General features: G+C 45.4%; 1 protein-coding gene across 1 annotated transcript; it reads left to right on the top strand.

The window, feature by feature from the left end:
* Positions 1-18,967: 18,967 nt before the first annotated feature.
* Positions 18,968-54,537, top strand: LOC146813493 (uncharacterized). The gene is made up of 2 exons (XM_085620253.1): positions 18,968-19,124; positions 50,074-54,537. Exon 2 carries the CDS (start codon positions 50,712-50,714, stop codon positions 52,488-52,490), a length of 1,779 nt encoding a protein of 592 aa, XP_085476379.1. The 5' UTR covers positions 18,968-19,124; positions 50,074-50,711; the 3' UTR covers positions 52,491-54,537.
* Positions 54,538-72,089: the final 17,552 nt, after the last annotated feature.

Genomic DNA, 72,089 nt, shown 5'->3' with positions numbered 1-72,089 from the left:
TCATGGCAGGGGACAGCAGGTTTTTGTGATGTGAAAGTCAGGCACTCTCTCTTGCGTGCTCTTGTGAGTAGTCGTTTGGGGTAACCATTTCTAGGAGGCAAGATATAGGGATATCTGACTCGCTAAAGAAATCTTCTTTCTTGGTACAGTTTTGACAAATTTGTAGAAACTGGCCAACAGGCAAATTGTCACGTAAACTGTGTGGATGAAAACTGGAATACCGGAATGTAGATTTCTTTTCACTTGGTTTTAGGTACAATGACACACACAAACAACCATTTTCATTCCTTATGATGAGGTTGAGAATGTTCACCTCTTTATTACTCGAGGTTAGGGTGAACTGAATATGGGGATTTCTTTCATTAAGTAATTTATGGAACGGACTAAGGTCATCCGCTGTGAATCAACAAATCATGGAAACACCATCAATATAATGTTTCCATACAACTGTATTGTACAAGCGCGGTGTCATTAAACATGTGCTTTTACTCAAAACCATACATGTATAGAATAGCAAAATGTGGGGCAAAATAAAAGCCCCCACTGCAACTCCCATTATTTGAAGTTAATAATTCCCTAGAAATGTAAAGAAGTTTTTGTTGCATGGCAAATCTTGAAAGATCAATAAGAAATTCAGTAGGGACTTCCATCGGAGTGGGGCGGGTATCAAGTGAGCCTCGTATCACATCTACAGCCTCCTGTTGAAGGGTATTTGTCAAAAGAGATGGAATATTCAGATTCTCTGTCAATTGTTAGTGCCTCACCATTATAAACAACGATCATGTGACTAGACTACTGACATTTCTGGATTGATTAGAATCATCACCACAGAAGCCAAAAGATGTGGCTTTATTAGCGACAATGAATTTAGGTTTCTGAACAATGCATCCTCGACAACAACAGTTATTCATGCACTTCCTAAAATTCACAAGGAGGCATATTCACCCCTTCCCTCGCTTGCTCGTAATACATTCACCACCTGGCAGAGATTATTTTGGGATGTGGTTCCTTGCCCGAAACACTTTCCCAATATATTGATTATTTTTTAAACCTTTTGTTACCCAGATTTTGACATACATTAGAGACATTACAGACTTCATCAAGAGTGTGGAGGATCACCCATGTTTGGAAAGGGAACACATTTTAGCGGCTCTGGATATTCAGTCTCTTTATATGAATATTCGTCAACAGAAGGCTATATATGCGATAAGAGACATACTTAACACCCCATAATCCCATTGAAGTCCGTACAGGGAACTACAGGTAAAGTATGATTTGCCCAGGATCAAACAATTTGTTAATTAATAGACCAGGGAAAGCAGCACACTGTTACTGGCTGCAAATGGAATACATTTACCAATATACTACATTTTGGTGAATATATTGATGGAGAGAAGTACAGAAGATTTTGTGTGTACCCCGTTCAGACCAATCCCCCCCCATAACAAAGTAATATATTAATTTTGTTTGCTGTGTATTAACCAAACACACACATTATATGTGGGAAATGCTCTGCATTAACAGATTTGATTAACATATTAATTAATGGTGCAACACGCATGTTTAATCTATTTTGCGCATTTAAGTAGTGTAATAGTGCATGTCTATGTTGTAGTGTACATTGTGCATTACATGCTGCTTTTGCTTCATTTTAATGGCATGCAGTGTGATGCTTTTCCGCTAGGTAACAGTGTTTAGGGGATAAATATTAGCACTGGCGGGTGGGGGGGACAGAAAACACTTATTTTCTGTGTATTCACATTTTCTTTGTGTGTGTTTATCGTAGTTTGGCTGGTGGCCAGTTTCAAGATGGCTTTGTTTTTCCCGGTTCTGCGCATTAGAGAATGCTTGCATCATCTGGCTGGAGGAACCTCGTGCATGCCTTGTGTTCCACTGAACTTTGCAACTCCAGCTGACTATGTTCGAGGCCATTTGGTGTGAATGCCGGTGAGTGTCTGAGAGCCAGAATGATAGCACAAGAACAGCTGAATGCCTGCCAAAGAGAACAATCGAATTCCCGCCAAAGAATGACCACGTGGAAACAGCTGAATCCCTGACAATGAACAGTTGAATCCCTGCCAATGAACCTTTGAATGCCTGCTAATGAACTGTGGACAGTCGAATTTGTATCCATCAGCTTGTCAAACATAAAGTTATTCACGGACATCCTGGGAGCTGAGAACTGTATTGTCATAACCGGACATCCTGGGAGCTGAGAACTGCAATGTCATCACCAATCAGACCAAGGGAAACGGCAAGAGTTGAAACATTTGAGGGTAGAGAGCCAGCAAACACAGTATAAATATCAGACCAAAATTGAGTGTCAGAGAAGCTGGTTGAAGAGAAGCTGTTTGCAGAGATGCTGGGAGCTTGAAACTATGCCAGAATGCGCACTGATGACCCCTGTAGGTTCGAGATTGTTGCGGGACACTAGCCTGGGTGAGAGAAGTAGTTGAGGAGGCCAAGGGTTAATTAAGTAAGTTGGGGTTTTAGTGCTGGGTAGGAAGGTTTTAGTGTAGGAAATCTTTAGAATTAAATGCATATTCTTAACTGTGGTTCACTGATCCTTCATTTTTGGAACCCTCTGTCAGTTACATGACTAAGGATTGATTTGAACTATTTTGAAAATAATGAAATTAATGTAAATCTACATGTTCTCTTCATGACTTTTATTAAACAGTTTCTTGATTTATTTCCTGAATAAATGGCAATGCTCAGTGAGAATTAATAGTGAGAAAATTAATGATAATTTTCTTTATGCAAATTAATATTAGATAAACAAATTTGTAATAATAAGAAATGAGTTTGTGATTCTTTAACTGAGTACTGGAATTTAGACAAATGTTTCCTAGGCTTTAATTGTGTTTTAGCTGGTTCTAAATCACCATCAACCAGTCCAACTAATTGGTCCGTCGACCAAGTAGTGGAGTGCCTTGATGGTAAGGTCAGGATTCCATAGATGTAGATGTATATAATGTATAGAAATTAAATCCTGATAGGTAATAAGGTACCCACATGTCCAGCGCTTTTTCTCCTGTGTGCAGATTTGTGTAAGACGAGTGCGTGTAGGTGTTATGGGCCCCACCAATGAATGAGTGTATTGATGAGTTAGTATGGTGATGAGTCTGTGACATAGGGAGAATATGTAAATTTGCCCTTTACGCTGGAGCAATATCATGAGACTGGGCTCTTCTCTCCCAGAGGTGATTTTCAGTCCATTTTGTAACCACACACACTTACCAGCAGCTTTTACAGTGATTCGCAATACTCCCAATCTTGCCAAAATTGGATTATGACAGTAAGTTCAAAAAGTGATTGCCCAAGAGCACACACTTTGCCCACGTGTGAGGCCACGATTAAAAAACGTCTCCTCATTTTATGTTTCCATGTGTTAAATAGAGCTCCACTGGGGCGGCACTGATTAGGACAGCATAACCATGGGAAATATGTTGTGGCCCCTGCTGAGCTATAGGTAACAGCATTTATTTCCCTATATTTAGGTAAAGCTGAGGCTAGGCATCAAGTATCCTTGTTCCATGGCTCAAACGTACCCACTGGGCCAGGTCCAGCGGCAGTGGGAAGCCACTGGGCAGCAACGAGCAGGCGTGGGCAAGGCTTACTCCTGGAGGTGGTAAACAGATTAGAACTCAAACATGGTATGTCTAATATTAACACTCGAAAAGCTCAATCTCTGTCAGAGTTATAACGATTGAGGAGCGGGATTTAGAATAAAACTCAGAAAATGCACTACGTGACTCGTATTCCTCACTTTCCAAACGTCTTCTGATGTCTCCACACGTGCAAAGTGTCCTGCAAAACCATAATGAAAAGTTGGCCAACCTAGTCAAAGTTCTGATGAATAATAAACTAAAAGCAAAACTGAGTTAACTCTCTCTAGTTGTCGCTAACTGCCTTGAGGAATGCTGGTGAATTTACAGATTACCACTCACACAGCAAAAGTTAATTAACTGCAGGACTCATTGCACACAGGACCCAAGGCAGCCCTGCCAAGTGTCACACATCAGGGGTTAAAGTAATGCTTTTTGGAGAAATCCTTTCAGGGATCAACATTAGTCATGCAAATCAGCTGATATCATCATCCCAGCTCTGCTAAGAGTATACTCTTAAGAACTGGTGTCTCATGATTCTGAGAGCTCCCTGTGCCTGCTCCTTAGGCAGCCTTGCACTATGTTAGACAGCCTAGGTCTGGCCAGCTCCCTAGTATACAGTCGGATGATCAGCTGCTGATTTCGACCACTGCAACTCTTTGTGATGGGTCCCAAATATTGTATTATAATTGCATTTATATCGTTCTTATGTGAAGGTGCCATGTGGACTGATGCTTTATGTACAGGGAGCTAGCTGTTGCTTTATCTGAAGGGTACTGTGCATGTATTTGCAAACCTGCACTTGGCCAGCCTGCATGGAGCAGTCTTTGTCTGCAGGGAGCCCCCCTCCCCAGACATGTACAGGGAACTTACTGGGAGCAATGAGCTGTCCTTTTGTCTGTAAGGAGCTGAATCTATGTGTGCAAGAACCTATCTGTGGGTGCATGGCGCTGCCCATGGGAGTGGGGAGTAGTCCTTTTCTGCAGGAAGCAGTATGTGTGTGCACAGAGCTGTCTTTGTGTCTACAGGGAAATTTATTTATTTTCAGGGAGCTACCTCGTTCTCTGCAGGGAGCCACTACATTTGCATGGATGATGCACTGGAAAGCTGCCCCGGTCTAGACAGAGGTACCCTCTGTCTACAGGGACTTGTCTGTGTGTGGGCGACCTGACTCCGGCTATGCCAAGCTACGTCTATAAATATATTGTATTGTCGACAGGTAGCAGCCCTGCCAGAGTCAGCAGGATGTTGCCACTTACTGTCTTCTATCCAAGGTCACACACTACAACAGAGTTACTCCACAAGACACAGGAGCACCAGACACTTGGGAGTAAGTAGACAGTAAGTGAAAAAAGAAGAGAGAAGGCCAACAGAAAGACTGTGAGCGCTTCGAGGGGAGCAGAAAGAGAAGGCAAGAAGAAGGAGCGGGTGAGGGAGAGGGTTGAAGCGACAAAAAGAGGACCGAGAGGGTTAATGAAATAGAACCAAAAGGAAAAGGGAGAGGAGTTACAAGAGAGGGAGGGAGCGATACCGGGAAGAGGGATATATACAAGAGGAAGAAGTGATGGGCAGGAGAGAGATGGAAGGAAAAGAGGTATGCATAGGAGGAGTAAAGGAGCGGCTGAAAAAAGCAAGAGAACTGGAGAGAAGAGAGTGATACAAAGGGAGAAGTTTGATTTGGGAGAGAAGATCCATGGAGAGGGACAAAGGAAGGATGAAAATGAAGAGTATGAGGAGCTTGAGTGTGAGAGATAATGGGAGAAACAGAGGAAAGGAATAATGGAAGAGGAATGGGAGGAAAACAAATTGAAAAGCAGAGAGCTATAGTGGGGGGACAAAGCGAAGGGAAGATGGTTGGGCAGAGAGTGAGAAGTTGGTCTGACTCGAACGTAGTAGTGGATGGAGATGACGGACAAAGAGAAGGATGATTGAATGGGTGTAGGAAGCCAACCAGCCCCTAACTTGTATCCAGGACATCACAGGCACTCTTATGACTCAGTGCAGGCAAAAGGTATAAATAAAAAGGACTATGGCCTTTCAGGGCTTGCTCCCTTTCTGGACATGTTGTATGTGTGGTTTTCTTCTAGTGCTCACAGCCACCAATGCTACAGTGGAGAAGAGGACATCAAAGGGGAGCTCACACCTGAGCAAAAGTGAAGAAAAGCATGACAATAATTAGGGACCCTGTCTGCTCTCGTCCGCTGAGATATACCGCCCGCCACCCCGGGAGAACATACCTGGGAACCGACATGGCCTGATAAGAAGTTCGTTCCAAGAGCCACCTGGGTGCAAAGGTTTTCGCCCCTTCAAACAGTGCGAGAGTATCCTATGGTAGGAGGGATGGCCACCGCTTTGTCTCTGCAGACACTCCTAGCAACAAAGGGGAAGTGTGAGCCATCCAGAAGGAAAGGATGTGTGCCTGTGTATGGTCAAAGATCAACACCACGAGTGCTGAAACAAACTACAAGAGTGAAAAAAGGAACGAAAATAACATATCTAAAAAAAAGATGGAGCCTCTCAGGGTTTAAGAGAGACACACAGTGAATCCTTTGTGACCAAAGAGGCCCAGCAAGCCTCAAGACAAACCCACATCAAAGCCCCACAGATCAACCTCAGCCATGGGGCAAGTAAAGCACACTGCACTAAAAACAGCAATATATTAGCGTAGCTCACAGAAGCCCAAGTATATACAGGACATTATATACGTGGAGGAACCTGAATTAACCCGAGAGAGACAAGGGGCAAAGCTCAGCAGTGACATCCCGGCATGGCAGATGAGCAGCATTGAGCACCAGGCAGTCAGCAGCCCCACATCTGAAAGGAAGAGTCGCTGCACGCAAGTCCACAAGATGGTGGTACCCCCATTCAGTGAATTAATTGACCCCGCCACAGCAGCCCCACAGTGGAAGATGTGCGTCCGCCACCTCAACAATGACTTTAGAGAGGGAGGAGCCTAGCGCGCAACCAAGATGGCCGCGTAGGTGCGAGGCTCCCGAGGACCACCACGACCTCCTGAATTAATCCTGGCTATATCCTGTCCTTGTTGAGGGGACTGCATCGGTGAACCCGAGCTGAGGCGCCATCCGTTTTTCCTTTTCGAATCGGACCCCGGACACCGGTGGGAGCACCGATTGAAGGTTGTGGCCTTCTCCGCGCTGGCCCCCCGGATTGGAGTAGTGGGGCGATCCGGGGACAAAGCGAACAACAGCGGCGGGCAGGGCTGGGCGACTCGTGTACCCCGTGCTTTCACTTTCGCTCTTGCGCTCTCCTTGCCCTCAAGCGAGGTAGGGTTGCGGAGCGGGGTGCGGTGGTGTGGCCTTGTCCAGGTGCCCGGCTGACCCGCCGGCCGCGAGTCGTCCCGCGGCCCAGTGGTCGCCCTCCCCCCCCCCCCCGGAACCCGTGAACTGGTTTATCGGCCCTTTCGAGGAGATTGGCACGATGGTGGGAGAGCAGGCATGTCCACCAAACAAGATGGCGACCGGGCGAAGGTGAAGACGACCCGCCGCGGCCCGGCGCCTCAATCCAACAGTATGGACCGCTACACCCTCCAGAAGGGATCTCCGGAGACATCGCGCACATCCCCGGCGGGCCTGACGGAGGCATCTGCTCAACCGGTGGATCTGACCCTCCGGGACGTCATGGGCGCCATCGCAGAGATGAAGGCCTCGGTGGACCAGCGCTTCGACACCCTAGCGCAAAAGATAGACTCGGTCCTGGTGGATGTTAGCCTTGTGAGGGCTGACTTGTCCAAAACCAACGACCGGGTCGATTCCCTGGCCCACACCACAACGAGCCTCACGACGGACGTGGTGGCCCTCCAAAAGGAGGTGCGCCGGCTTGGCCAGGCGAGCGCCCTGATGGACCGGCGACTGGAGGATTCCGAGGGTCGGGCCCGGAGGAATAACGTTCGCATTGTGGGAGTGCCGGAGGGACGAGAGGCGGAGGCGGCAGATCTTTTTGTGGAAGAATTGATCCTTACCCATCTCCAGCCCCGGGGGCTGAGTAAGCTTTTTGCGGTGGAACGTGCTCACCGGGTCCCTGGGGGCAGACCTAAGGCCGGTGCCCCGCCGCGGCCTCTCATTGCCCGGATTTTTAATTTTCGGGACAGAGACGCTATCCTGCAGACCTCCAGGCAACAGGGACCGGTCAAGCTTGATAACATGGATGTGCATTTCTACCCAGACTTTACTCCGGCGGTCCAAAAACTGAGATTGAGTTTTCTCGGAGTTAAACGTCGCCTACGGGACCTGAACCTTAAGTACTCAATGCTTTTTCCAGCTAAGCTAAGGGTGGAGGTGGATGGACGCACGCACTTTTTTGACCAACCCAAGGCGGCTGGGGACTGGTTGGACACTCTACCTGGAGATCGGGGCCGAGGGGGTGGGGGGGGTGCGGTTGGCGGGGAGGGCCCGCCGGATCAGAACTGAGGGGTGAAGAATAGGCCTTGCTCTGGACAACATTCCTTTACCATTTACTGATCGTTTAGGTTCCCCTCCGATGGAGGTCGTGTGGGGTCTGTTGTGGGCTTCCCTCCTCCTCTGGGGGACTAGTTAGTTTTCATCTATGGGGCGACAGGCACACTGCACTTTGGGGGGGCTGTCTGGGCTCATGCAGGGGTGCAGGGAGGGGGGAGTTCTGTTGGGATGGGGGGGTGGGGGGGTGTGTTGTTTGTTTGCACCGCAAGGCAAGCCCTTTACTGTATTGTTGCTCTCGAGAGGCTCTGTGGGGGACGACTGATTGCTTCTACGTATGATGGGGGGTAGGGATTTGACTGTGTTGTCATGGAATGTTAACGGCCTGGGGGACAGGATTAAGCGTGGTGTGGTTCTGCAGTACCTGAAACGTATCTCACCAGATGTTATCTTCCTGCAGGAGACACACCTTATAGGTAACTCCTTCCATGCCATGAATCGGCGAGGCTATCGTTTGGTGGCCCACTCGGGCTTCACCTCGGGCTCGCGGGGGGTGGGTATCATGATTAAGAACTCGCTCCCGTTGGAGATTGATGAGGTGCGCCATGATGAGAGGGGACGCTACACTGTTCTGGTGGGTAGAATGGAGGGTAGAGTGTTTGTTTTTATATCAGTGTACGTCCCGCCTGGGTTACAATCTACTACATTTGCGGATTTGGGGCGCCTCCTCCTGGACCTCCCGGGTGGCCTGCTGGTGGTTGGGGGGGACTTTAATGCGGTAGTTTCTGGGTCTATGGATCGCCATCCCCCTAGGGACCTCCCCCGGGCACAGGCCTGGCTGTCCGGCCTTTTAGATACTTTGGGCCTGGTGGATTGCTGGCGACTAAAGCATCCCGCGCAGCGGCAATACACCTTCCACTCGGGTGCCCATGGTAGCCTCTCGCGGCTTGATTATATCCTTGTCCCGGCGGCCTATGCTGGGAGGGTGGGAGAGGTGTGCCATCTGGCGCGGGGCATTTCAGATCACTCCCCAGTACTGTTACACTTCGATGTCTTCCCTAGGGGGGAGGGCAGGGTGGCTCCAATCAATGCTTGGTACTTGCGTGACCCCACTATTCGTGCCGACTTGATCAAATCCTTACAGCGATATTTTGATGAGAATGTGGGGTCTGTCCCTTCGGCCATCTCCCTGTGGGAGGCTTTTAAGGTAGTTCTCAGAGGGGAGGCCCTCTCCTCTATCTCCCATGCCCGGAGGCGCGAGCGGGAGGAGGTAACCCGGGTGGAGGCCGAGATTGCGGAGCTGGAGGGTGACCTGGGGAGCGGGGTAACAGACGCCAAGTTGCATGTTCTGCACCTCAAGCAGGCGGCCTATAGGGCCCTCGTCACGGAGGCGGCCAGGGGCCTCAGTAGAGAGCAACAGGGGCGACTGTATGATGTGGGTGATAAGGCTGGTAAATTGATTGCGTGGTTGGACAAGCGGGAGAGAGCGAGTCGTGTGGTTCCTTTGATTGAGGGGATGGATGGTGTGCCTGTCACCGAGCCGGAAGCCATTGTCTCCTGCTTCGCGGATTACTTCCGCGAGGTGTACTCCCCGGTTTCTCCCTGCTCGGAGGAAGATTCCCATGCCCTGCTTCGGGACATCGCGCTGCCCTCCCTTACGGTGGAGGACAGGGATTTGTTGGACGCTCCTCCCACCTCGGACGAAATTGCCCTGGCTATTCGCTCGGTCGCATCCGGCAAGGCCATGGGCCCCAATGGTATCCCCATCGAGCTTTACAAGCTGCGACCGGATGTACTGGCGCCCCACCTGCGCGCCATGTTCCTGGCGGCCCACTCGCAGGGTTCCCTCCCGCCGGACCAGCGTCTGGCTACAATCGTGGTGATCCACAAGGAGGGGAGACCCCGTGAGCGGGTTACATCCTATAGGCCTATCTCGCTCTTGAACGCGGAACCCAAAATCCTCGCCAAGGTACTGGCCAACCGGCTGGTTGGCGTGGTGGGGGATTTGGTCCACCAAGACCAATCTGGCTTTATACCCCATCGCAACACGGCTCTTAATCTGCGACGCTTGCATGGGGTGCTCGCGCGTGTCCCGTTTGTGCGGGAGCCGGCCATCTTGGCGTCCTTGGACGCCACCATGGCGTTTGACACGCTTGAATGGCCATACATCTGGGCGATGCTGGCGAAATTTGGATTTGGACCGGGATTCATTAGCTGGGTCAAATTGTTGTATTCGGGCCCATTGGCGCAGGTGGTGGTGAATGGGCGAGTCTCGGCCCCCTTTGCGCTGGGGCGGGGCACGCGTCAGGGTTGCCCCTTGTCACCGTTCCTGTTTGCATTGGCCTTGGAGCCCTTGGCGGAGTGGCTGCGGTGGCACCCCTCCATCCGTGGTCTCCGCTGGACCCCCGAGCATGAGGACCGCGTGTCCCTCTACGCCGATGATATCCTTTTGTATCTCGCCTCCCCGCGTAACTCGCTGATTGTCCTGGTTGATGTTTTGCGCTCCTTCGGTCGTAACTCAGGCCTTGTCATCAACTGGGCGAAATCCTGCGTGTATGTGCTCTCCGGGGAGGCTCCGGCCCTACCACGGGACTGCCCGATCCAGATTGCCTCCCAGGGGTTCCGGTACCTGGGTATATATATTACTCTAGACCCGGAGGCCCGCTACGAGCGGAACTTGCTACCCCCCCTCCAGCGCCTGCGGGAGGACGTTGCGCGCTGGCGGCGTCTTCCGCTTTCGCCGCTTGGCCGAGCGGCCTTGTTTAAGATGATGTCCTTGCCGCGCTTCCTGTATGCGCTTCAGAACACTATGGACTTGGTTCCGGCGCGCTACTTCCGTGAGGTGGAGAGCCTGCAGCGGCGCCTGTTCTGGGACGGGAGGCCGCGTATTGCTCTGGCTAAATTGACGCTCCCGTGGTACGATGGGGGGGTTGCCCTCCCGGACATTAAACGGTATTACTGGGCCTCCCAGCTAGCTGCGATTAATCATGGCCTTTACGGGCCCGCCCTGAACCCGGCATTTGAAATGGACAAGATGCTCCTGCCCGGTGGCGACTACAATCGAGCGCTCTACTCTGGCGCGCCCGACTCCCGTTTGACGGGACCGACGCGTGTCATGGTGCGTGTCTGGCACGCGGCTAATGCAGCGATGGGGTGGAAGGACCGTTTGACCCGGGCGACACCGCTATATGCGTCTGAGAGGTTGGGCTCCCTGTGGACATCGAAGGGCTTCGAGAAGTGGGACACGATCGGAATCAGCACAGTGGGAGACCTCTGGACAAGGGGTGGATTTAAAACTTTTGAGACGCTGCGGACGGAATTTCAGCTGCAAGGCAGTGAGTACTTTCGGTACTTACAAGTCCGCCACGCGCTGGGCTCCGTCTTCCCTGATGTCGCGTCCATTCCGGAGTCTTCCCCCCTGGAGGACAGAGTGCTGGATGGCCATGTCCCAGACAGCACGATCTCCCTTATATATAAGAAACTGATCAACGACAGATCGTGCCTGCTGACTAGTCTCCGCGAAGCCTGGGTTGCCGACGGGCTGGAACTGGACGACGAGGACTGGATTTCCGCGGTGGCCTCTCCGAAGGAGGTGGCCATCCCGGCTCGCCTTCGCTTCGTCCAGCTTAAGATCCTCCACCGGGTTTACGTGACGGGGCCAAGGCTTCTACGTATGGGCTTTGTTGGTGACGGATTGTGTAAGCGTGGCTGTGGTGCCTTGGCAACTTTCATGCATATTCTGTGGGAATGCCCACAGGTGGAGCGATTCTGGCGTGGTGTGCATGAGGTCCTGCGTGTGGTGACGCGTGTTGCGCTGTTGCCTGAAGCGAGGAGATGCTTGCTGAATGTGTGGGAACCAAATGACTATTCGGTCCCGCAGACGCGGTGGGTGACTCTGGGATATATGATAGCTAAGCGTGACATTGCTCAATTGTGGGGATCCCAGAGACCCCCGGCGGTGTCGGCCTGGAAAGAACACACGGATTGGTGTATGTTTCGTGAAAAGGTGGTGTATGTTGCGAGGGGTAAGCCTGGGGCGTGGGTGAAAATCTGGGGCCCCTGGAACGCCTATCGCGGGGGTATTTGTGAGCCGCCACTGCTACCGGCCGCCTCACCGGCTCCATCCCCTTAGCCGACCCCCTCCCCCAGCCGCGGGCATGTGGTTCCCCTGTCCCTGATCTATTCCCATTCCCCTCTTCAGAGTTTGGCTGCTGGTTGGGATCCCCCACTTAAGGAGCACGTGCCGTCACTTTGGATGTCGGGTTGCCTTGCGGGTGTGGTTTTTTGTGTTGTTCTGTTTGGAAAAAGGAAACCGTATTGTGGGCTTGGAGTTATGGGGCCTGCGCTATTGATATCTCCTGATTTACCGATCTGCACCGCCAAGAGACTCTTACTGCAGGTATGTCATATGCTTCTGCCACTCTAGCGGCCGGCCGGATGGTTGTAGGCCCATACTTGTAACCTTTTTTAACATGTAATAAACGGTTTAAAAAAAAAAAAAAAAAAAAAAAATAAAACAATGACTTTAGAGCTATGAGGGGGATAGAAGAGGTCGCTGCTGCCACATTTCGTGGGAGAAGAATTATACAAGCTATTCAAGAATTCCCCTGGGTCCAGAGCAGACCATGACTACGACGTAGCGATCACAGAGCTAAACCGCACTTTGTTATTCAGCCTAACCCGGACTACAAGCAATTAAAACTGCACACAACAAGTGGAGGGGAAGACAATACATTGGCTTCGGTGCCTGGTTAAGAGGCTGACCAGCACTTGCACCAATGATGACCAACACAAGGAAGTCCAAGCCCAGAACATACATGGATGCAGACCGCCGGTGTTGAGACAGCTGATACTACGCAAACCAGGGATGAAGTTGGAGGACATACTGATTTTGGCCAGACCTCATGCACTGTCTAACAGCTGGGCTGACGAACTGGAGATATTACTGACACTTGGCACGATGACACACTGTCACAGCAGACTCATGCCAATTAAGAAGGAATCGATGGATGCAACAAGAGAGAAGGCCTCGCCAAGACAGCAATCAGCAGAGTCAAGAAACACGACAGCCGAAGGCTGAAATTCTGGGCTAGACACCCATGCAATACAGGCCCACTACTTGGCGTGCTAATTGACACAGTGAATGTGAAAGTGTCAGTGATTGTGTTGGCTATAAACCAGTAGCAACATATCACACATAACATAATTGACATAATGACATAATTATAGCCCTTAATGGACTGCAATGGTTCGTTCTCCAAGTTAGATCTAAACACAGGGTACCACCAGTTGATGCTTGCCTCAGCCAGCAGGTATATCATGAACTTCTCAACTCACTTAGGGGTGCAGAGATACAAACACCGTAAATTTTGAATTTCTTCTACCGCAGAGGTGTTTCACAATACCATTCGTGACACACTCTCTGGGCTTGGGGGCATTCTGAACATTAGTGAAAACATTCTCATATTCTCAACGCCTTCAGTGGAGTTCCACCAATGGCTACGTGCAACACTCAAATGACTATCAGATTATGACCTGACACCGCCCAAGGAAAGAAGTTCATTTGTCGATACACAAATTGAATTAAGTATGCCTGTTTTCCAAAGAGGGTTTGAAGATAGAGCCATGCAAGTCTCACACCATATGAGGAGCTCAAGTGCCCACGAGTGCCATGGAAGTAAACAGCTTACTGTGGCAGATCCGTCCCTAGTTTGGCCCCCCTTTCTAAACTCCTGAGAGCCCTAACCAAAGCCAACACCAAGGGAGAGTAGATTGCGGAGGAGGCATTCAACAATAGTAAGACTGCGTTCTTACATGACCCAAGAGTGCTGAACTTTGACCCGCAAAAGATCACTGAGGTGGTGGGTGACAAGACTCCAGTAGGTTTGGGTGCTGCCTTGCTCCAAGATCATAAGAAGGGAATATAAACAATGTAAGCGCTTGTCAGTAGGGCCTTAATAGTGAGAGGGTGGCTCTGGTAATCAAGAGATCAAGAGGGGGGTGTTACCACTTCCTTCTATATTTGTAAGGATGAATCTTCAATGTAATCCCTGGGCACAAGCCGTTGTTTGCTGGGACAGCACAGCACCTTCCACTGAGGATTAAAACATGAGTTGCGCAACTTCAGCAATATGCGTTCAATGTGCTGTATAGACCAGGGGCCAGTAATTCAGTGGATTACCCATTGAGGCACCCACCAACACCTGGACCAAGTACTACGGATGTGGCTGATGAAGTTAAGGAGTACTTTTGCATGGTGGCAATGAAGGCTGACTCTGGACAAGTTGGCAACGGTATCCAAGGAGGACAATGAAATACAGAGAGTCATTGAGGCAATGCAAAAGCATAGCTGAAAAGTATTTGTAAGAGATGCATGCAGGTGGACCACGAGTACCAACTGATGCTGCTTCATTTGTGATGAATAAGACAAGACTTGAGCAATACAGTAACTGGACCCCCGAAAGGGAGCAGGATCGTAGTACCGCATGTGCTCACAAAAAGAGTATTGGAACTGGTACACCAAGGACATCAGGATGTCCCAAGATAAAATCTAGGATTAGGTAAAATATGTGGTTTTCTGGTATAGATGATGGTGTGCAGGCGATGGTCTACCAGCTGACGGGCAGACCAGGACGACCAGCCCCAGTTGTGACAGAAGAGCCATGTGAGAGTCCATGGATGAAAGTAAGAATAGATTTTGGCAGCTTTCCATATGGTACAGTCACTGGTAATCGTAGATGGCAGTGAGAAGTTGATCTGAATCAAAGGTAGTGGAGGATGGACATGCCAGACCGAGAGAAGGATGAACGAATGGGTGTAGGACGCCAGCCAACCCCTAGGCCGAGTCTAGAACATCACACGCATCCTGATAGTTGGGCGCAGTTTCAAATTAAACGGAAAGAGGAGTCATCTTTGAAAATGTATTGGCGTGTTGTTCCATGCCCGATGAAGTGTCACTCAATAGACACCATGCGGGGGACTTGTTCTGGCAGTATGCAATTGATGTTTATTTCTTCAATTAAAACAGTTTCAAAGTGCTGACATACTGTGAGGTCAGCAGACAGAATTAAAAGAAGAGTATGAGATTCCCAGGATTAAACAATTAGTTCAGCAGTGGAGCTGAGAATGCAGCACAATTCTGCAAATTGAATATATTTACCAGTGTATTGCAAGGTCAAGGGGCTGCCCTTCCCAGGATGATTCCACTCTGCTGTGCGCCCTGCTCCGCTTTAGATTCCAATGCATTTGGGGGAAGGTATAAGGCTGAGATTACACGTAATGGTGCTGCGGGCTCTGCTCCGCTTTAGATTCCAATGCTTATTTACAGCATATTTGGGTGAAGCTGTAAAGTTGAGATTACACGTCATGGTGCCTCGGGCCCTGCTCCGCTTTAGATTCCAATGCTTATTTACAGCATATTTGGGTGAAGCTGTAAAGCTGAGATTACACGTCATGGTGCTGTGGGCATTTGGGTGAAGCTGTAAAGCTGTTATTACACGTCATGGTGCTGTGGCCCTGCTCCGCTTTAGATTCCAATGCTTATTTACAGCATATTTGGGTGAAGCTGTAAATCTGAGATTACACCTCATGGTGCTGCGGGCCCTGCTCCGCTTTAGATTCAAATGCTTATTTACAGCATATTTGGATGAAGCTGTAAAGCTGCGATTACACGTCATGGTGCTGCGGTTCTGCTCCGCTTTCGATTCCAATGCTTATTTACAGTAGAATTGGGTGAAGCTGTAGAGCTGAGATTACACGTCATGGTGCTGCGGGCCCAGCTACGCTTTAGATTCCAATGCTTATTTAGAGTATATTTGGGTGAAGCTGTAAAGCTGAGATTACACGTCATGGTGCCGCGGGCCCTGCTCCGCTTTAGATTCCAATGTTTATTTGCAGCAAATTCAGGTGAAGGTGTACAGCTGAGATGACACGTCATGGTGCCGCGGGCCCTGCTCTGCTTTAGATTCCAATGCTTATTTACAGTATATTTGGGTGAAGGTGTAAAGCTAAGATTACACGTCATGGTGCTGCGAGCCCTGCTCCGCTTTATATTTCAATGCTTATTTACAGTATATTTGGGTGAAGCTGTAAAGCTGAGATTACATCTCATGGTGTTGTGGCTCTGCTCCGCTTTAGATTCCAATGCTTATTTACAGTATATTTGGGTGAAGCTGTAAAGCTGAGATTAAACGTCATGGGGCTGCGGGCCGTACTCCGCTTTAGATTCCAATGCTTATTTACAGTATATTTGGGTGAAGCTGTAAAGCTGAGATTAAACGTCATGGTGCTGCGGGCCCTGCTCCGCTTTAGATTCCAATGCTTATTTACAGTATATTTGGGTGAAGCTGTAAAGCTGAGATTAAACGTCATGGTGCTGCGGGCCCTGCTCCGCTTTAGATTCCAATGCTTATTTACAGTATATTTGGGTGAAGCTGTAAAGCTGAGATTAAACGTCATGGTGCTGCGGGCCCTGCTCCGCTTTAGATTCCAATGCTTATTTACAGTATATTTGGGTGAAGGTGTAAAGCTGAGATTACACCTCATAGTGTTGTGGCCCTGCTCCGCTTTAGATTCCAATGCTTATTTACAGCATATTTGGGTGAAGCTGTAAAGCTGCGATTACACGTCATGGGGCTGCAGGCCGTACTCCGCTTTAGATTCCAATGCTTATTTACAGTATATTTGGGTGAAGGTGTAAAGCTCAGATCACACGTCATGGTGCTGCGGGCCCTGCTCCGCTTTAGATTCCAATGCTTATTTACAGCATATTTGGATGAAGGTGTAAAGCTGAGATTACACGTCATGGTGCTGCGGGCCCTGCTCTGCTTTAGATTCCAATGCTTATTTACAGTATATTTGGGTGAATCTGCAAAGTTAAGATTACACATCATGGTGCCGCGAGCCCTGCTCCGCTTTAGATTGCAATGCTTATTTACAGTATATTTGGGTGAAGCTGTAAGGCTGAGATTACACGTCATGGTGCTGCGGGCCCTGCTCCGCTTTAGATTCCAATGCTTATTTACAGTAAATTTGGGTGAAGGTGTAAAGCTGAGATTACACGTCATGGTGCTGTGGCTCTGCTGCGCTTTAGATTCCAATGCTTATTTACAGCATATTTGGGTGAAGGTGTAAAGCTGAGATTACACGTCATGGTGCCGCGGGCCCTGCTCCGCTTTAGATTCCAATGCTTACTTACAGCATATTTGGGTGAAGCTATAAAGCTGAGATTACACGTCATGGTGCTACGCGCCCTGCTCCGCTTTAGATTCCAATGCTGATTTACAGTATATTTGGGTGAAGCTGTAAAGCTGAGATTACACCTCATGGTGCCGCGGGTCCTGCTCCGCTATAGATTCCAATGCTTATTTACAGAATATTAGGGTGAAGCTGTAAAGCTGCGATTACAAGTCATGGTGCCGCGGGTCCTGCTCCGCTATAGATTCCAATGCTTATTTACAGTATATTTCGGTGAAGGTGTAAAGCTGAGATTACACCTCATAGTGTTGTGGCCCTGCTCCGCTTTAGATTCCAATCCTTATTTACAGCATATTTGGGTGAAGCTGTAAAGCTGCGATTACACGTCATGGGGCTGCGGGCCGTACTCCGCTTTAGATTCCAATGCTTATTTACAGTATATTTGGGTGAAGGTGTAAAGCTGAGATTACACGTCATGGTGCTGTGGGCTCTGCTGTGCTTTAGATGCCAATGCTTATTTACAGTATATTTGGGTGAAGCTGTAAAGCTGAGATTACACGTCATGGTGCTGCGGGCCCAGCTACGCTTTAGATTCCAATGCTTATTTACAGTATATTTGGGTGAAGCTGTAAAGCTGTGATTACACGTCATGGTGCTGCGGGCCCTGCTCCGCTTTAGATTCAAATGCTTATTTACAGAATATTTGGGTGAAGCTGTAAAGCTGAGATTACACGTCATGGTGCTGCGGGCCCTGCTCCGCTTTAGATTCCAATGCTTATTTACAGTATATTTGGGTGAAGGTGTAAAGCTGAGATCACACGTCGTGGTGCTGCGGGCCCAGCTACGCTTTAGATTCCAATGCTTATTTACAGCATATTTGGGTGAAGTTGTAAAACTGAGATTACACGTCATGGTGCTGCGGGCCCAGCTACGCTTTAGATTCCAATGCTTATTTACAGCATATTTGAGTGAAGGTGTAAAACTGAGTATAGAGCTCAAGTATCCTTGTTCATGGCTGAAAAGTGCCCCTGGACCAGGCCCTGGGGCAGTGGGAAGTTACTGGGCAGGAACAAGAAGCACCGACAAGGCTTACTCCTGTAGGTGGTAAAGGATAACAACTCAAAGACAGTGTGAACAGAATTCACACTCGAAATACTCAATCTCTGCAGAGTTATATCTTTTAAAGAGGGGTTTAGAACAAATGCACCTCATGCAATGAGAGTGTGTGATTCTGAATAATAATCCGAATGTATTGCCCCCAGTGATCTACATTGCAGCTGAGTTGGTTTTAGGCGGGAAGCAGCTCAAATGAAGCCATTTTTGGCTTCTAAATCGGTCCGGTGGCTTGTATGTACAGGGCTCATACTGTCACCCCCAAATAAACGCTTCTGAGGCCCCCCACCTCCGAAGGGTCCTGCAAAGAGTCAATCAAAAGCCCCCCCCCCCCCCCAAGAGTATGATGAATAATAATACCATAAAATACAAAAGACAGGCAACTCTCCGTCGTGGGAACTGCTTTGAAAATTCCGGTTAACTAACAGAGATTTCTAATCACAAACTATAATTGTATTAACCGCAGGAATCACTGCAGACACTGAGAGGCCGGTTTTGGTTTCACTTTGCCTGTTTTCCGGTCCCACTCATCTCTATCTTCCGCCTCATCCGTCTTCTGATCCCATGCGTCACCGCCTCCTCTTTGCCTGTCTTCCGGTTCCACCCGACGCCTCCCTTCCGCAATACCTGTCTTCTGATCACATGGGTCACCCCTCTCCCCATTGCCTGACTTCCGGTCCCACCTGTTCTCAGTCTAAATTACTTGTTTATTTGATAATCGGGAGCGGGGAGCTTCGCAATAATGTTTGCATGAATTGACATGCATCGTGACACAGCAGCCGAGAACCTGCAGACGGTGAGTGCGGACACATTATACCCAAAATATCTTAAATGTCATAAAACACAGAGGGGCCTGGTTTATTCCTTGTCCAGCCGCTGTTAATGTATCCTGCCGCCCTGGAAGGGAGCTCCCCTGAGGTGCTGAACCCATAGGATGGGGCCCTCTGGTGAGAATGTAACGCATGAAGTCATGGGGGAGCAGTTATATGTATTTATGTCTCAGAACCTTCATTTTGAATAAAACAAAGAAGCATCTTTGTCTCCTTGTTTCTCTTCTCGGGTTTTATGACCTTAGATCCCTAATTCCATCTCTTGCATCAATCCAGCACCAGGCTGTCCCTGCCTCTTTATCTCACTCTTGTAGGTTCTTTTTCCATCCCTGCTTCCTGCCTTTGTCACTCTTTTTTTATGTTTCTCTTCCTTCTTTCCTGTTTTTCTCTCTCATGCTCTGGATCAGAGTCAGTTGAAGAAAGATATGGCCCAGCCCGACAAATGAGTGCCAGTGGCCCACACCTGCAACCACCGGCGCAAATTAAGCACTATTCAATTCGATTTTATTGTTCGGTTAATTAAAACCTTTACTAAAGTTAAAAATGTACAGTGACTAATAGTAAAACAGTATAATAAAAAATCATCGCTACATATAAGCAGGGAGAGTTCATCTGAACCATTAAAATGACAGTTTAGGAGTCAGTCGTGACACGTAACTAAGCAGGTTTTTGCACACAAGGGTTAAACATTGTTCAAAGATACGCAAAACACAAACCAGTTGTAAAAAAAAAAAAAAAAAGGTAGATCTGCAGAATACAAACAGAAGGAATTCAGCTCAGCCACATATTAAGGGGTAATGTAGGTAACCAATAAAAGTTTTGTTAACATGATTTATAAACAGTGTGCAAAGTATGCAAAACACAGACCAGTTGTGAAAGGAAGGATCTCTAACGGTACTAACCTAATTCATATTGCAAGCTTATCTTTCTCAGAGGCTTGCCCAATACAATCCAAGTGGCAATCGATTAATTTATTTTTATTTATAATGTTTTATATAGCGCTAGCTTGACCCGTGTGTATCAGAGCGCTTTACATACACAAAGGAAAATAAAAATGTGCATTGCATCACATGATAAGAGGGAGCAATGGGGGTGTGGAATTTAATAAAATATCTACTTGTCCATGGGGCAGGTTGCCTCATATATCTACTTGTCCTGTAACAAAATCCACTTGTCCCTTTTGTTGCATGCAATGCGGTGACAAATTACGGCAGCAATCTCATTATAAAAGGGTTGTGAAATAGCCTCTCTGATAATGACAAGGCTTGTACCATAGTAGGGTTTGAATACTAGCAATTCCCTTATGTTGCATTGTTTCTGCAGGTCTACATACTGGGGCTGAAGATAGTGGTACAATCGTTCCAGGGTTGGAAGGCCCTTTTCAGTCTTTGCAAATCTACTAGGCCACATGTCATGTTTTAAGGGTTTTCACCAACTCTTATCTAATCTTTTCCCATAATGAGAAATGTTGGAAATTTACTCCTGACAGTCGCAGATGTATACCGTCTTCCAGGGTTAGGAAAAAAGTGGTTGGAGGAAAAGTGAACTTGGAAACATTCAGATTTTCACCTGAGCAAATCTACGCATGAATATTTGCTCATGGTAAAATGCAGTTCACAAATATTTTCTAGCAGTACTTTTGCTTGGCCTACTTCTGTGAAATCACTGCAACTGTATTTATGCACTGAATGCAAGGATATATACCATGAATGCACTTTTGACACTTTCTTTAATAATTGGGCCTCTAATTAGGCCTGGCCATAACCATGACCTTTTGTGTTTATTAAAATGTGGTCTCTCTCTCTCTATCAGCTGGCTTCACTGTGAATGACAGTCTTCTGCTCTTTCACATGGAGCATATTGGCACACAAAGTAGTTTTCATCAGTGCCCGGACCTGCTGTGGCAATGTGTACTTTTTGAGACCACATTTTTTTTTGCTTATGCCAATGTTTGTTAAAATGGTGAGGGCCCAGCAGCTCTCATACCGATAAGGTTTTACAAAAACCATGCCTGTAGAAGTCACGCATTGACAAAACCAAAAGACTGACCTCCAATTTCAGACCTACTGGCTTTGCCAATGCTTATTTATTTTTGGTTTCCATAATTGTATTTAAACTGGTTACACTGATTTTCCATTATGAATATTTTTGGGAAATACTAGCATACATCAACAGGTTACTAAATGATGCTGCAAAGATATGGTACCTAGAATCTTACGGTAGTTTATCGAAATGTTTTTTCCTACTTGCATTTTTTTGTGAACATTTTATTTTGAAAGCAAAGAATCATCACTCTTGCTTTCAAACTTCTGCAAATATTTGTATATAATGAGAACGCATTCTGGGACCATTATACATGGCCTCATATTACTAAACTTTGAAAACGTGAGTTCAATTTTATACTGGAACCACTGTCAGTAGTGCAGTCCGAGCTTACAACATGTACTTAGAGCGCTCACCCTAATAATAAAGGCATTCAAAAATTGAACCATAAATACAAGTATGAACAGCATTAACACATGGACACACATTACCTAAACTGTAGACAATGCCTTTTCCTGATCTAAAATGTGGTACTGCAAACTGGCAGCCAAAGGGTTTGTGCTGCAGGGGGTTGGGCCTACTTGCCCCAAGGACAAAATACACATTACAACTTGTTGCCCTTGACCCCAAACAATATGTCCTGGGCGTCGGGCTATAGGAATTCCACATCCCTGGAGCATAAAGATATAAGCAAAAACATAATACTTATGATTACAGTGCAAGGGAGATTAAAAGGCAGGTGGTTGGAACAGTCAGATAACCCCCCATCCTTGAAGGTCCAGTGAGAGGGGAGTCCACTAGGTTATTGAAGCCTAGGTTAGTTGGCTTTGGCGGTAAAGTAATTGTTGAGGAGATGGAGTTTCAGGTCCCTTTTGAAGCAGGAGATGGAGCATCTGAGGTCTATAGGTAATGAGTTCCACATCCTGGGTAACCAGAAAAGGCTCGGCACTGGGTCGTTTTCCTTTTCAATTTCGGAGGGATGAGAAGAAGTGAGTTGGTGCTTCTCAGAGTTCTGGATTTTCCTGCTTTTACCAGTTTGCTGTTTAGGTAGTTGGGGGAATGTGCGCGAAGGGCCTTGTGTGTGATGTAGACCAGTTTGTAGATACATCTACGTTCCATGGGAAGCCAGTTGAGGGTTTGTGTGATGTGTTCAAATCTTTTTATACCATTTATGAGTCGAGCTGCCATGTTAAGGACTGACCTTAGTGGGGCTAGGTGAGCTTTTGGTGTCCCTGTTAGGATGGCGTTCCCATAGTCCAGTTTGGAAAAGACTTGGGATTGAACTATTGTCTTGAGATCATCCTGGGGAATTAAAGGTTTAATTTTCTTGAGGTGTTTTTGTGAGTAGAACGTACCTTTTGCAGCGTTTTTGATGTGGTCCTTCATTGATAGGTTCTTATCTAGGGTAATGCCTAGTGACTTTACCGAATCGGATAGGACGAGGGAGCAGTTTAGAGCCTCAACATTCTTGAGCCAGTCTTGAATTTGTCGGTGGTTACTTTTTAGAGAGAACAGTACTAATTCCGTTTTGTCCGGGTTCAGATTTAAGTGGTTTGCGTTAAACCAAGTTTGGATCTTGGTTCGCATGACATTGTGGTGTTGGACGTCCCTGGGTGATTTGATTTTGTAGTAGATATGTGTGTCATCTGTATATAGGTGGTATTGAACCCCTGCTTGTTTCAGAATAATTATAAGGGGTTCCATGAAGAAATTGAAGAGGGATGGTGAGAGGATCAATCCTTGTGGGACTCCAAGTGTGACTCGTGTTGGTATCGAGAGGCAGGAGTTGATTTTAATTTTTTGTGAACGTTGTTGAAGGAAGGAAGTGAACCATTTTAGTACTGTGCCATTAATGCCAGAGCGCCTCTGCAAAGTCTCAAGTAGAGCTTGATTAGTTATTGTGTCGAACTCCGCTGATAAGTCAATAAGGATGAGGAGACAAGCCTCCCCTTCATCTAAGGCTCTGTGGATATCGCCTGAATTATTGAGCATCGCTGTTTCGGTGCTGCAACCTTTCCTGAATCCTGATTGAAAGGTGTTGAGGAGGTTGAAGTCATCCATATGTTTAAGTTGTTAGAGAACACACTTCTCCAATGTTTTAGCTAGGAATGGGAGGTTGGAGATAGGTCTCAGGTTGTTGAGCTCGTTAGGGTCGGCCCCTGGTTTCTTGAGTATGGGTGTGATTTGTCATAGTTGAAGGGAGTCTGGGACACAGCCTGATGTAAGAGAGGAGTTGATGATTTTTGTCCAGAAAGGGGCAATGATGTGGTTGAGTTTTTGTACTAATGTGGATGGGAGGGTGTCAGTAGTGTGGGAAGTAGGCTTTAAGCTTGCAAGTATATTGTAGACCTCGTTTTCCAACGTGAGTTCGAAGTCCGACAAATTAGCATCAATTTTCAGATGAAAGCGGACCTGGTTGTCGGTGGTAAGATTTTGATCTGTTTGGTCAAGGGTGATTAAAGGGGGGCATGTTGCGAGGGAGGGAGGATTTGAGGTTTGGATGAAGGATTGCTCAATATTTGAGACTTTATCTGCGAAGAAGCTGGTGATTTCTTCGCATCTATCCTTGGTGGCATTTATTTCTTGAGGGGGTGTGCCATTTGTTTGACTTTTAACAATGTTGAAGAGTTCTCTAGGTCTATTCTTTGCCTGGTCTAGTTGGCTGCGGAAGAAAGTGGCCTTTTCTCTAAAAATTTGTTTTTTGTATGCCGAACGGGCCGATCTAAGTTGCGCTATGTGTAGAGTCGAGGGGTTTAGTCTCCAGGTCCTTTCCGACTGTCTGAGTTGTCGTCTTTTGTTATTAATTTCCATGTTGAACCAAGATTTGGATTCGATAGATCTCACATGTTTGAGTGGCGCTACTTGATCTAACACCTCCGTCATTGTTGAATTAAAGTGGGCTGTGAAGTCGTCGGCTGTCATAGTGGCAGGCTGGAGTTGTAGATGGGCATGAATCCTGGATATCAGTTTGGTTATAGGGATTTCTTTGAAGTTCCTGGTACAGTGCTTAGGTTTGTCAGATCGTATTGATTGGTATCTGACATGTGAGTCAATATTTAACCGTATGAGGTGGTGGTCAGACCAGTCAATGGGAGAGATCGATCTCCGAGAGACCAGCTAATTTTTTGTGATGATAGCATCCAGTGTTACTCCTTTGATGTGAGTTGGTTCATTGCAGAGTTGTTTGAGGTTGGTAATTTCAAGCAGGTTGGAGAGTTTCTGGGCTGTGGTGTCTTCTGGGTTGTTCCAGTGGATATTGAGGTCACCCAGGAACACGTCTTCTGTGTCTCTTAGGGAGAAATGTGTTATTAGGTCGGTGAGTTCTTCAGCGAAGAGGGTGCCTTTAACTGCTAGTTCAACACCTAGGTACTCAAGAGTCAGGTATTCTGTAGGTTTTAATGTGGTAAGCTGTATTCCTTCTTTGTGAATGATAGCTAGACCGCCACCTGTTTTGATCGGTCTGTCGTGTCTGATGATGTTGTTACCTGGGGGGTGAGAAGGTCTAGGATGGGGGTAGAATGGTCATTGAGCCAGGATTCTGTGCTGAATGTGATGTCTATTTCGTACGCGAGTATGACTTCTGCAATGTCTGTGGCGTGTTGTACTGCTGATCTACAGTTGAGGAGCATGCACAATAGAGGACGGGGAGCCTCAATGTTGGTGTGTGCTGTATGTATGGAAGTGTATTGAGCAGGGGGTCTGGGCAAAAGGACGGGTCTAGGGATTCTATTTGTACCCACTATAACTGGGATTGCGAAATGAGCTGTGTTCTGACTTATTGCGAGGTAAGAGTCATTGATCTCTTTTGCTTCTCATGTTGAAATGGGGCAGAGAGCTCGGCTAGGGTGGTCTGCCTGACTCCTCATAGGACTGGCGGCCCAAGGGGTGCCAAGTGGGGCCATGGAAGAGGCTGTGTGGGGAGAAGGTGCGATTAAAAAAATTATTTGTTATTAACATGGGTAATAGAGCGATGTGCGAAATACGCTGAACACAGGCAAATTGTAGGATGACAGGGCTATAAACGAGAACATGTTACAACCTTGTTTTGCTCAGAGACTGTCAAAATGCAGTCCAAACAAAGCTTATTTAGAGAAAACCAATAGTCAGCCAATGGAATTTTTTTTTTTTGGGTGATGGGAATCCTGACTTCAACAGAGATGTTCTTGCTTGAGTTTGATGAATTCCACTTAACATGCAGACCCTGTTCTTGGCACACAAAGGTAGTGTTGCAAGCTGTGAAAAAGGTAGAATGATGCACACAGCCAACTTTTGCGGCAGAAGGTTGGCTTGGTACGACTGAAAAAAGACCTCTCTTGTCGGGACCTTCGTAGACCTACTCCTAGAGCAGCAGCAGTAGGATCCAAGTTTCGGGGACGTTTAGTTTAGTTTCATGCCTTGTGGTCCCACTGGAGTTGCAAAGGAAGCCTACTACAAGTTAATGAGAGTTGGCTTGTTGCCTCTCCCTTTGGATAAACCCTTTTGCCGCTCTTGTGACAAACTTGGTGAACCGGATATTAAGCATCAGGTTCTCTGGGTTCATACATGCAAGGATAGCTCTCCTGCAGGTGCGGACGCTGAGTTTGTTCCAGTCGCCCCATAACCAAATCCTTCGGTCGTTGAGGAGTGCAGGGCATAGGCAAACTACGTGCTCCAATGATTACTTGCTGCTCCCACAACCCCTGCACGTTGTATTATCATTAATGTGGTGCCAGCCAGGCAAGTGGTGCAGGTACGGCCAGTCCCCCATTCTAAGAGCTAGGAATCTTTTTTTTCCAGAACACTGCATAGGAGCAGGACCTGTGTGGTGCAGCAGTCCCTGGCTTAACTCCCGAATGATCGTCCAGGAGTGCTTACCCTGTGTCAGTTGCACTCTGTCTGAATGGAAGGACCAAGAGCAACACTATTGTTGATGTACATTTTAAGAGGTGGCAGGAATGGATTGGTGCTTCAGATTTCTTCGCTTCCAAAACTTGTAAGGAGTCATCTTGGTAACGCCGATGTGATAGTCCCTGTTGACTGTAGGATATTTCCTGCCACACCATAGCCTCCAGGCTTGCTTCTCTGGACAGGCATAGCTTATTACACCGCTTGACAAATGCTCCAGCACCAACCGCTCGATGATCTTGATGGCCAAACTCAAGTCATAGCTGCATTGGTGATGCGTTTTTTGGAAGTCTTAACACTTGCGTAAAAATTCTTGTTGTGATCTTGTTCACCAGGTGGTTATCCTTCCCGTAGGTTAAATAGTTGGAGATTTTAGCCTTCATAACGGTTATTAGAGGGGTCAAGCTTGGTCCAGATCGTTGCCTTAGGAGCTTCGCGAGTGTTACCTGGATGGTCAGGGCTTTGGCTCCTAACTCATCCCTGTGTTTAAGAAAGGTGCACCTTTTGTCCATGTGGACCCGTAGGTATTTATATGAGGTGGCCCTTTTAATGATTTCACAGTTGAACTGCCATCCACCACCTTGATGTTTTCTTGTCCCATAAGTGATTGTCCTTGTCTTTGTTAAATTTAGTTCCAACTTATTTGAAGATGTGTATAGAAGCAATTGATTGAGCAGCCTCTGCAAACCAACCCTTGTTTGACTGAGCAGAACAAGGTCATCCGCTTACAGCAGATTGCAATCCCTGGTTCTGCCAAATTTTGGAGGGTGGGAATTGACTTCATCAAGAGACTGTAATAGGTCGGAGATAAAAAGGTTAAAAAGAAGGGGAGCCAACACGCACTCTTGTTTCACTCCACGTGACGTTTGGGTTTTCCTTGAAATGTGGGATCCATCTCCCAGTTTCATGCGGATCCATGTGTTTGTGTGAAGCTGAATTATAGCTTTTAGGAGGGCGGGTGGAATCCCCCAGTTCTGCAGTTTAATCCATAATTGCCCCCTAGACACTTGATCGAAGGCTGCCTTGAAGTTGACAAAGCTGCAATGAATTAACAATCTTGAGGCTGTTGCTTTATCCATCAGTACTGATATGGCAAGCAGGTTTGGTATGGTGCCTGATTTTGTCACGAATCCCGTCTGGTTGAAGGGAATAAGATGACTTTTTGTAGCCCATGATGACAGGTCTTCAAGCAACAAAATGGCATAGTATTTTGATTCAACATCCAGGAGGGCGATCATCCTGTAATTTTTTGTATCGGATCTTGTGCCCCCTTTAAAGATTGGGTGTATAATGGCTCCACGCCAGGATTCTGGTATAAGCTGACTAGCTCAGCAATAACTGAATAAGGGTGCCAGATGTTCGGTCCAAAAAACGGTGTCTTGCTTGTACAAGGCCTGGGGAAGACCATTTGGGCTGGGAGCCCCGTCTGAGCGGTCTTTGATTATTGTCCATACGATACAGGTTCTCAGAAATTCTAATGCTTTTGATACCTGGTGGGGAAACTCCTCCTGCTGGGGTGACGGTTCGATATCTGTTGCTGGTGGTAACCAAATAGCTGTGTCTACTAGTTGGTCAAGTGGCCTGATTCGCTGTGTGCTCAGGGGGAGCTGGATTTGACTGTGGTTGAACGGCGTGGCCGGTGTTATAGTTTTGGCCGTTGGACTTTCTTCCTTTTCGGACTCTTTGAAGTGAGTTGTTAAAAAGAATACCCATTCACCTTCACAGATATTCGCTCTGCTTTGTCCTCCATAGGAATGTATTTTCCTGTTCACCAGAGACTAGAAAGACTTTGAATTATGATTTTTACTTGCATGGACTAATCTTAACCAGAACTGGTCAGAGCGTTTTTGTTTCTCTAAAAAGATTAATTGCCTAAATGGTTTTTGGGCTTGTTTGTAAAGGTTAAATAACTTTTCATCTCCCGGGCACCTCAGTACTTGTCTTAGTGCTGAATTGCATAGATTTTTTAGTTTCTTAATTTCAGCAGATACAATTATTGAATTGTGGGTCTTGATTTTTCGTGAAGTGAGCGCAAATATTTTAAGTAATTGACAAGAAAAAATCTCCCATAGTGTAGTGGGCGAAGTGTCGTCAGAAATCCTTGAGCCTAACTGGATTCTGCATGTTGTCATTATAGTTGGTTTTAAATGATCTGACCATTTTAACCTTTTAAGGTTCTCTGTGAAGATTTCGCTTGTTGTCATGCTTGCCATGGCATGCTGTGCAACACGAAAGGACAGGATGATTGCTTGGGGTGGATGGTCACTGCCGTCTCTTGCAACTATGAAATAATTTACGATCGGGGGCAAATCCTTATTGCATTTGGTGCAGTGTAGAAAAGAGTGCGTACGGCCGTTTGTTCTTGTCCAGTTTGGAGGTTTATCTGTAGAAAAACGACCATTCAGGATTATATAACCCAGGATGCTGAGCTGCAATACCATATATTCACCAGTTTTACTGTGTTTATTGCCAGCAGGCTTTGTATGCTCCATAATGTATGGAAGTCTCTCTGAACATATTTCATCATGGTCATCCGGAGGGTCTTGAAAAAGGTTTGTGCTGTAATCGCCGGAGATTAAACCGGCTACACATTCGTAATCACTCAGTAGGTTACGTATTATCCTGATTAGATGGTCGAACTTAGTTGTCAATGTTTATATTTATCTTGGCCGTAACGTAGATCGAGAGACCACCCCTTGGTCTACCATCCTTGTGTAATCTTGAGGCTGGAGACCTATATTCCAAATAGCCTTCTATCAGGAGGCTTACCTCCGACCATGTTTCCTGAAGGAGTGTGACCTCCTGTATTTTAAAAAAATGTTATCACATCCAATGACTGGAGTTTCTTGGTAGGACCGTTGATGCTCCAGGAGCACACTGAGAATCTAGTTTGGGCATTATTCCAATCACGGTGACCCCCAAAGAGGGCTGCTAACAGCCAACACCAGTCATCCTACGTGGGGTTGGGCTCCTCTGCTGCAGGTTGGTTATTACTCGCAGGGGCTCCGCTTAGGGCCGATATTAGTATTGAAAACGGTGGGTAACTGGGGTTGTCATCAGTGAGGTCACTGACAATGTCATGAATGATTTAATATGTGACGTCATCAGCAGTGCATTGCGGGGGCGCGAGTTATAGTTAGTTGAACTAACTATAACGCCGGAATTTCTAGGGTTTTATACAAGTGAAATGTCCAACTAACTAGAATGCTCCTGAAACCTATGGTTTTTTCAGTGAATTTCTATGGTTTTTTAAATGCTAATTTCTAACTATAAAGTACCTGAAACCTATGGTTTTTTCAGTGAATTTCCATGGTTTTTTAAATGCTAATTTCTAACTATAACGTGCCTGAAACCAATGGTTTTTTCAGTGAATTTCAAAGTTTTTTAAAATGAAAATTTGGAAGTCTAATGTACCTCAATCCTGTTTTTTTTTATTTTATATATATATATATATATATATATATATATATATATATATATATATATATATATATATATATATATATATATATATATTTTTTTTTTTTTTTTTTAAATTGTGAATGATTTTTAGTTAGGAAAACTATAGTCAATCTTTTTTTTTTAATATTATACAGTCGCGCACCCTTCGCGCACCCTACACGATGGCTGCATGCATTCTGGTAGCCATTTTGAAAAGTTGCGCTGTGGTCGCGACTTCGGAGCAATTTGTAAAGTATGAAATATCTTTAAAATAATTATAAATAAAAGTTTTCCTTTAGGTGTTTGTCTAAATTTATTAATAAAAGTATTTTTAAAGTATTATTTTTAATATAATTTCTACAAAAAATTATTCGATTATTATTGGATTCGGAGGTTAGGAGGGATGACCATTTTGCTTGATCTGTTTTGCAAGATTTTTTGGTCTAGTCAGGTGGACATCCTCCTGCGGGTGAGGTACGGCTTGGGGATTCTATTCAAAAGGTGAGGAATCCACAGGCAGAAGTATCCATCAGAAGAACAAGTTACTTACCTTTGGTAACGCTTTTTCTGGTGGATACAGTGTCTGCCTGTGGATTCCTCACTGTCCCACCCGCCTCCCCGTTGTGTGTTTTGCGGTTCGCCCTATGTGGGAAGGGTATGCCCAGACGTGGGTCCCGTGCTCACTACACCACTGGAGTCAAGCTATCCTGGCTGAAGTGGGGTGAAACCCCGAAATCGGTTCTAGGATGCTTGATTCTGGTCCAGGGAAGACATGGCTTCACAGTTCGGGCTGGACTGTTCCCATGAGGCACAGGGTCAAGACTGATTTGCATATGGCCATGTCTGAACTGGGGTGGCGTGGTGAGCAAAATAACAATGGATTAAACCCAGATCTGTGACTGGGGGTGAATGTTTTGCCAATGTGCGACATTCCATTCATCATCTTGTGTGTTTTGCGGTTCGCCCTATGTGGGAAGGGTATGCCCAGACGTGGGTCCCGTGCTCACTACACCACTGGAGTCAAGCTATCCTGGCTGAAGTGGGGTGAAACCCCGAAACCGGTTCTAGGATGCTTGATTCCGGTCCAGGGAAGACATGGCTTGGCAGTTCGGGCTGGACTGTTCCCATGAGGCACAGGATCAAGACTGATTAGCATATGGCCATGTCTGAACTGGGGTGGCGTGGTGAGCAAAATAACGATGGATTAAACCCAGATCTGTGACTGGGGGTGAATGTTTTGCCAATGTGCGACATTCCGTCCATCATCTTGTGTGTTTTATGTATGGTAAATGACCGTGCATTCTAAAAAACATGTAGACGATCCATGTTGTTGTAAGGAAACCGAGGCTGTTCCGTTTCCTCACAACGACGTGCACTGCCCCTCAGAGACGACGTGAAGCAGGAACCATGAGGAGAGAGGAACCACGAGGAGTGAGAGGTAAGGGGGATTGGGCATGGGGTGGGAGTATCTTTTCTAGGGTTTAGGGTAGTGCAGTGGTGTTTGGGTAGTGTAGGGGGTCGTGCTGGGGGTAGTGGTTTAGGGTAGTGCAGTGGTGTTTGGGTAGTTTAGGGGTCGTGCTGGGGTAGTGTTTTAGGGTTTAGGGTAGTGCAGTAGTGTAGGGGTCGTGCTGGGGCTAGTGTTTTAGGGTGTAGGGCAGTGCAGTGGTGTATGGGTAGTGTAGGGGGTCGTGTTAGGGGTAGTGTTTTCGGGTTTAGGGTAGTGCAGTGCAGTGGTGTTTGGGTAGTGTACGGGGTCATGCTGGGGGTAGATTTAGGGTTTAGGGTAGTGCAGTGGTGTTTGGATGGTGTAGGGGGTCATGCTTGGAGTAGTGTTTTAGGGTTTAGGGTAGTGCAGTGGTGTTTGTGTAGTGTAGTGGGTCGTGCTGGGGGTAGTGTTTTAGGGTAGTGCAGTGGTCCTTGGGTAGTGTAGGAGGTAGTGCTGGGGTAGTATTTTTGAGCTTAGGGTAGTGCAGTGGTGTTTGTGTAGTGTAGGGGGTCGTGCTGGGGATAGTGTTTTAGGGTTTAGGGTAGTGCAGTGGTGTTTGTGTAGTGTAGGGGGTCGTGCTAGGGGGTAGTGTTTTAGGGTAGTGCAATGGTCCTTGGGTAGTGTAGGAGGTAGTGCTGGGGTAGTGTTTTAGAGCTTAGGGTAGTGCAGTGGTGTTTGTGTAGTGTAGGGGGTCGTGCTGGGAATAGTGTTTTAGGGTTTAGGGTAGTGCAGTGGTGTTTGTGTAGTGTAGGGGGTCATGCTGGGGTAGTGTTTTAGGGTTTAGGATTGTGCAGTGGTGTTTGGGTAGTGTAGGGGGTCATGCAGGGGATAGGGTTTTAGGGTTTAGGGCAGTGCAGTGGTGTTTGGGTAGTGTAGGGGATAGTGCTGGTAGAAGTGTTTTAGGGTTTAGGGCAGTGCAGTGGTGTTTGGGTAGTGTAGGGGGTCGTGCTGGGGGTAGTGTTTTAGGGCAGTGCAGAGGTGTTTGTGTATTGTAGGGGGTCGTGTTTTAGGGGTTAGGGTAGTGAAGTGGTGTTTGTGTAGTGTAGGGGCTCGTGCTGGGGGTAGATTTAGGGTTTAGGGAAGTGCAGTGGTATTTGTGTAGTGTAGGGGGTCGTGCTGGGAGTAGATTTAAGGTAGATTTAAGGTTTAGGGTAGTGCAGTGGTGTTTGGAAAGTGTAGGGGGTCGTGCTGGGGTAGTGTTTTTGGGTTTAGGGCAGTGCAGTTCAGTGGTGTTTGGGTAGTGTAGGGGGATCGTGCTGGGGTAGTGTTTTAGGGTTTAGGGCAGTGCAGTGGTGTTTGACTAGTGTAGGGGATGTGCTGGGGGTAGTGTTTTAGGGTTTAGGGCAGTGCAGTGGTGTTTGTGTAGTGTAGGGGGTCATGCTGGGGGTAGTGTTTTAGGGTAGTGCAGTGGTGTTTGTGTAGTGTTGGAGGTCGTGCTGGGGCTAGTGTTTTAGGGTTTAGAGTAGTGCAGTGGTGTTTGTGTAGTGTAGGGGGTCATGTTTTAGGTTAGTGCAGTGATGTTTGTGTAGTGTACGGGGTCATGCTGGGGGGTGTGTTTTAGGGTTTAAGGTAGTGCAGTGGTGTTTGGGTAGTGTAGGGGTCGTGCTGCGTGTAGTGTTTTAGGGAAGTGCAGTGGTGTTTGTGTAGTGTAGGGTGTCATGCTGGGGGTAGTGTTTTAGGGTTTAGGGTGATGCAGTGGTGTTTGTGTAGTGTTGCTTGTCGTGCTGGGGGTAGTGTTTTAGGGATTAGGATAGTGCAGTGGGGTTTGTGTAGTGTAGGGGGTCGTTTTTTAGGGTATTGCAGTGGTATTTGGGTAGTGTAGGGGTTCATGCTGGGGGTAGTGTTTTAGGGTTTAGGGTAGTGCAGTGGTGTTTGGGTAGTTTAGGGGGTCGTGCTGGGGGTAGAGTTTTAGGGTGTAGGGTAGTGCAGTGGTGTTTGTGTAGTGTAGGGGGTCGTGCTGGGGGTAGTATTTTAGGGTTTAGGTTAGTGCAGTGGTGTTTGGGTAGATCAACAACAATAGATCTCGCCAACCGCGCAGCGCATGCCCTGCGTCGCTAGGCGAGACCTAAAAGCATTGCACCAAGATGGCTGCCAACACTGGATTGAAGTGTTGTCAGCCAATTAGAGCCAAGCTCGTGCTTGTGTAGTTAGGTCCGCCCAGATATATAAACAAATGTTTATATATCTCAAAAACTACTGAATGGATTTACACCATTTTAAAAAAAGGTCTCTTTCTGAAACAAGGGCTACCTTTTTGCCAAATTTGGTGTAATTCCATTCAGCAGTTCGAGCTGTAGCCGTGTCTAAAGTTTTCTATGGGAATTAACATTGAGAAAACACGATTTGGGACCCCCCTTTTTTGTTGGCCCCCGCTTGGTGAATCACCCTGAAACTTCAGGATAGGAGCTGACAGGAGCGCCCCACAAGTTTTGAAATTTTCGTGAAGATTCGTCATCCGGCGCCAAAGTTATTGGGAAAACAAAAAACTTTTTTCCTATGGAAACTAGGTCCTAACTTTAACTATCTACTGGCGACCGCCAGTAGTATATATATACATACACACGTGTGTGTGTGTGTATAGTATATATATATATATATATATATATATATATATATATATATATATATTCACTGAAAAAACCATAGGTTTCACACACGTTATAGTTAGGAATTAGCATTTAAAAAACCTTAGAAATTCAGTGAAAAAACCATAGGTTTCACACATGTTATAGTTAGCTGGACATTTTACTCGTAAAAAACCAATGAAATTGCCCCGTTATAGTTAGTTCAGCTAACTATAACTCACCCGCCCGCAATGCACTGCTGATGACGTCACATATTACATCACTCATGACATGGTCAGTGACATCACTCATGACATCACTGATGACATCTCATCTCAGCGTCCCAATAGATCCGGAAAGCCAATACTTGTTCGGATTTAGTTTAAATGGACGTAGCTTTAAATTCTCACGCGCACCTCAAGGATTTACAGAAAGCCCCAGCATCTATAGCCAAGCACTGAAACGAGAACTTGACAGTATCCACATGCCAGTCAACACTGCTTTGCTTCAATATGTCGATGATCTGCTGATTACCGCAAGAAGCGAACCTGAATGTGAGAAAGCATCACTGACAGTTTTACAATTCCTAGCCGAAAAGGGGCACAAGGTGTCCCCTTCTAAGCTGCAATTCTGTGTCCAGCGAGTTGTTTACCTTGGACACTCGCTGTCCAAGGAGGGAAGGCAGCTTACATCCGACCGCATTCAGTTAATAGCTAACATGCCAATACCCAAGACACAAAAGGAAGTACGAGCTTTCATAGGCCTCACGTCATATTGCAGGCAGTGGATCCCTCAGTACGCATTTCTAGCAAAACCACTCATTCAGTTAACCACACAGGAGGCAGCCACACCGACTGTTCTCCCTTGGACTCAGGAACACACACAAGCTTTTGAAAGCTTAAAGAAAGCTTTATGTCAAGCACCCGTTTTAGCAACGCCATGTTACAAAAAACAGTTTACACTCTTTGTTACAGAACGCGAAGGTACTGCCTTGTCAGTACTCACACAGGAACAAGCAGGAGCACACAAACCATGTGCTTATTTTTCTAGCACATTAGATCCCGTAGCTCAGGCTTTGCCTGCATGCCTGAAATCAGTAGCAGCGACAGTTTTGGCAATCAGACAAAGCGATGCTATAGTGTTAGGACATCCATTGACAGTTCAAGTACCACACGCAGTAGAGGTTCTTGTGAATAGAACGCAAACACAACACTTGACCATAGCAAGACTTACAGGATATGAGCTTACATTGTTTCAGCCACATATAGAAATCAGACGCTGTAACACATTGAATCCTGCCACACTTCTACCTGTAATAGGAACAGACCCACTAGCCCATGACTGTATTGAAGTTATTACGATAACAACAAAACCCAGACAAGACTTAACCGATGTCCCATTATCAGACCCAGACCTGACATTGTATGTAGACGGTTCATGTATGAGAACAAGTACAGGAGAGTTAGTGGCCGCTTACGCAGTCACAACAGATACTGAAGTCATTGAAACTAATCGTATAAATACTTTGTCAGCTCAAGCCGCAGAGCTCATCGCTCTGACACAAGCCTGTATTCAAGCCACGAATAAAAAAGTCAACATATACACTGACTCACGTTATGCATTCGGAGTTGTACACGACTTCGGCGTGCTGTGGCGAGAGAGAGGTTATTTAACTTCCCACGGTGCCCACATTCAGCACGGACCCCTCATTCATGCCTTATTAGATGCGATACATCTACCCACTGCAATATCAATCATGAAATGTAAAGCTCATACGAAGGTTACTGATATCATTTCTCAAGGCAATGATCTAGCCGACAGAACAGCTAAACAGACTGCTCAAACTCAAATCCCCGACGTGACAAAGACAATAGTCCCGACACATTGCATGACAGTTAAAGATCCTACTCTTGACGTAATTGACATACAGACACATGCTACACCAGATGAAATAAAGAAATGGACTGAATTAGGGGGGATCCAAACGGACCAAGGATGGATGATGAAGGAAAAGTCTGTATGGTTCCTTCCTGACTCAATGGTCCAAGTTATAATAAACACTATACATAGTCCAGCACATCTAGGAGAAAAAGCTATGCTAGACAGCATTCAACACATTTGGTTCAATAAACATTTACGAGCAGCAGCAAAACAAAAGGTCCGTACCTGTATGATCTGTTGTCAGTTTAACCCAGGAAAAAGCGTTCCCGTAGAACAGGGTGGATTTCATACTCCTAACCATCCTTTTGAAGTACTCCAGATGGACTATATCCAGATGGAACGATGTCGAGGATTCAAATATGTTCTTGTAGTTGTCTGCGCTCTGTCCCGTTGGACAGAGGCATACCCGGTTTCAGATTACACTGCCCCGACTACTGCCAAACAGTTGGTTCGAGAATTCTTCCCACGATACGGTTTACCACGTGCTGTTTACTCAGATAACGGCCAGCCGTTCTCATCCGAATTAATGAGACACGTTTCACTTCTGTTAGGATATCAGTGGAAATTCCACTGTGTCCGACACCCCGAGGCAGCAGGCCTCGTAGAAAGACATAACCAGATCCTGAAAATCAGAATGTCCAAAATATGCAGAGAAAAAGGTGTCGACTGGGTAGTAGCGCTACCCGTTGCACTCTTTTACATGAGAATGGTAGCACACTCTCGAACAGGGCTATCCCCGTATGAGGTGATCTTCGGCAGACCACCGAATATGTGGGGGACGCCTATACCTCGCAAAATAACTGATGTTGACTGTAATATGCTGACAGATTACTTGGCTTCCTTGATGTCTGCACTACAATCTTGTCGTTCACAGGTAGCTGCAGCCTTTCCCGACAACACCGAGGTGAAACCCCATGACGTTGTTCCGGGTGATTTGGTGTTTGTAAGGAATTTCGACCGAAAGACCCAGCTGGAGCCCAGGTGGAAAGCACCCAAGTTGGTCCTGTTGACCACGAGGACAGCCGTGAAGATCGAGGGCCGTAAGGGCTGGATTCATTCAAGCCACGTCAAAAAATTTCATGGACTACCCTCGGATATAGACATTGTGCCCTGCACTCCCTCACAGACTGATTCAGAACTTCCCTTTGTTGAACAAAATGACTCTAAGAACTATAAACTAAAGCTTAGGCCCAAACAGTCGAGCAATTTGATTGTTTAAGTCCTCTCCAAGGTGAAGCGGTTGAATTGTCTCTGACATGTATCCCTTGGACCTGAGTAGAGAAAATACCCGGAAAATGTTGAAACGACAGGCGTATTGTAAATCACTGCGTAGCCACTGTATGGGGACATTATTAATTCTGTTTTTATTGAGTCTTTTAATAATTAGTACGAGTATGTTGTTGCACATATATTACCCTATTTCTAGACATGTTTATAATGTTACTACTGAACATTCTTTTAGTGACTTACCTCCGCATGAATTATCTTATAGACTTGCGCTGCGCAATAACACATTCATTAGTATGTTACATCATTCCCATCAGACTAGTAATGCCACCAATTGTTGGGTGTGTGGCCGACTCCCTCCCTATCAGAATTATGAAGGAGTCCTGCCTTTCTTTCCACATCCATTCACACATAATGGCTCCTGTGGAGCATGGTTTAGTTTAATCAATTCCATAGACTCAGACACAGCAGTTTACCAAGATCATTGGATATGGGGAAACCTGAACCTAGTCTTACTCAAGGTCTGCTACCCTGACAAGGAGGGTCGCCCCAAAAGAACAGGAACTGATCTAGAAAATGAAGTATATGGATTAGGTAATTTTACACCTAATCTCATAATTCTAAATGTCGTATCTGAAGTTGAACTAGTCTTGCCCACCATGTCAGTATTCCCAGCGAAGGGTGAATTGTGTGTAAGAAAGGTTGGTTCCATACCTATGGGCCATAGTAAAGGCAATACTATAGTAGAATTCCGTGATCAAGGCAAATCTTCATTTAGAGCTTCTCGCCACTCCTACTTCATATGTGGTCAGACTGCATATATGCGTCTACCTCCAGATTGGGATGGTACCTGCTACATTGCATTCCTTTTGCCACCTGTTTTTCTAGCTCCTCCTGATTACTACAGAAATATTCATTTAGTACACAACAGAAAGCGGAGAGATCTCCCCATTGTCGATTACACTGAAACGGCATGGGACAAGTATGTAGATTTTAATAAAGGCATCTTTCCCTATATAGGTACTGTTACTAATAGTAAGCTGATACGTAGATTAACCAGAACCCTTGAAGCAGTAGTGAATGAGACTATTTCCGCCTTAGGCAATTTAACAGAAGAGCAGTCTGCTATGCGGATTGTTGTGCTTCAAAATCGTCTTGTCCTTGACGTCATCCTGGCTGATAGGGGCGGAGCTTGTAGGGTCATCGGATCAAGTTGCTGCGTATTCATACCAGAAAATTCGCCATCTGTATATAAAGCCATCACCCGCCTTCATAAGATTGTAAACCAGATACACCAGAACCCAGGCACTTGGACTTGGTCCAGTTGGTTTTGGAGTGTGATATCAGCCTGGGGATGGAGAGTTTTATCCTTCCTAGGTATTGGCTTTCTCATACTATTCAGTTGCTGTCTATGTCTACAATGTGGACCAGCGATTTGTGGTCTGTGTGCCACATCGTGTATTCCACCACCCAGATTTCATTCAAGATCCCGGAAGAAGAAAGAAGAACAAATGATGCTATATGAACAGATCGATGGATTGATGAAGATCGATATCTCTTGAAGGGCAAGTAGGGGGACAAGGAGGGAATGTGGAAATGTGGATTTTCCTGGTCAGTTATGTCCCCTATCTTGGACCCCAACGGTTCTATGTGCATGTCACAAGTACATGTATGCTCCCTCCAGTTCCAGTTATGAAGACGCAAATACATGTGCGTCCACCGTCAACATGTCCTCTGTCAGATCCGCCATGAATATGTCGGATATTCCATTTCTAAATATGAAAGGCCACCGGCTTTATATGGTTCACTTATGCCATTTTACAGTCCAAGGCAAGTAGGCCCTGATTCTGTCATCAAACTCCTTTTTGCCTTCTGCCTCTGAAAGCTCCAGTCTGAGCCTGCATCTGTGACCATGAACTCTGTCTCATTCTCTGCGCGGCCCACGAAGCCTGACATCAGCCTATTCTCTGCCAAGAGCTGTATTTCACCTTCGAATTATCTGCTTCCCCCTCAGCCGATGCATTCCTGCCTAGTAGCTTAAGTAAACATTCTTCCAGTTACCAAGTAAGAGGCCCGGTTTCTCTGCCCTCATGCAAGTAATTCATAGCCCTGTCACCATGGAATATTCCCATCCCCTCGCATTCAGTGTAGACACTTAGACGCTTGTACACACACGCACAGTCAGTATAGAATAGATTCTGTCCGAGAGTCCTTCTTTATGGATAACATAGTTCTTTAAACATAGGATGTTAGATATGATTTGGGATTAGGTTGATCTGACCCCCAGACTTTTCGTCTCCACATGTAGAGCTAATGTCAAGTTCCCTTCACCCCCTAGTTACACGTCAATTACACGTCATGCTGCTGCGCGCGCATCTATGTCAAGTATTATCTTATAGATCCACCTATGCATGAAATCATAACCAATCATGTGTCTTTTTACTCCTTGTAAACACCCATTTTCGGTTACGCAGGTACCACGTCAAGTTCCTTATCAATTATTACGCCTACTGTATTTGCTTCATTATAACGTATGTACTATAAAAGTTACTTCTTGTCAATAAAGTATGTACTTCACTTCCTGAACCCCGTGGTGATGGAACTTGAAGCATCCGATTATAATCGATTATTGGAATAAAGCCCATTCAGAAACTCTAATATCACGGATTCTGCCTCTCATTTTACTGAGCTATTTTATTATGATTATGTATCAAATTCAGTCCCGGTAAAGGAATTTTTATTTACCACAAGCCAACCTTATCTTTCATCTTTTTTTTACATATGTTTTTTAAAACCTTTTTTTTTTTTTTTTTACCGTACGCGTACGGTGCGCGTACCTTTTTTTTATTTTTTTTTAAAAAAAACACTAAAAATCAATTATCACATTACAAGGTCCTTGAGAGACTACAATTATTATTATTGACTTACCATACTCACTCAAAAAAATATTTATTCATTTGTTTTTTTTAAAAATAGTTTTAAAAATGGTTGTAGTTTTCGAAAATTTTCTATATCGATCTGAAAAAAAAGAAAAAAGTATTAATATTTTTTTAACAATTTATAATACAGTATACATATTTACATTTTTTTCAAAAAAATATTTTTGCCTTATTTTTGCTGTTTTCAGAATATATTGCATTTCACTATAAATTGTGAAAGCAATTGCATTCATCATTTTACAGCGGGCAAAAAAAAATAACAATCTCAAAGATTGTATTAAAAAAGCCCAGAATCTCTTCTCACTTAAACTTATCATTACAGAAATGCATATTATTCTAAAAAAATATCATCTAAAAACAATACTTATTTCTTTAAAATACCGTCTGATATGTTTGTTTCAGAAGTATAATCACAATATTATATCTCAAATAACTCCAAAATACATCTGATTTCATTTCCTTTAGGCCAAATAGTAATTTTAATGTAGACATTAAATGGATTGGTCAGAGAGGGTTAAAGTGGCACCAATTGATGCCATTGGTGAAATCCTTCATTCAAATCCAACACCCTGACCTCATAATAGTGCACTGTGGTGGCAATGACCTAGGCACTTTGACTGGGGTAGGTCTGGAAATGCTTATGAAGGACACGTTTGCACAACTGTTTACACTTTTCCCTAAAACTGCCTTTGTGTTTTCCAACATATGCCAAAGGCAAAAATGGAACTGGTCCAATCATTTCTGTCCACAGATTGACAAAGCAAGAAAGCACGTCAACAAATCTGTTTCTGCTTTCCTCCGTGACTATGGTATGGGTGCCATTTACCACAACAACTTGCGTTATGACATGCAAGACATTTATAGAGGAGATGGTGTGCACTTCAATGATGAAGGGAACAGAGTCTTCCTCTTGAACCTTAGACTCTGCATCGGTACTTACTTGTAGGTACCACTAAAAAAATGACTTCATAAACACAACAGCTCTTTTTAGAGCTCCCTAATTTCTAAACTCTTAAATCTGCTTTTCATTTATCTATTTTTATTTTTCTACCGTACGCTTACCGTAAGCTTACCGTACGCGTACCCCGTGATTTTTTTTAAAATCAATAAATGTTTTTTTTGTACTTTTCTGTCCTTCTTTGACCCCCTTACAAATGTTAGGGGGTCTGTAACTCTCCTCATTGCCCCCTTTCCTTGTTTTCACTCTTTTTTTTCAGAGTGAAATACACAAAATGGCGGCCGCCGCTTCCTGGTTTCGGCCGATTCGAATGTTTACTAAGATCTAACAGCCAATCAGAATCGCGCTCGCGCACGCCGCCGTACGCTTACCGTAAGCGTACGGTAAGCGTACCGTAAGCGGGCTCAGATATATATATTGATTTAAAGGCTATTTTCTCAGAATCTACTGAACAGATTTACACCAAACCTACAAAAGGCACTTCCTTGACCTAGGGACTACCTCTCTGCCAAATTTTGAGTAATTCTGTTCAGCCGTTCGGGCTGTAGCTCGTTCTAAAGGTCCTATGGAAAAATGCATGGGAAAAACGCGTTTTGGGACCCCCCTTTTATCTCAGCCCCCGCTTGACGGATCCCCCCGAGACTTTCAGGGTAGGAGCGGAGCGTAGCGCCCCACCTATTTTGAGAAATTCGCGAGGATTCGTCGACCGGCGCCAAAGTTATTCAAAATAGAATGTTGAGGTTTTCCTATGGAAACGTGGTCCTAACTATAACTACCTACTGGCGACCGCCAGTAGGTAATATATATATATATATATATATATATATATATATATATATATTCACTGAAAAAAACATAGGTTTCAGGGACGTTAGTTGTACATTTCACTCGTACAAAACCATAGAAATTCAGCCGTTATAATTAGTTGAGCTAATTATAACCTGCGCCCCCGCAATGCACTGCTGATGATGTCACATATTACTTCATTCATGGCATGGTCAGTGACATCACTGATGACATCACTGATGACATCTCAAATTACATCACTGATGACATCAATGATGACATCATCCAGTGACTGTGTGTTTCTGTAAAGTTTAAATATGTTTTATATATATATATTGACCAAGGTGTATTGAAGAATGAGTGGGTGTATAAATGTGCGGATGGAGGATTTAGTAGGTGCGTGACTGACTGTGTGAGTGATTAAATGTGTCTTACTGAATTCATGGGTTAGTGATTAAACTGTGTGAATGTCTGTATCAGTCTGTCTATTGCTGTGTAAGCTGCTGCATTGGTTGGTGAGTAGCTACATGAGTGTCTATATGGGTTATTGATTGGTTGCCTAAGTATTTGTATGGGTGCCTGAGTGTGTGTGTGGGAGGTGTGTGACTTTGTGCATAGACGTGTGAGTGTTTAATTCACTGGGTGTATGGGTTCAAGAGTGCATGTGGAAACAGCTGTATGGGTGGGTGAGTGTGTGTATGGGTGTGTTGGTGAGTGGATGGATATCTCAGTGCTACATGTCCAAGTAACGACATATGTAAAACGCAGTGCATGAGAGAGTTGGAGTATATAAATGACTATATGTGAGTGTCGGTGATTGCGAGAGTGGCCGTATGGATCAGTGTGTAATTGTATCACTGATTGTATAAGAGAGTAAGTATATGTTAGTATCTGTATGAATAAGCGAGGTTGTGTGTGTATAACTGTATAGGTGAGTAAATAGAAGTGTGATTGATTCTTTGCATGACTGACTAGATGTGCGAGTAACTGGATGAGTGGTGGTGTATGAGTGTTTGTATAGGTGTATGAGTGCCTACAATAGTGTTGTATTGATGAGTCACTGCATGTATGAGTGACTGTATGGATGAATGAGTGGATGTGTGTGTAGACCTAGGAATCAGTGAGTGCATAAGTAGTAACTGGCATTGGTGTCTCTATTGTTTCGAAAATGGTAGTCTGTATTTTAGAGTGGGTGTATCAAAGGTTTTATTAAGGTATGAGGAGGTGATTCAGATTTTTGTAAATACAAATCTTTAAATATTCACAAATAGCTACGTATTATAAGTATCTACTATGCCATAATCAAACAACTTACAACTCCGTAATATCTTTTGTTGTCGCAAAAGAAAAATCCGACGCTAGATAACGGAACCTGCATCACAGAATGGTCACACGTAAGTAAGTTGCAAAAACAAAACTAATCAATCAACGGGTGTGGTTTATATACTTTTTGGTTATTCAGTAGTCTATGGAAGGAACATACGGCTCCGCCCATTTGGATTTCATGTTTTACAGTTGACACGTGCTCACGTTTTCACTGTTTAACTTGTGCACGCGTTGGGAAAAGTTACAAAATGTGAAGCCGTAAAGGTTTCAATTTTGATCATCACACGTATATGTATAACGGAGAGCTTTAAAGCTGTAACCAGGCAAACCGTGTCATTTCCTTTCTCGTGACTAAAAACATCTATTAATTGCCGTAATTCTAAATAGAAGTCATAAAAAAATATCATTCCGAATAGAAGAAAAATAAAATGTGCTAATATTTGTCATCACTATGGTTTTAAATAAACAAAATGCCAGGATTTATAAAGCGTACAGCTTCCTCCAGAGAGGTGTCCCGGTGCTCGGGGGCGTCGGGAAGATTAAGCAAGGTATTGCCCACAGTGATATAGTGGTGGGCTAACGTGCCGCCGGAGCCGGGAATCGAACTGTGAACGCTGTTGTTTGAAGTCAGGTATCATAGCTGCTGCATTACAGTTTTTCTGCACTTAGATTTTAATTAGTGCTAATTAAGTTTAAAACATTGTTAAATTAAAACTTGTATCAGACTACTGTTACAGTTAGTTTTTCAATACAAAAAGTATGCACGTCTTTTTAAAATTTACTTAAGAACAATATAGGTTTCAGGGACATTGTAGTTAGAAAATAGCATTTATAAAACCTTTGAAATTCACTGAAAAAACCATAGGTTTTACAGACATTATAGTTAGAAAATTAGCATTTAAAAAATCTTTGAAATTCACTGAAAAAACCATAGGTTTCAGGGACGTTATAGTTAGCTGGACATTTCACTCGTACAAAACCATAGAAATTCCACCGTTATAGTTAGTTCAGCTAACTATAACTCGCGCCCCCGCAATGCACTGCTCATGACGTCACATATTACATCATTCATGGCATGATCAGTGATATCACTGATGACATCTCAAATGACATCACTGATGACATCATCCACGTGAAAATCTGATGCACCTCCTCACACTCTAATATAACCTTTGATACCCCCACTGTAAAATACAAACTACCATTTTTGAAACCATCGACACACCAATACCAGTTACTACATACGCACTCACTGATTCCTAGGTCTACACACATCCACTCATTCACCCATACAATCACTTATACATGCAGTCACTCATCAATACAACACTATCATATGCACTCATACACCTATTCAGACACTCACACACCGCCACTCATCCATGGAGTTACTCACTCACCCAGTCAGTCATGCAGAGAATCAATCACACTCCCATTTACTCACCTATACAGTTATACATAAACCACCACCTCACTAATTCATACAGATACTAACGCATACTTACTCTCTTATATAATCACTGATACAAGTACACACTCATCCATACACCCAACCTCACAATCACTCACTCTCACATATAGTTATTTATATACACCATCACTCACGTATACTGCCTTTTACATCTGTAGTTAATCACACATGTACCACTGAGACATCCATTCACTCACCAACACACCCATACACACACTCACCCATACAGCTGTTTCCACATGCACTCTTGACCCATACACCCAGTGAATCAACCACTCACACATCTATGCACAGAGTCACACACCTCCAACCCACCCACACACTCCATCTCCCATACAAATACTCAGGCAAACAATCAATAACCCATATAAACACTCATGTAGCTACTGACCAACCCATGTAGCAGCTTACACAACAACAGACAGACTGATACAGACATTCACACAGTTTAGTCACTAACCCGTGCTTTCAGTAAGACACGTTTAATAACTCACTTATACAATCAGTCAAGCACCTGCTAAATCCTCCATCCACACACTTATACACCCACTCGTGGAGTAGCGTGGCAGCAGACCCAGGAGCAGAGGACGGCCCGGGACCAGGGTTCAATTCCCGACGCGGCATAGTCATGGACCAGGGCCAGCGGACTCGATAATTCTCGCCTCGGTGCCTACTCTAACCAGGGATCACACTCGGCAACTCTGGGCATTGGCTTGCCTCATCTCCACAACGGCCCCCCACATTCGCCGGGGATACCTGGTTTCACCTTGGAGATATCCAGGAGGGACCATCTCAGAGGGATAGCCAGGACGGGTTCCCCAGCGGTCTACAGCGCCAGGACGCCTCATGGCAGCAGTGCGCTTTACAAGACACATACATTTACATACATACATTTACATTCTTCAATGCACCTAGTAATATATATAAAACATTTAAAAATTACACAAAAACACACAGTCACTGGATGATGTCATCAGTGATGTCATTTGAGATATATATATATATATACTGGAAAAAACAAAGGTTACAGGGACGGTATAGATAAGGAATAGAAGTAAAACATCCTGAGAAATTCACTAACAAACAAAGATTACAGGGCCGTAACCTTGGAGTAGTGGCCCAAAGGAGACAAAGACTATAATCAGAGGAGACACTTTAGTTTGTGCCTCCGAGAGATGTCAGGGGGAGGCATGGGGCAAGATGGGGGCCATGTTTATAATAAAGGGCAGAGAAGACAGCCCCCTTTGCAGGGCAGCGGCCATCATTAGCAAAGCAGATGCAGAAGTACAGAGGTACAAGGGTATGAATGCCCCCCTACATCCCAGTTATGACTGTCTTAATTTAAAAGATGAACAAGGAGGATCATTTTACTTGATAGCATTAGGAATGAATGAATGAAAGTTGTTTTTTTATTAACAATTAGGTAAAATCATTTGCAATATTCCATAAATGATACAATCATTAAAATTCACACTTAAAATTGTACACATTGTTTAATCTTCCAGAAGAGGTCATTTAAATGGGTGATTCCTGTAAAAACATCTCTTAGCAACCAACGATCTAAGAGTTTAATTCAGTTCCTAATACATACAGAAAAGCAAAAAAGAAAAGGCTACTAGCACCCATTCATTATGCCAAATTGTCTAAAAACCCTGAGGCTTAAAGTGCTGTTGTGCTTTTTGAGGCATGTTAATGTTCATGTTATAGCTGCCTAACGGGTCTTTTCACTTCTTCGTGTTACTTACTGGTCGTTCTTACTGGCCACAGTCATATCAGTAAGCCCTTCTTGTTCGACTAACCGGGCACACACCTTTGACATATATTTCCCAAATGTGGCCAGTTCAGTTGGTGTGGTGCAAGAGAACAAGTCTAATACTGCTTCTTTGCATGTCCGGTCCCCTTTCGACAGCCACATCAGTTTTAACCACTAATGACATTGTAATAGCAGGACTGGGCAGCAACACACCAGGTGCAGCAGGGACTCGTCTCTATACTTGCAAAGTTTGCATTTGGTTATATGTGCCAAAGATTTCCAACCGGGATTTAGCCCTTTTGTTGGCAAAGGCACAAGCCTGGCCCATTGAATAGCCTTCAAGCACTTCCTACTCAGTGCTTGGTTCAGATACAGCTGTATTCTGTGTTCCTTGTATGATGTGATAAATCCAGGTTGGTCTTCCCTGGCTAGATATTTTAATTTGTCTGCTTCTCGTTATAATTGTTGAATTTGTTTGTCTTTTGCGTTCTTAATTGCCGCACAGCTCGTCCCTTCCAAAAGCCAATTTTGCTTTGCCAAGCCAAGAACTGCCACAGCTTTTTGCGTATGTGTATTTCATGGATTGGACGTCCCTTCGTAAATTGGTTCAAGCGCGTATTTTAAGCGTCCAGTGGGTGCTTTGAAAAATTGGGGTTAGTATTTCGCCTATGTTCCCAAGCATTCATAGTTTTGCTGGACAAGGCCAAACTCCAGGCGAATCAGGCTGGTGCAGGTATACTTAGGTAAGTTAAACATACGTTTGTACACCTGGCATGAACATTCTTCAAGCAGGCTATCCATTTGGCGGGGAATGCTTGCTGTGCGTAGCCCACTATCGCCGTTATTTTGTATTTTATGACCCTTCTGATTTGCACCGTCGTCGGACTGCACAGCTTCCCGTGGAGTTTGCATAAGGCGTAGAGTCGATTGAGCCTTGGACTTCATTCTTTGTTGATGTGTAGTTGCCTTCCCAGTATCGCTGAACCTTGTGCCAAGGTAGTTATACGTTCTTGTTGTGGAAATTACCTGATCACTCTCTCTCCATTAAAGCAAGGCTTTATTTGCGCAACAACCAAAAACCATCACTTTGGTCTTATTTGGGTTGACAACCAGTTCATTACTTTCATTATAGTTTTTGAGAAAGTTCAATCCCCTTTGTAGACCAAATTTAGTGTGGTCCAATATTACCAAGTCGCCAGCATATTGCAATATTTGGATTCGGTTAGAGCTGATTTTGGGAGTTGCGAGATTTGCATTCCGAAGCATCTTCCCCAAATCTGCAATGTATTAATTGAAGAGTTGGGGCTGGAACACATCCTTGTGTTAGGTCGCAGTCCGTGTAGCATTTTTTTTAGATCGTGTCTCCTGCTAATTTAGTTCTTACCCAAGATTTTTTTGTATAAGGAAATGACTGCGTTCAAGAGGCCTTCTGGGATGTTCCATTTCCTTAGCTCGTTCCACAGATTATTGCGGTAGACCCCATCAAACACTGCCGAATAGTCGACAAAGCAGGCAAAACAGGCTTTTTTTAATGCTTGCTTGCTAGCCTTAATTAGATAGTGCAACTACGTTGTCAATCGATTGTGCTGAACCCAGTTTGCCTGTCCCATCCTCGTCGCCAAAAATGTAGTGGGCTGGCCCCACATGTTCAGGTGACATAGTAGACGTAGCCGAGATGATTTTATGTGATTTATTAAGTCCATTATTAGAAGTTACAGCAAACCCCACCAGGAGCAGCCTGCTAGCTGCGCAGCCTATCTTCCAACTGACACACTCACACACCAGGCACCCAAGCATTCCACTCATGTCAGTCACACCAACATTCTACACGGAACACTCACACTGGCTGAGCAGCTAGAGAGGTAAGGTGAAAAGGAACATAACAGCATAACATGAGAATACTACAGTATGGTGGGAGTATCTCTTTGTCCTTGATCCATCTGTTCACTTTTGCCAGTAGGGTACTGGCGAATGCTTTCCCTTCTATGTGCAGAAGGGCGATCAGTCTGTAGTTTTCTGGATCTGTATTATCCTCCTTCCTGAAAATTGGCTGTAACAGAGAGCCCCGCCATGATTCCAGGACTTCGGCTTGCAGCCTGCAACATTACCTTATATATTCCCCCGGAGTCCATTTGGGCCTGGCTTCAAGACTCTGAGCACCATTGCGGCAAATTAGGGGGCAGCATGTGAGAGCTAATTTTTTTTCTCCAGAAAGTACAGAGAGACGGTTTGAAGACTGAGGTGATGGTGAAGGATAGCGGGCAAGGGGTGAGAGGCAGGGAAGTAGGCCTACGACTCAGGCCTGTAGCCATCATTTGTGCAGCAGATGTAGGAATATGAGGGGCTCACAGCCTCCCAATTATCAGGAGCAGTGTTTTTGGTCAATTTGTTTGTTTGATGCATTTACTCTTTTATATGTCTTACTTTTAATGTGGATTATGAGATACAGAAAAGGTATCCATGAATTGATCTCCTAAGTTCCATCCCTCCCACTCCCCCGATCCTTGCCATAAAGTTTTAGAGGAAGGCAAGACTTCAAAACATTTTACTTATGAGAACCTGGTGCAAAGAAAGTGACCTTTGCCCTAGGATAAGACTCTAGGGGCAGAATTGGTAGGCCCCTGAGGCGCAACTTCAGTTTCCAGCCATTGTTTGAGGAATGAAAACATGTCCTGTCTGCTTCTTCAGGAAGACCTGTCTGTGAAGTCTTGGATTATGTCCTCAATGTTTGACATGGTTGCAGTTGTGATATGGTCAATCTGGTCTCTTTGACTCTCTCAGACAGCTTCCTCTGTTTGAATTAGAATGCCTGCCTTGTAGACGAGATCGTTTCCAGAATTCTGTCCAGTTTGTCTACCATTGTAGATTCTTGGGTCAGTTTGGCATCATCTGGTGTTGGTCTTTGAGTGCTTGTATCATCTTTCCTTCCTGATGATGACAGATTTGTTTGATGAATTTGTTTCTCCACACCCTTATTCCATCCTTTGTAAACCTGCTATTTAGTTGTACAATGTGGTCTAAAGGGAGAGGGGTGGGGGGTGCTTGATGTTCTTGTTTCTGGCACCCTGTGGTTTTGTATTGGCCTAGCACCTACTCCAGGAAGCTTTCTTGTTTTTGGGTTAGGGTCCCCCTTGGGAAGTCCCTAGTCACAATTGTCGGATTCAATGCTGCATAGGTATTTATCCAACCTAGATTTGTTGTGCTTCCCATCCCAGTTTCAGCTGCACTTTGTGGGCAGTTTACCTGGGAGACCCTGTTCCGCTCATTCCTCCCGGTCTCTTGGTTAAATTGGGATTATGGCTTCCTGTTCAAAGTTTGGGCGATCCTTGAGCTCCCTGTTTCTTTTATGTGGCCTTTTCCATATTTAGCTGCTTCTACGTCCATTCAGTGTTGCCCTGCTCCTCTTTTGGCGACACAGACCTCTTGGCAACGAGACAGCAGCAAAGTAACTGCGATTCTAAGCTGGGAGGTAGGGGATCAAGAGTGCTGTTCTCTCTCCATCTACAGTTCGGTAGCCGCCTACACTCACCGCAATGACAGAGACAACTCTGTTTCACTCGGTGGGAGGGTTGCCATTCCACGGGACTGCCACCTCCACAGACTACTCTTCTGTACGGGTCTCACACCATCATGTCTTTGTATTTTTATTGGCTTTTTCAATATCGATGAAATAGAATTCTTTTTGATGTGGCTGTCTCTTCTTACTTTTCAACTGTGCTGGTTTTCTCCAATCCCAGACCATAAAACACTATTTCATTAACAGAGCCTTGTATATTGCTGGTCTTGTTATTCAAACAATTGGTCAGCTATTATCAAGAGATCAGTAGTTGTTCAATCTGATTTTAAGCAGCCAGTGGCCTTGAGTGCACCAGGGAGACTCTGTGCCACCAGTTAACTGTTAACTGCTTCAAGTTATTTACCTTCACAGACTTCCAGACCGCTTCTGCTCCTGTGTTCCTATGAGGGAAGTTACTTGTACTCGAATTCTCAGCACGAGCACACAGTGTCTTTATAGTGCACAAGATAAGATCATTAATGCTATTTGTGTTTTATTGTACATGCAGAAACTAACGGAGAAACTATTTTAATCCAACAGGTATTAAAGCTTCAGCAGAAACTGATACAGTGACACCTGTGTTAAATCACCTGAAGAATGAGACTGCAAGAAATGTTGTGAGAAGCTTGTGAAGATGCACCAAAAGCCTTGTTAGAAGGCACAAGCTAACTGAAAATGATCAGGAACTGAGAGATTTGAAATTACAAAATGTGAAAATGGTTTGAATCATCCACCAGATGCGCCGTTACATCATGAGAGCCACGCACGAGACAAGCCAAATCTACTGAATGCCGGACTCTTTGGAGCTATATATTTTTCCTCCCATTACCTGATTGAATTCCTAATGAAAAAAAACTGTGTTGGTGCTAATTTGTAAAATATCTTATCCATAAGGTAGTTCTAAACGCGAGCCACAGTCAATTGAGATTACTACAGAGCCCAGACTTAGTATCCACAGTCAACTGAGCTTACTGTACACACCCCATAGAACCTAGCTGCTTAAGAGCAACCGTGCTTATTATCCCCACCTGACAGAGCCTCAGCATGCCGAGCCTAGTAGCCACAGACAATAGAGATTTTTTATTTTCCTAGGACTCCAGAGCTCTGTGGACAGAGCGTACCATCTATAGGTGACCGAGCTCACTATCCAGTTGACAGAGCTTACTATTCATAAGAGAATGCCTCTGAGTGAGAAAGTACATCAGTGCTCTGAATGTGACAAATGGTTCAGGTTAAAGCACCAACTTATCGTCCATGAGAGAACACATACAGGTTACCGGCCCTTCAAGTGTTCTGAATGTGGGAAAAAGTTCAGTTGCAAAAATTATCTTACCTACCATGAGAGAACACATACAGGTTACAAGCCATACCAGTGCTCTGATTGTGGGAAAACGTTCAGTTACAAACACCACCTTACCTACCATGAGAGAACACATACAGGTTACAAGCCATACGAGTGCTCTGAATGTGGGAAAAAGTTCAATTACAAAACCCATCTTACCTACCACGAGAGAACACATACAGGTTCCAAGCCATACCAGTGCTCTGAATGTGGGAAAAGCTTCTGCCAGAAAGGACAGCTTTCAGTCCATGAGAGAACACACACTGGCGAGAAACCATACCAGTGCTCTGAATGCAACATTAGTTTCAGTGCTAAAGGCGGTCTGACGGAACATGAGAAAACACATACTGGCGAAAAACCTCATCAGTGCATTGAGTGCGGGAAAAGGTTCTACCAAACAGGAGCTCTTAAAGTTCACATCCGTATACACACAGGAGAGAATCCATATCAGTGTGGTGAATGTGGGAAAAGGTTCCGTAGAAAGGGGTCTCTCTCTAGCCATGAAAGAATCCATACAGGTGAGAAACCCTTTCAGTGCCCTGAGTGTGATAAAAGCTTTCGTCATGGAAGTGACAGGAAGAAACATTTAAGAAAACACACAGGTGAAAAATCATTTCGGGACAATAAATGTAGGACAAACAGTACTGTGCATAGAAGAACACACATGGGTGAGAAGATACACATTTGCAGTGAATGTGGGAAAGGATTTAGGCGTAAGACATGTCTCACCCTTCATTTAAGAGTGCATACAGGTGAGAAACCTTATCAGTGCTCCGAATGTAAGAAAAGCTTTATTAATAAGGCAATGCTTAATGTCCATGAGAGAAAGCATACTGGGGAGAAGCCTTATCAGTGTTCAGAATGTAGGAAACGTTTTAGCTCTAGTGTTAACCTGAAAATTCATGCGAAAATTCATACAGGTGAAAAACCGTATCAGTGCAATGAATGTGATAAAAGTTGCAGTCAACGTGGGAATCTACTTGCGCACAAAAGAAGGGTACACACTGGAAGAGAAAAACTACATGACTGTACAAAATGTGGGAAAAGCTTCTTTGACAAAGGCCAACTTACACAACACGGAAAAACACACACAGGCGAGAAACCATGTCAGTGCAATGAATGTGGGAAAAGCTTCCGTGATAAAATTTGTCTACTCCGACATGAAAGAACACATACTGGTGAGAAACCGTATCAGTGCGGTGAATGTGAGAAAAGCTTTGGTACTGTATCAAATCTTAACGTACACAAGCGTTGTCATAATGGAGAAAAGCCTTATCAATGCACCGAATGTGGCAAATCTTTCAGGCGTAAGCACCATCTTACTAGTCACGAAAGAACACATACAGGGGAGAAACCTTATCAGTGCACTGAATGTGACAAAAGCTTTAGCCATAAATTCATACTTACTGTGCATCAGAGGACACACACTGGTGAAAAACCTTACAGATGTACTGTATGTGAAAAAAGATTTAATAATCTATCAGATCTTAGAAAACATGAGGGAATACATTCTGTAGATAAGCGTTACAAGTGTATGGAATGTGGGAAAGGGTTTACCCAGAAAAGATGTCTTACTTCCCATGAGAGACAACATATGAAAAAGAAAAACGCATGACGTCTAATAAACTACAAAGTATAGGATGGAACAGTGAACGTTGAATTAGTCCTCTATTCCTGATATTACAGAACAGCATCTTCAAGAATCAAATTTGCTTTGTTGCATGTATACAAAACTGTAAGATAGTAACTCATTTGATAGAACATTAGCCTAACGATGAAATACTTGAAAATCTGAAAAGATGTCTGTGTACCCCACGAGAGAGAGGATGTAAAAAGGTAACCAAAGTCATAACAAACATGAAGTTGACACATTTAGAAACACAGATTTCTCACCTAGTGATTCCTCGAAAATGCAAATCTCCCCTAGCACCTGACTAGATCTGGGATCTCCTGCAGTCGCTTTTGCCTAGCAGTAAATGGTACTTTCGGATTCCATCACAACTCCATCGCATCTCCGGTCAAGTGGACATTGCATAATGGACCCTTTCCTGCCCATTGATGGAAATTCTTCTTTTTCCTCACCTAAAAACGAGGACCAGAACGCCACTCCTGCGGGTTTAAATGTTTCAGTGAAGTTTAAAAAAATGTAAACTGGGATGCTGTGCAAGGATGTCATCCCCAAATATGACAGATTTTAAGCTGCGCTGTTATCATTTTGATATATTTTATATATAGTGGTCGCCCTATATATAAGGTTTTATCTCCATTTATTCACAATGTATGGCTTTAAATGAAAATGCTTTATTCGCACACCACTGAAATGCATGCTCTGAGATATTGTGATAATAGTGATTGCACAAGTAAGTTATTCTAGATGTTTTTTTAACCCAAACTGGTACATTGGCTTCCCTGTAATTTACTTTCAACAATCAGTGCATAACGTGTAATATAAGTACGTAAGAGACAGAGAGGAGACAGAAACGCTAATTGTTTTTAACATGATTTTAAAAGAATTTCTGCACATAAGTTTATAAAAGCTCTGAACATTTATTGTGCCCTGAGAGGACTTTGGATCAGACAGGAGGAGGTGCTGTTGGGGCACATACAAGACCGGAACATCAACATCTTCCCTTTCAAAGGATACTGCTTCTGCACATTTCATCTGAGTGCAGCTTATTAAAGGACAAGGACTGTAACTCTTTCTGCCATCTTGAACTGAACTCTTTTTGTTCTGCCAAAGTATATGGGTGTCGCTTTCAAGTAGGTTATCTAATATGACACAATAGGATTCCTTCTAGTACTTAGTTTAGCCTAGTAGCCTAGGCAGATGCAGGAGAGTTTGGGAAACTATCACTTTCTAAAATATATGATGGATTTGAATAATCATGTTGCAGTAGTTCCTTCTTTTCTGTTTGCTTGTAAACATTTCCTGGTTGTTTTAATAGGTACCTTAAACATCAAAGAAAGAAAAAACCTGCCTCTGATGAGGTTAAGCACAATATCTCGCTAAAAATTGGGGACAACTACCAATACAATCGATCCACAAATTAAAAAAAAACTTCAATGATGAAAACAATAATCTTAGTTAAATTTAGAAAATCTTCAGTATTTAATACAAAATGAATCGCAATTGATGTTGACAAATTATATACATAAATTCTATAAAGTCATAAAAAGACTGCACTCTGGTAGATTACAAAAAATATTTGTCCTCATCCCCTACAATCACTCAATCTCAACAACCTCGCCTACAGTCATATCACACACACCACACACATCCATTTTCTACGAACATACATTGTACCTCAATGGATATCTCTAACCAGAACAGGTAGAAACAATATCACAGGACCAAAATGTAGAGCGGTCTTCACTTCAGCTAGTTAGATATAATTAATACATGGAAACATCTTGATAACTCTTTAGTGTAGGTCCTAGATCCATCTGAATGGGTAAAGTATTCAACTTCTACATATATTGATGTAGGCAACACAATCAAATGGTATAGTCCTAGAACTCCTGGTAAATCGTGCAATATTAACTTCTTTTCTGTTTGCTTATAAACATTGGCTGCTTTCCTGGTTGTTTTTAGAGTTACCATTATTTATTTTGTGTGTACTAGGATAGGTTTTTAACTTTTAATAAAAGCTAATGAACGCTTATATTGTTGTGAATTCCTGAGTGTGTTCATCTAGAGAAGAGACCTTCATAATGTGAGGCGCTATCCGTGGCTGCATTCTGAGAGAGGCCCAAATACCTCAGCAAAGAAGTGTAAATAAATATCACCTGAAAGTGCGGCCTTCCTTATTTGTTGGGTTTCAGTCTGCCTTCCTTTACAGACCTTGAAGTGACTAAAAACTATGGGAACTGTGATCCGGAGTGCCACGGGTGCTGAGGTCATTGAGTGTGGTGACAGGGTGAAAGAGGTGGCTGAAAAGAACAAAATATTCTGCAAGTAGTTTGTTATTTTTGTTTTGAGTGCTCGTAACTGAATGTAAAGTAACCTGTGCATTGAAATGAAAAATAAATGCAAGTTAAACATCTTATGATTCTTTAAAAATAACTTCATCTTCCCATGCCAAAAACAGAAAATTGTGCGTGACCATTGTGTAATGTGTCTGGGGCTCATGTAAAGTGCTCCAGTACCTTCAGTCCTTGTTTGTGCTGTATAAAACTACAAAAGAAATAGTGAAAAATCAGTGGGAAATCAGCCATCTCTGATGGTTATTGGGATCACTGTAGATGTTTGTGTGTGTGAGACCAGAAAGGCACAGAATTGAATTCTAGTTGGTGTAGTGTGTAATAGCGACATATTTATTTATTGTGGTATGAGGTCTCAGTCTTTGACAGAAAGTAGTGTGAATGTCTAAGTCATTATTTGAAATAGTATTACACACGGTATAAGCTAGGCTGCCAAAATTTTCTTTTTTTTGTGTGCATTTTTATATAGCGTAGACACAACACAAAGGTATTGGAGCATTTATATGAACACCAGTTATATTACACAATATCACAATCATTTGTTTTTATTTTTTAGACTCAAGAAGATTGATTGATTTGCCCAGAATCACAGGATTTTGAGCAAAGGCCGGGACTCAAACCTGGTTTCTCAGTCCCAAGGTCAGCAGCTCTAGCGGTAAATCCACATCCTGAAATAGTATTTTAGATAAAACAAGTGCTTTCAAAGTATATATTTTAGCAAAATGTAATAAGGCTGTAGCTAATGGTAATATTTTAGTAAGTGTCCCATTTACTCTGGAACTCCGCTATGACACCCTTATATTACCTCTTAAAAAGAATAAATCTTTACAACCATGAAGCTTTAATGCACTCCATCATTTAACAGCTGGTGAGAAGCCTTTTTCTACTTTAGCTCTTTAGACTCCACCACGCCCTTCGCTCTCAGGCAAAGGCACCTCAAGGTCAGCATTAATCATTCAAGGATAGCTGTTTTTGTAAAATGTGAGCCCAAAGGGGTGGCAAGGCAGAGGCAAACTGAGTTGCATTCCGATGCAGAGCCCTAAACCTCTGGATCGCTGGGGTTCAGATTAATGGCAGAGGAAAAAACTGAAAGCAGCAAGATGGATAATGTAAATGATATGGCCCAGAAGAAGGGGCAATATTTGGGGGCTCATTTTTAGGTTTGGTCTGCATAGCACTTGCGCTTAGCTTGTGAAATCTATTGTATTTAATGTAAATCTTAAAAGGTGCTTATATCCTGCCCCCTTGTTGTCCTTACTTTTCATTGGTTCCTGTGCTCGACACTTTTCCTCCGTTTCAATTGGCTGTAGCCTACTGTTTCCTGTTGTTCCTTGTGTCTTCCTCATGTGCTTTTCTTATCAGTTTCCGGTTGACTAAGCACTGTTTCCATCTGTTCTTGTGGAACAATTTTTTTTTAAGGTTATGCCTCATTTTATTTTTATAATGTCATTTCTGTTCAGAGGCTTAATTGGTTTTTCAAACGTTTTCCACACCAATGCTTTTTATTAGTTTATTGTGTTTCAATTTCATTCTCACTGTAAATTTTGTCACACAAGGCTCACTTCACTGCATACCTCGCAAACCCACCTCATCGCTCCCCCATTTCATAGGAACTCTGGCCTATGGCTGCTGGAGGTGTCTACTGTAAAAGCCCCACCCCTGTGAGTCTCAGCGCGACTCGCTTGTGTTTGTTGCTGGAGCTTCTTTTTACTTTGTAATCAATGTCTGTTTGCGACTGCATGTTGTTTATGAAGCTGTGCTTTTTTGAAACATTAATTCTGGGTAATGAACCCTCAAAGCGTTGTGCTGATTGTGTACATGCCTGCCACCATCTACGTAGTGTTATCGCAAGCCTTGAGGAAAAATCACTCCCTCCTATTTTTAGACAGGGCAATTGACTTGAAGGTATTGGAGCTCTTTATTTGTGCACCAGTTACATTACACAACAACATGTTAATTTTTGTGCGAGGCATGGGTAGATTCAGTAATCTGCCCAGAATCACACAATGTTGAGCCGACACCGAGACTCTAACCTGGTTCCCCAGCTCCAATGTTGGCAGCTCTGGTCATTATGAAATGAATTTAAAATGAAATGTATAAAGCGCGATGGCTACCCTTAGGCCTCCCAGCACTACATACGGCGCAGCCGATGGCTGAGCAGGTATGAGTTAGATACCGTTCCTAAAAAGCCATATTTTTAAAAGCTTTCGGAAGGCCCACAGATTAGGCTCGTTTCGGAAATGAAGTGGAAGAGTGTTCCAGAGAATAGCAGCATTGTAGGCAAATTCAAGCCAATAAACTCTTACTCTGAGCCTTGCTTTTTTCGGCTGTCTAACGGAGGGCGCTTTAAGCACATCGTGCAGAGGTGCAGCAAGGATACAAGTGCCCATATGCCAGCTGGGGGAGGTGTCAGTCTCTGAACTTGCGCTGTCCTCCAGCACTTGAAATTACATGGGAAGGCCGCTGATCTGTACAGGAATAAATCAAGTACTCAAAGTCAATAAGTAGAAACAGTTTGTACAGTTTTTTCATTGATATTGAGACCAGTAATTGCGGGATTCAGATGGTCCCTCCATCTACATTCCAATGTCATCAAGATTTGGGAAATATTGGTAACTTTTGCCATTTTCATGACTTGTTCGATGACTTGCCATTTAAGATCTTGTGCTGTGTCCCATCTGTTGAAAATGTTCAACAAGGGGTGCAGTTGTAATACCACAGCATATTCTGCTCCTCTGTTGTAAAATCTGGCACCAAATTAATTGGGTAGTCATCCTAATGTAGATTTTTCCACAACTGCACCAGATTGCATATACAATACTCTGAAAGTTACATTTTGTATGTCAAGTCAAATTAAATTGCACTTTGGAATGCTGGAATACCTTGGTATTAAATATGTAGTCACATGCACGGCACACTCCACATTTAAAATGCCCAGCAACTGAACTAAGGTCCCAAATTTTAATAATTTGAGCAGTCCTAGGTTTTACTTCATGGCCATCTGCCTTCACTAGTTGATCCGTCAAATTCCTTCCATCTTTTTTTTTTTTTTTTAAAGGAGAATAGTGGGGGTTCTAGACCACACCCTATAAAGATCTCAAAGTACTCCAGTTCGAGAGGACAAGTTTCATAATTTGGTTGCTCACTGGTGTAAATTGAGTGACAAAGTCAGTCTCTGTTGGGTGGACGCCTTCATGGCAGGGAACACCAGGTTCTCGTGATGCGAAAGTGAGGGACTCTTGCGTGCTCTTGTGAGTAGTCGTTTGGTGTAACCATTTTTAGGAGACAAGATATAAAGATATCTGGCTCTAAAAAAATCTTTTTTGGTACAGTTTTGATAAATTCGTAGAAACTGGCCAACAAGCAAATTGTCACATAAACTGTGTGGTGAAATGGAATACTCTCCCCCAGACATATATCACTCTAAAAAAATATGTCCTGACCAACTTTACTCAGACATCTACATGACAACAGCCCCTAATCAAAATGTCGAGGCATAGCTACTAACCTGGAATGTCTGCAGCCTCAATAATCCCCGAAAATGTAAGCTAGTATTATCCTACTTGCACGGACATCACATCAAGATAGCCTTTTTACAGGAAACGCACCCACCCCCTCAGTCCGCTCCCCCGTTCGCCTCCCCCTGGGGGCCATACAGATTTTTCGATGGCTATAGCACATACTCACGGGTTGTGTGTTCACTCATACATCATAGCCTCCCTTTCATGCCACCATGCGGACGATCAGGGACGGTACGTTCTAGTAACCGGGATACTTCTGGGCAAAAATGCCCTGTTACTCAACATTTACACCACAAACGTAGACGACCCCTCCTTCTTTACTGGAATACTAACACTACTCGACCAACACGAACCTGACACCTTAAATATTGGCGGTGACTTGAACCTATGGCTGGACCCCAGCCATGACACGTCCGGAATGGGGCAGGGTAGCAAACCTCAGGCCCTTCGGGCTTTCCGCGAACTCCTGAATTTGCTGGCGCTCCATGATGCATGGCGCATTTGACAACCATTGAACCTGGGATACACATTCCATTCAGACCCCCACTCTTCCTCTTGTCAGTGGATACGTAATGCAGAAATGCTGCCCCGCACCCTTTCAGACCACGCGCCCGTGCTCCTTCACGTCGCGATCCCCTACTCTACAGGCTGGGAACGTAGGTGGATATTCCCAGCTACAGCATTGTTGGATGAACTGTTCCGGTCAGAACTACACAACGCTATGCTTGAGTACTTCACTCTCAATACAGGCTCAGTGGCACAGCACTCCGTGCTATGGGACGCCTTCAAGGTGTATATCTAAGGCATCTGCATTCTAAACAATCAGGGGAGCTGCGGGCACTACGAGGCAGCCTGACCCAACTAGAAAACGAGTTGATGGCTATGGATAGTTCCACTGATGCCTCAGATCCATCTCTCAAACGTAAATCCCTTTTATTGGAATTTAACAAACTCGCAGACAGGGAGGTCACACTACTAGGCAAATACCAGGCCGCACGCAGATATGGGGAGGGACAATGTCCTGGCAGGACTTTGGCCTGCCTTCTACGCCCCCCTCGAGGGGTTGGTCACATCACATCCTTGCTCCGAGAGGATGACACCATGATCAAAGATAACGCATACATACTAAGTGACTTAGTTACATACTACATGACCCTATACGCCACTAAGCACCCCGCAAACTTCACATCTCATTTGGCCTATCTAGAGGAGGTGGAAATGGTGTGGCTAACCACTGGGCAGGCTCAATTCCTCAGCGAACTCTTCACTGCTGAGGAGCTTAGTCAAGCAATAGATTGACTCGATGGTTGAAAGGCACCAGGCTTAGATTGCCTGTCCGGAACCTTCTATAAAGCATTCAAACAGACGCTGACGCCCCATCTGCTCAAAGTATATTTCGAGCCCCTCGACAACGGTATACTCCCACCGACAATGCGGGAGGCAGCGATTACTCTCCTACTGAAACTAGGTAAGGATCACATCAGATGTGCCTCATTAAGACCTTTATCCTTATTAAGCTTTGACAATAAGATGCTAGCCAAGATGCTGGCAAACAGGCTATCACTACTCTTCGATCAGATCCTCTCACCGGTGCAGTCCGGTTTCATCCTGCACAGGTCTGCCGCTCTTTACCTCAGAACTGTCTACTCGGTGTTAAAAAAGGTATCATCTACGACTCCTGCAGCGGTGGCACTTCTTGACACCGAGAAGGCTTTGGACTCATTAGAATGCCCCTTCCTCTTCGCAAACCAGGTATGACCAACAAGTTTATGGTGCGAGTCTCACTCCTATACTCTTCTCCAGCAGCTAGGCTTCAAGTAAGCAGCTCCTTTTCAGACCCCTTCCCAGTGTCTCAGGGTACGCGGCAGGGCTGCCCATTGTCACCGCTACTTTTTTATTATTGCCATAGACCCCCTGGTTAGCCATTTGCAGAAGAAGCATATACCCCAGGGCCTTCAGTCCCGCCTACGCCCTCTATTAATATCCATGTATGCAGATGACATTCTGCTGTTCATAAGGCATCCCGCTGAAAATCTAAAACCGCTTGTGGACGAGATCCTCTGAGCTTTTCACTTTGACACTCAACAACTCTGCCATGCAGCGACTGCCCCCTTGCGCTGGGCGACCGATACCACGAAAAACCTAGTGATCACATTGCATAGACACAAGGATCAGATAATCCGTCTGAATTATGGCCTGCCGTGGATAAGCTGACCAACCAGGTGGATCGTTGGATTCGACTTCCGCTGTCTATGGCCGGCCGCATAGCCCTCATCCAAATGAATCATACAGAAAATCAACACTATCTATAATAAGATTACCGCTGCAAGCTGTTCACAGTTGGCGGACACTGCAATGGTATCCTCATCAAGCCCAAGGACAAACTTACTGATGAGTTCACCCCCTATATTCCAAAAAGAGGTAGAAACCTTAATGTGCAAGGTAAAATCAGGCTCGCCGCTCAACGTTTTACCTGCATGAATCTCAGCCTCTCTTGTTAAACAGCTGTCAGATCCAATCTGCTCCTTACTGAATTTATCACTGAAGGAAGGCCACCTACCATTGGCATGGAAGGCGGCACAGATCATTCCGACCTGAAAAAACACCAAATCCACCATGGAAGATCGCTCAAATCTGCGCCCCATCTCCCTCCTGCCTTTCATGAGCAAATTGCTGGAAAAACACATTAATAAACATCTGTCGGACCATATCGAATCGGCTTGCTGCCTTGATCCATCCCAATCAGGCTTCCGGCCAAAACACAGGGCCCGATTCACAGAATTAACTTAAGACAAAATCCTAAACTTACTACTTTTGGTATTCACAGAATGCACTTACTACTTTTGGTATTCACAGACTGCACTCACTACTTTTGGTATTCACAGAATGGATTTACGACTACTAACTTTACGTCCGCACTCGGGCCGGAAATTCCGGCCCGGAGGCGGAGCTTCCGGCCCGGAGGCGGAGCTTCCGGCCCGGAGGCGGGTCTTCCGGCCCGGAGGCGGAGCTTCCGGCCCAGAGGTGGGGATTCCGGCCAGTGGCAGAGATTTAGCCATGGCCAAAATCTCCACCTCTGCTTCCGGCCTGGCAGCCCCGCCTCTGGGTCGGAAGCTCCGCCTCTGGGCCGGAAACTCCGCCTCCGGGCCGGAATTTCCGGCCCGAGTGCGGACGTAAAGTTAGTAGTCGTAAATCCATTCTGTGAATAGCAAAAGTAGTAAGTTCATTCTGTGAATACCAGAAGTAGTAAGTGCATTCTGTGAATACCAAAATGGTACTAAGTTTAGGATTTTGTCTTAAGTTTGTTCTGTGAATCGGGCCCACAGCACGGAAACAGCCCTGGTGGCCGTCACTGATAACATCAGATTAGCACTAGACAATGGTCCATCTACTCTCCTGAGGTTGTTAGATGTCTCCGCCGCATTCGATATGGTCGACCACCAGATTTTGCTCATGAGACTGCAGGAATCCGGGATTGGTGGAGTGGCACTGCAGTGGATGACTATTTTCCTTACTAACCGTACCCAGACCATTAATCTGGGGCCATACCGTTCCAAAACGAAAGAACTGGCCAAGGGAGTGCCTCAAGGCTCCTGCTGCTTAAGCCCCACCTTGTTTTACATCTACATTGCTCCCTTGGCCGCACTACTAAGGAACTATGGGTTTATCCCGATATCCTATGCAGATGACACCCAACTCACCTTTTCCTTCAATAAGGCATCTCAGGCAGCCCAAGCCGCCTCCTTTTCCTCATGATGACAATCTCACAGTGGATGAGAAACAACTTAAGTCATGCTTTTTGAAGAGGCCCCACTGTTGTGGACATCAGAATGGTGGCTAAAGAGCCGGGAACGGCTCCAGCACCAAAGACAATGACAAAAAACTTGGGAGTGCGTCTTGAGCAGACCTTAACCATGAAAGAGCATGTGACGCATACCGTTGGCTCATGCTTCCATGTGCTTGGCCTTCTGAGAAGAGTTTTTCCCTTTCTTCCTTACGAAAGACTCTCATTCAAACTCTGGTGTTGAGCAGATTGGACTACTGCAACGCCCTGTTGATTGCGGCTAACAAGTCCTCTCTGAACCGCCTTCAGGTAGTACAGAACACGGCAGCTCGTTTAACCCTGAATGCCCCATATAGAACAGCCTCACTTCCCCTTCTCCAACAGCTCCACTGGGTACCTGTCCGCAAACGAGTGAAATTTAATATCTGCTGTTTGACACACAAGGTAGTGTGGGGTAATGGACCTACCTATTTGGTGGAGAGGCTTCATCAATATATCCCCAATAGGGACCACCGCTCCGGCTCGAAATCCCTTCTTAAGATACCCACGGTCAAGAAAGGAAGGACAGGAGGAAAAGCCTTCTCATACCTGGTGCCCTTCTTCTGAAACCAACTTCCCACATCATTAAGGCAGTGCCCAGACCATCTGAATTTCAGGAAGGCTCTGAAAACTGCCCTATTCTAGACTGGACTCTATGTGACAGCTTTGTTTTGTGAGTCCGCGAGCACTGAGATACCCCTCTGGGGTGATTCAAGCTCTATACAAATCCACAAATCAAATGTCTTTCCCCATTTCTTATATCTCTTTGTAAACATACCCAACCCTCTGACGAAAGTGTTTTCCTCGCAGCTCCGTGGCCAACTGCTCCACCTGATATGGGCCGGCCGAAGGCCGCGGATAGCATGGGATACACTCACTCTCCCCTACGAGCGCGGCGGATTCGCGGTCCCTGACTTCAACTTATATCATCTGGCCGCGCAGGTCCAGTTCACCTACAACTGGTTCCATCCTATGCCCGTATACGCTATAATAAGCCCGAGCAAGACCAAGAATTAGCTAAGTAGCAGGCTGGAGAAAGCAGCACACTGTTACTGGCTGCAAATGGAATATATTTATCACTATACTACATTTTGGTGAATATGCCATGAGCCTGGCTCTTCCCTCCCACAGGTGATTTCAGTCCATTTTTGTAACCACACACACTTACCAGCAGCTTTTACAGTGATTCGCAATACTCCCAATCTTGCCAATAGTGGATTATGGCAGAAAGGTCAAAAAGTGACTGCCCTAGAGCACACACTTTGCCCACGTGTGAGGCCACGATTAAAAATATCTCCTCATTCTATGTTTCCATGCAATAAATAGAGCTCCACTGGGGCGGCACTGATTAGGACAGCATAACCATGGGGCTGCCCTTCCCGGGGAAATATGTTGTGGCCCCTGCTGAGCTATAGGTAACAGCATTTATTTCCCTATATTTAGGTACAGCTGAGGATAGGCATCAAGTATCCTTCTTCCATGGCTCAAACGTACCCATGGCCAGGTCCAGCGGCAGTGGGAAGCCACTGGGCAGCAACGAGCAGGCGTGGGCAAGGCTTACGCCAGGAGGTGGTAGGGATTAGAACTCAAACATCGTGTGTATAATATTAACACTCGAAAAGCTCAATCTCTGTCAGAGTTATATCGATTGAGGAGCGGGATTTAGAATAAAACTCAGAAAATGCACCATGTGCCTCGTATCCCTCACTTCCCAAACGTCTTCTGATGTCTCCACACGTGCAAAGTGTCCTGCAAAACCACAATGAAAAGTTGGCCGACCGAGTCAAAGTTCTGATGAATAATAAACTAAAACCAAAACTGAGTTAACTCTCTCTAGTTGTCACTTACTGCCTTGAGGAATTCAGGTGAATTTACAGAGATTTCCAATCACACAGCAAAAGTTCATTAACTGCAGGAATCACTGCACACGCCACCCAAAGCAGCCCTGACAAGTGTCACACATCAGGGGTTAAAGTAATGCCTTTTGGAGAAATCCCTTCAGGGGTCAACATTAGTCATGCTCAGCTGATATCATCATCCCAGCTCTGCTAAGAGTATACTCTTAAGAACTGGTGTCTCATGAGTCTGAGAGCTCCCTAGGCAGCCTTGCACTATGTTAGACAGCTTAGGTCTGGACAGCTCCCTATAAACACGACTGGAGGCAGGATTGGTGCAACAGTCACTACTTCTCTGAAGGCTTAACTCTCAAGCGCCCCTCAAAGCAGGACCCTCTAGGAGCGTGCGTGTGGGTGTGCACTCTGTGTGTTCATGTTGTAAGCTAGCCTGGCCTGTCCTGCATGTGTTTATCGCTGCTGTAATGTGCTCTTGGAGAGCTGTCAGATGATCAGCTGCTTATTTCTACTAATGCAGCTGACGTTTCATGTACAGGGAGGAGGCGGCAGGGCCAGAGCCCTGTCCCATCTTTGGGGTCTGACTCTTTGTGATGGGACCCAAACATTGTATTGTAATTGCATTTATATAGGGCTTATATTAAGGTGCCATGGGGACTGACACTTTATGTACAGGGAGCTAGCTGTTGTTGTATCTGAAGGGTACTGTGCATGTATTTGCAAACCTGCACTTGGCCTGCCTGCATGGAGCAGCCTTTGTCTGCAGGGAGCCCCCCTCCCCAGACATGTACAGGGAACTTACTGGGAGCAATGAGCTGTCTTTTTGTCTGTAAGGAGCTGAATCTATGTGTGCAAGAACCTATCTGTGGGTGCATGGCGCTGCCCATGGGAGTGGGGAGTAGTCCTTTTCTGCAGGAAGCAGTATGTGTGTGTGCACAGAGCTGTCTTTGTGTCTACAGGGAAATGTATTTATTTTCAGGGAGCGGCCTCGTTCTCTGCAGGGAGCCACTACATTTGCATGGATCATCCGCTGGGAAGCTGCCCTGGTCTAGACAGGGGTGCCCTCTGTCTACAGGGACTTGTCTGTGTGTGGGCGACCTGACTCCGGCTATGCCAAGCTACGTCTATAAATATATTGTATTGTCGACAGGTAGCAGCCCTGCCAGAGTCAGCAGGATGTTACAGCTTACTGCAGAGAGGTGTGTCTGGGTTCAGGGCCTCCTCTCGGTATCTAATGAGTTGACCCTGGCGGCATCTGCAGGTTGTTCCCCTTACTGCAGAGAGGTGTGTCTTGGTTCAGGGCCTCCTCTCGGTATCTAATGAGTTGACCCTGGCGGCATCTGCAGGTTGTTCCCCTTACTGCAGAGAGGTGTGTCTGGGTTCAGGGCCTCCTCTCGGTATCTAATGAGTTGACCCTGGCGGCATCTGCAGGTTGTTCCCCTTACTGCAGAGAGGTGTGTCTGGGTTCAGGGCCTCCTCTCGGTATCTAATGAGTTGACCTTGGCGGCATCTGCAGGTTGGTCCCCTTACTGCAGAGAGGTGTGTCTGGGTTCAGGGCCTCCTCTCGGTATCTAATGAGTTGACCCTGGTGGCATCTGCAGGTTGTTCCCCTTACTGTAGAGAGGTGTGTCTGGGTTCAGGGCCTCCTCTCGGTATCTAATGAGTTGACCCTGGCGGCATCTGTATGAAGCGACCCCCTGGATGCAGCGAGCTATTTCTGTCATTAGAGAGATCTGTTCCACTATCTGTAGGAATTTATAGATTGTCCTCTATCCAAGGTCACTCACTACAACAGAGTTACTCCACAAGAGACAGGAGCACCAGACACTTGGGAGTAGGTAGGCAGTAAGTGAAAAAAGAAGAGAGAAGGCCGACAGAAAGACTGTGAGGGCTTCGAGGGGAGCAGAAAGAGAAGGCAAGAAGAAGGAGCGGGTGAGGGAGAGGGTTGAAGGGACAAAAAGAGGACCGAAAGGGTTAATGAAATAGAACCAAAAGGAAAAGGGAGAGGAGTTACAAGAGAGGGTGGGAGCGATGCCGGGAAGAGGGATATATACAAGAGGAAGAAGTGATGGGCAGGAGAGAGATGGAAGGAAAAGAGGTATGCACAGGAGGAGTAAAGGAGCGGCTGAAAAAAGCAAGAGAACTGGAGAGAAGAGAGTGATACAAAGGGAGAAGGTTGATTTAGGAGAGAAGATCCATGGAGAGGGACAAAGGAAGCATGAAAATGAAGAGTATGAGGAGCTTGAGTGTGAGAGATAATGGGAGAGACAGAGGAAAGGAATAATGGAAGAGGAATGGGAGGAAAACAAATTGAAAAGCAGAGAGCTATAGTGGGGGGACAAAGCGAAGGGAAGATGGTGGGGCAGAGAGTGAGAAGTTGGTCTGACTTGAACGTAGTAGAGGATGGAGATGACGGACAAGGAGAAGGATGATTGAATGGGTGAAGAAGGCCAACCAGCCCCTAAGTTGTATCCAGGACATCACAGGCACGCTTATGACTCAGTGCAGCCAAAAGGTATAAATAACAAGCATTTACAATGCAATGGTCTCGGCATTGGTAAAGTTAGAGCTATTGGCATTGCTCATGACATTATTTTTGTTTATGTTTTTGTGTTTAAAACATTTAAAGAAACGGCATTGTCATGAGCAATGGCAATAGCTCTAACTTTACCAATGCCGAGACCGTTGCATTGTAAATAGCTCTGTACATTTAGGTGTTGCTCCCATAGATGATAGGTAGAGGTGCATATTAGATTAACAATTTTGGCAAGGTTTTTAAAGAAGGATGTGGTGCGTTAAGGTGCGTGTTATATAACACTTCGTGCATTAAATGAGGTTGTGGCTGTAACAGTAAGGTGCGCCGGTGAGAGTGGGGTAGTTTAGTGAAGTATTGTGGAGTTTTCTGTCAGTCTCTTATCCAGCAGGCCTTCTCCTCCTCCACCCCTAACGGACAGACAGAGTGAAGGAATGTGGCATTTACAAGATGTAGAGTTGGCAGCATGGCAAGGTCATCGTGGTCGATCCAAGTTTCAGTTTTGGCAGTGAAGGTAAGTTTTAGAGGGGTCAGTATTAAAAAGGTTTTTATTACAGAACCATCTAGCATTCCATAGGCTGAGCAAAATGGCGCTGGAATTGGCAGCGAGGCTGTAAGCATAAAGTACAGGCTCTCAGTTCACAAAGGTGGTGTGGGGCAAACTTCTCACACGATGGCCACATACATGGTGTAGGTCACAAATCACAGGTGGTGCAGGGAACCAATCGGTCAGTTCTTTAGAGGAGTGCAAGGCAAAATTAGAGGGGTTTGGGGCACCAATCTCTCGAATGCGTGAAGGCCACATGGTTAAGACGATATCAAGTGGGGTGCATTCCAACGATCAACTGGGATACATGAGGGGTATAGGTTACTGGCAACATTCATAAAAGAGGACAGGCTCATATCACCAATCACTCAGATTCCTGGGATCGATTTATGAATGAATGCGTTTTGAATTATGTGAAACACAAATATATTTTCCGGATTAGAAGCGTTCCAAGCAATGAGTACCTTCTGTAATGACTGGTGAAAATAAAATTTTTGGTATTGGATGTTCAAAGATCGGATGAAATACACCTCAATTTACAAGGCAATGTTCATGAAATACAAGCAGAGAAGACGCTCAGTGTCATAGTACTGAGGCACACAAACCTTAAACATGGCATTCAAATTGACACAAAGCTGAGCTGAGCGTGGCCCTCTGTGAAGCACTGCTAGTATCGGTGAACCACGTACACCGGTTTCATAAACCAGCAGACGTTGCTGCAGGAGATTAGGGCCCAGGCAATCTTCATGTAACCGGAAACCATCGGCGCACTTTGAGATAACAATTTCAAGCGGTGCCGCGGTGCCATGCGAGCCATGAATGGAGCCGGGCTGGTGCGCAGCGGTAACATAAGTGGCGGCAACACAAACCCCATCTCTCAAAGAGCATGGTGAATAAGGCCATCGTTTCTTCCTGTGTAATTAATGGAAGCATGCTAACAAAGCGCCATTGTGCTGAGGTGACAAGTGACAGAGGAGCGGCCATCCCTGGCCGGGTCAGATAAACCGCGGGAGGCATGTCTTTCAGACACAGCATCGCGCCTTTAACAAGGGGGAAAGGCGTCCAAAGCACGGTGCGGATCCCGATAGCAAAACAAGGAGATCAGGTGAGGGAGCAACGCCGGGACACCGCCGCCTTTCTCCGAGGCAGAGAAGAACTGCCTCGGAGAAACGCAGCCTCGGTTTCAGATTCGGGGGCGTGTTTCTTTTTCTCTCCTCTTGCCATTGGCTGGAGGAGAGAAAAACACGCCCTGCGAAAAGCAACGAAAAAACACGCCCCCCGATCCGAAAAGGACGGGGCTTCAACGGAGTGACTGGACCTCTTCTCCAGTGGCTGGCCAGCATTTAAGAGGCCAGCCAATGGAGAACAGGAGAGAAGAGGGGCGGGTGCAAGCCCCTCTTCTCAAAGTCACTCAAAGTCATTAAATCTCGGAGCGAGACAGCGCAAGCGCAGCCTTCGCAGCCGAGACCTAATGAAGAGGTAGGCAAACAGAAGATGAGTGAGTGGAAACAGTGACAACACCGCAAAAACAGGAGGAAACGGTTTACCATTAATTTTGAAAAATAACATTTTGACTGTGGTTTTCTGGTGCTTTCCATAGCACAGAGGCCTCGTGTGCACGTGTGCAAATCGTCGTGAAGTCCGTGTGCACTTCAACACCTGGGCATGCTCAGATCTGCCTCTGTGTCCCCCCCCCCCCAATCCCCTGTCTCCTGGCTGCGGTATCTCTTGTGCAAATACCTTTGCAGGGTGTTTAGCGGATGGCACCGTGTGGTGTCTCCTCACACCACGAGTATATGTTCAGAAAAGGACATCTGGCGTCCTGCCTAAAATATGCAAATCAGAAAAAATCTAGCGCTCCTCCGCCCTCCGCCCAGAATAGGCCGGAATCCGGCTAGATTTCGAGAAGTTGCACTCTCATGTAAACAGAATACGTGATTTAAAAACACTAGCTGAAATAACCATGTTGCATTCGTATGATTTGCGTTCTGTGTAAACCGTGCTAAGGAGCACGTCATAAAAGGAAAACTGACTTCACAAATGTATACAATGGTTTTGTATTGTTCTTAAAACGTGTGCCTAGCAGTTTTGGGACTTTAATTATTAAAAAAAAAAATCCTCACAAAACTATTTGACATTTAGTCAATTATCAAAATATGCCCTTTAATATTAGCCTAAAAAAATCATATTTTACATGATGTCATCGTTTGGTGACTGGTGGTAGGTAATACTGAACGTATTAAAATGCTAACGTGTTCATTGTCTACTTACAAACTTAAGCCGTAAATATATCACCCGTCAGCACGTTACCCAAGGGCGCGCGCGGCGCTGTGGACTTCTAGGCACACCCAGCAGGCCTTAACGCGACCTTGGACTCCCCCGAGAGATCACAGACTCTTTTCACCGGTCTCGAGGCTCGGAGGACCCGCAGGGCCGGGTCCAGCACTCACTTCTGATGGCACCGCTTTTACAGCGCTTGCAACGGTCAGAAATACTACAAAGCGCTACATGAAAGGGACAATAATTATTATTGTATTATTACCATTATGATTACAATGAATAATACAGTTCTATAATAATAATAAGAGCACCTGTCCTTCCTTGTTCCACCCTGGAAACGTCATGCTGTTTTATAGACATTTTGAGGTCACCTATACGTAGGGTGACCAGACCTCCCGGATTCGCCCGGACAGTCCCGGTGTTCCACCTGCAGTCCCGGCAGATTTCGGCAAGTTTAGCTCTTGTCCCGGTTTTTAGAGGGGGTCGACTGAAAACAGTAAGAGGCACATTTGGGGGTTTTCTCAGGCTGAGCTAGTTAGCTGCTGTTATAAGTCAGCAATTTGATTAATAGGTGTGATGTTGGTTGTAGAAATTACATTTTATTTATTTTCTTAATGCATCGTTTGTTATCCTATGTTGATGAGAGCTGTCATTCTGCGCCATTCCGTGGATGAAAAATTGGAGTCCTTCTTCTGTTTCCGAAATGTCCCGGTTTTTTGTTCTCAAGACCTAGTCACCCTACCTATACGTGAGTCAAGTGCGGTACAGCCAAGCGTCGAGGTGCAGTGAGTGTTTTTTCGCCCTAGCCGGCCTCCGTCATACCACTGACGTCACCAAGGCCGAATGGCTGGCCCACGACGCCCCCCGTGCGGTGGGCGACGCAGCCAGCGGGTGACTCCTGGGTGGGTGCTGTCCCTACGCGCGGGTGCATTAGATAGAGGGGTCCCTTTGTGTCCAGATCAGGTGTCCACTGCATCCACCCCACCCATTCCCAGTGGCGGCGCCTTTCTGGGTAGGGTGCAGAAGGAAAATGAGGGTGCACGCCGCCTCAAGCGCCTTGAGGCTTCCTGCGCCTAACAGCTGTGTATAAAAGTATATTTAACCCAAAATAAAGCTGCAGCCCTGGTTCCTGTGGTGCCAAAGCGCCACGCAGGACAGGGGGCAGACGGGCCTTTCATTCTTGTACACACAAGCCCACCCAAGCCCCCTACGCGCACAGCACAGCCTTATCAGCCGGGCCAGAACGAGGGAAACCCTTGGGCGAGATATGAAAAGCGCCCATTGTTCTTCGAGGCGCACTTAGGGTCCCTGCGCGCCCCACGTGCGCTCCGGGCCGGGGATTACTCGGCGCTTGCTGTGTTTTTCCAGCAAGTTTATGCAGAATACATGAGAGTTCCAGGGCAGGATATGTAAATATTTAGACGTTTTCCAATTCTGGGGGAGGGAGGGTCTTTGCAGCGGCGAGGCTGCCAAGGGCACTGGACGCCAGAGCAGAGCGCAGGGCATGAGCCAGGGAGGCGTGCGCTGCGATGGAGCGCCCCCTGGGGGTGAGCTGGGGTTACAGAGAACACCCACGGGCCGGCACTGTTTCAAGCTGCGGCACAGACACTTCTGACTTCACTCTCAGCACATTTCTTCATTTTGTACCGATTTTAGACATTTTAGAAATAAACCATAAATTCTGTGTCTGCCTAAATTTCCGGGTCGAGGGAAGGCGTGTTGAAATATCAGAGGAGAACGAGGAAGTACAGGGGCTAATGACGTGCAGAGACGTCTATTACCAGAGGCTAGCAACCCTACAAGCTAGCCAGGAACCCTACAAGCTAGCCTGAGGTACTACCTGAATTTAACAGCAGGCCAACACACAGCACTGTGCCGGGACACCACCGCCTTTCTCCGAGGCAGAGAAGAACTGCCTCGGAGAAACGCAGCCTCGGTTTCGGATTCGGGGGCGTGTTTCTTTTTCTCTCCTCTTGCCATTGGCTGGAGGAGAGAAAAACACGCCCTGCGAAAAGCAACGAAAAAACACGCCCCCCGATCCGAAAAGGACGGGGCTTCAACGGAGTGACTGGACCTCTTCTCCAGTGGCTGGCCAGCATTTAAGAGGCCAGCCAATGGAGAACAGGAGAGAAGAGGGGCGGGTGCAAGCCCCTCTTCTCAAAGTCACTCAAAGTCATTAAATCTCGGAGCGAGACTGCGCAAGCGCAGCCTTCGCAGCCGAGACCTAAAAAGGACTAGGTCGCTCCCCCCGCTGCAGCTCCACCTGCGCTTCTGAGTGCCTTGTTGCTCCTTTTGCTCCTTTTGCTCCTGTGCCCCGCTGCCCACCTTCTCCTTTTGTTTCCCCGCTCGTCTGCCTTGATCCCCGGTGCCCCGCTGCACATTTTCTCTTTTGTTTCCCCGCTCGTCTGCCTTGTTCCCCTGTGCCCCGCTGCCCATTTTCTCTTTTGTTTCCCCGCTCGTCTGCCTTGTTCCCCTGTGCCCCGCTGCCCATTTTCTCTTTTGTTTCCCCGCTCGTCTGCCTTGTTCCCCTGTGCCCCGCTGCCCATTTTCTCTTTTGTTTCCCCGCTCATCTGCCTTGTTCCCCGGTGCCCCGCTGCACATTTTCTCTTTTGTTTCCCCGCTCGTCTGCCTTGTTCCCCTGTGCCCCACTGCCCATCTCTGCCTTCTGTGCTTTCCCGC

Source organism: Triturus cristatus, chromosome 7 (genome assembly GCF_964204655.1).
Source record: "Triturus cristatus chromosome 7, aTriCri1.1, whole genome shotgun sequence".
NCBI classification, from domain to species: Eukaryota; Metazoa; Chordata; class Amphibia; order Caudata; family Salamandridae; genus Triturus; species Triturus cristatus.
This window is presented reverse-complemented; position numbering and strand designations above follow the sequence as displayed.

Bases quoted from the DNA above. Each gene is read 5' to 3' on its own strand.
- LOC146813493 (XM_085620253.1), top strand. From the start codon at position 50,712: ATGCCTCTGAGTGAGAAAGTACATCAGTGCTCTGAATGTGACAAATGG.